This window comes from Xenopus tropicalis, chromosome 8 (genome assembly GCF_000004195.4).
Source record: "Xenopus tropicalis strain Nigerian chromosome 8, UCB_Xtro_10.0, whole genome shotgun sequence".
Classification (NCBI taxonomy): domain Eukaryota; kingdom Metazoa; phylum Chordata; class Amphibia; order Anura; family Pipidae; genus Xenopus; species Xenopus tropicalis.
Window position 1 is genome coordinate 73715706 of NC_030684.2, and position 53191 is coordinate 73768896.

General features: G+C 38.7%; 1 protein-coding gene across 2 annotated transcripts; it reads right to left on the reverse strand.

Moving 5' to 3' along the window:
* Positions 1–3681: 3681 nt before the first annotated feature.
* tnxb (tenascin XB) lies at positions 3682–45572 on the reverse strand. Of its 2 annotated transcripts, XM_031891359.1 has the most exons (25): positions 45282–45572; positions 43222–43439; positions 37472–39754; positions 36981–37105; positions 36596–36746; positions 35791–36054; positions 30937–33153; positions 28415–28504; positions 27762–28049; positions 17768–18052; positions 16725–16997; positions 15203–15475; positions 13649–13957; positions 13039–13341; positions 12785–12907; positions 11854–11991; positions 11205–11324; positions 10013–10156; positions 9320–9450; positions 8259–8391; positions 6577–6728; positions 5351–5447; positions 4884–5045; positions 4577–4740; positions 3682–4492 (listed from the first exon to the last, which is right to left on the reverse strand). In XM_031891359.1, the coding sequence occupies exons 2-25, from the start codon at positions 43418–43420 to the stop codon at positions 4394–4396; spliced, it is 8523 nt and encodes a 2840-aa protein (XP_031747219.1). In that variant the 5' UTR covers positions 43421–43439; positions 45282–45572; the 3' UTR covers positions 3682–4393. The 2 variants fall into 2 exon arrangements, with proteins under 2 accessions (XP_031747219.1, XP_031747220.1); XM_031891360.1 differs by lacking the exon at positions 30937–33153.
* Positions 45573–53191: the final 7619 nt, after the last annotated feature.

A 53191-nucleotide genomic window follows, 5' to 3' on the forward strand; every position in this document is an offset into this window, starting at 1 on the left:
AAAAGTTCCGACTTGAAAACGAACATTTTGCGACTTTTTCGTATGTTTTGCGATTTTTTCGGATTCTGTACGAATTTTTCGTTACCAATACGATTTTTGCGTAAAAACGCGAGTTTTTCGTATCCATTACGAAAGTTGCGTAAAAAGTTGCGCATTTTGCGTAGCGTTAAAACTTACGCGAAAAGTTGCGCAATTTTCGTAGCGTTAAAACTTAACGCTACGAAAAATGCGCAACTTTTCGCGTAAGTTTTAACGCTACGCAAAATGCGCAACTTTTTACGCAACTTTCGTAATGGATAGGAAAACTCGCGTTTTTACGCAAAAATCGTATTGGATCCGAAAAATTTGTAAAGAATCCGAAAAAATCGCAAAGTACCGATCATTACGAAAAAAACGCAATCGGACTCCATTCGACCCGTTCGTGGGTAAGTAAATCAGCCCCTAAGACTGAACTGGTTCTCTTTCCCCCATCCAACGCCCACATTGTTCCCGAGGTATCTATAACGGTTAACAATTCTACCATCACCCCATCTTCCCAGGCCCGGTGCCTTGGGGTTATCCTTGATTCTGCCCTGTCCTTCACTCCTCATATCCAATCACTTATCAAATCATGTCACTTTCACCTAAGAAATATCTCCAAAATACAATCATTTATCACCCAAGATGCTGCCAAAATTCTTATTCACTCTCTTATAATCTCTCACCTGGACTACTGTAACTCCCTATTACTTGGCCTTCCCCTCCAAAGACTGTCCCCTCTCCAGTCCATAATGAATACTGCTGCCAGGCTCATACACCTCTCCAACCGCTACTCCTCTGCCATGCCACTCTGCCAATCCCTGCCCTGGCTTCCCCTACCATCCAGGATAAAATTCAAGCTATTGACCCTCACATTCAAAGCAGTTCATAAGTCTGCCCCACCCTACATCTCTGAACTTATCTCTAGATACCAACCAACCCACTTGTTATGCTCCTCTACTGACCTGCTCCTCAACTCCTCTCTCATTCCCTCCTCACACGCTCGCATTCAAGACTTTGCAAGGGCTGCCCCCCTTCTCTGGAATTCACTCCCACAAACTGTCAGACTTTCTCCCAATCTCTCTGCCTTCAAGAGATCTCTAAAAACACATTTATTTTAGAGAAGCTTACCCTAATCTAGTTTAGCAACACCCTGTGCCACACCTCTCACAACTCTGGTCATGCCCATTCCCACACCTTGTGTCTCAACCCTTTCTTCTTGTAGATTGTAAGCACTTTTGGGCAGGGCTCTCTTCACCTCTTGTATCGGTTATTGATTGCTTTATATGTTACTCTGTATGTCCAATGTATGAAACTCACTTATTGTACAGCGCTGCGGAATATGTTGGCGCTTTATAAATAAATGTTAATAATAATAATAATAATAATAAATAATAAAGTAGTTATCCCAGTGTATCTAAGGTGTGCTAGTGGGGTCCCTATCCTGGTGGGCCCTGAGAAAATGCCCCTTTTACCTGTTTATTAAAACGGCCCTGAGGGGGTGCAGTGCAAAGCAGCCCTGTACGTACTGTCTGCCATTGTAAGGTGCAGGGCACACATGTGCAAAATACATGATGGTTTGCTCCCCTTTGCACTTTCCACCCTGTCCTGCACTTGGTAAATGACCCCTAAGGTATGGCCAAAATTTGCATTAAATTATGTAAGTATTGGAGCTGTATATGTGAGATTCCAGGACTATTTGTGACCCAATGGCGATGAGCCTAAATTCTGTTTGTAATATTTGTTAATGGAACAGTCTACATACATTATACATTTCTTGATATAATGTGCTGCTTATAACTTTATATCTACATATAATCTACACTAAGGTCATTATTCTAGTGCAGTTCTAGTGCTTATTTGAAAAGGTTTATTCTCCTCTGAAGAGCCTTATCCACACAAGAGACTTAATATTTAATATTAAAATTAGTTGTTGTGTGATTATCAATAACCAGGGTAAGGGAATTTGTTTTATTGCAAACAAATTGCAAACCGTTCGTCAAACGATCGTGTACCGATTAGATTGTTCATCGCAGAACGAGTGAAATTGACTCATGTGTGGCCACCTTTAGTTGCAAAACAGACAAAAGGTAAACCATCTGACAGACGTGTCTCCTGTTTGATCTCATTTGTAAATAGATTAGTAGTAGTAAAGCCTGAATCAAAGTGTTTGATGCTTTACTCATTATTTATAAAAGTTTCAATTGACACATGTAACCTCAGGAAGCTGAGCAACTGAATACTGATGCAGTAGTAAACTGAATTCTGGTAGTAGCTTAGGCTCCAGGAAGTGAAATGCATAAAAGTTACAGGAATTTCTACCTTTGGGCTTGTTCAGAAATTACTGTGCATCAGAAATGTATTAACCATTAAAAGTGTAACGTCAGATCAAAATAAGCTTATAGATACCTTAAAGGAGAAGAAAAGTCATTTTGGCATTTTACTGCCAATAGATTTGCAACATTATGCCACCTAGAACAATATATTTATTCTGCAGAAAGCATTACCATACCCGAATAAACAGCTTTAGAAGCTTTCTCTGTTTGCTTAAAGTGGACCCGTCACCCAGACATAAAAAGCTGTATAATAAAAGCCCATTTCAAATTAAACATGAAACCCAAAATCATTTTTTTATTACCACATCCATACCCATTATATAGGCATTTAAAAATCCCAGCTGTCAGTCATATATTGCCTGCCCTGCCTCTATGCCTTAGGTGGGGCAGACAGTTACTTTCACTTTCAATTCAGAACTTTTTAGATGCACTCCTCACATTCCTCCGCACCATGTAATTGTGTAACCAGTGCATGGACATGGGCATTAGGTCCCCCCATACTGGCACAGAAACAAGATATTGGCAGGATGCAATGCCTGCTTTGATAACAGTGCCCACAAAATGGTGCCGGCCATTAAAATAATTAATATAGTGTAAGTAAAGTTTATTTTGCTTGACAAACACAATAGAAAACAATTTGGAATTATTTCTTAGCGTGACAGGTCCCCTTTAAGACAGCAGCTGCCATTTTAAGTAGCTTCCTTCCTGCAGGCTCTAGCTATTATAGCCAAGATCACACATTCCTAAGGGGGGGGAGGGAGTCCTTAGCATTCTCGTGGGAGGGGGAGCAGGAGAGAGGAGAGAACTGTGCAGACTCTGGCCCTGGGAATTAAGGCTGTTTCTGAGAGAGGAAGTCAGACACTGGAACATCTTGAGATGAGAGACAAGAAATCCTGTGTTTCTTTTACAGAATTACTGTAAGTGCTTATGGTTGAATTTTCATAGACCTTTCTGATGAAGCTTACTTAGTTTATACCTTTTCTTTCTCCTTTAACAAAAGTTTACTGAGTACCATGTGGTATTGTTATATGTTAGTGTGAAGAAAAACATTCATTGCCAGGAAGATTCTATGTGAAATTTCCAGTTTGTTTTACTAAGAAGGCACTGTACAGCAGTAAGCACACCTGAAACATGGCATATAGTATGTACTTCGAAACAGTATGAGGCTTAATTCTTTCTATCCAGACCACTGGTCCTATGAGTCCTGGTATCTTACTTATGTGGTTCTATATTTTAAAGGTTTCCTGTTGTTTTGTCCAGAAGGAAAAGTATGTAAATTTTTAGGCAGTAAAATCTTTAACACATTTATACCCATATAACACACAGATTGCAAGGTGATATCCCATCGGTTTATTAGAAGCAGTTTACAGAACACAAATCCTCCATCTTTTCCCCCTCCCATCCATTCCCTCTTCATACTGTACTTTTATAAAAAATAGACTGTGTATCCGTTTGCTATATATATATATTTATATTTATATAGTGGGTGGAGGGAATGGGGCTCTGCCACATCCTCCCATCTCCCCCTCCCCATTTTGTGGCTGTGACACATCTTTTACTCCGCCCCTTCCCCCTGAGGGTGCACTCCTCCCCGGTAGACTCTTTGAGGATTGTTTTTGTATTTTCCAGAATTCTTTCTAGATTTACACTATATTATATTAATACTTATAGCTTATGGTTTTAGAGTTCTAAAACCTGGAACTGCTAGATTTCAGCTGCATTGCATTTTTGTATATATATATAGACCATATATATTGCCTGCACATAGCTGTTTTTTCTGCTTTCCATTTCTAGGTAATTTCTGTTTCCATCACTTGGGTTCTAGACTCCAGTTCTAGAGGCCAGTGTTTTTAGATTTTTCACTTTTGAAATATTTTCCCCATCTGTAGTTCTGGAGTTAAAACACATTACAATTAGATACAGTTTTGTAGACTTATGTTCCATCTTATGGGCCTAGCAGAAAGGACATAGGGGTAAGGTTTCCAAAGGTGCCACATTGCTTCCAGTTTTAAGTTTAGTGGTTTAAGACTGTCAGCGCTCTAAAGACGGCGCCAGTTGCCTGTTCTCTGTGGCCGCATCTTCATCTCAGTGAATGGAATCGAAAATTCGAAGCCTTTCCATGTGTGCCAGTTCACACCCTGCCAGGACACACAGGATGGAATTAAATGAGGAATTGTAATAAAGAGGAGTTTGTATAATGAATATATATGAGAAATTCTTACTTGATGGTCTTTGTTGTTGCCATACATCCCATTAAGATTGGCATAGTGGCAGTTCTTATACCACCAAGCTCCACGATAAGAAATGGAACAAGGTAATATTCTTTTCTCTGCATCACGGTCCCGTGTTGAAAAAATCATATTGTTGTGATAGCTCAGAGAGTCCCCTGGGATAGAAAAAAATTTCAGCAAATACAAAGAAAGCCAATACAAAAAAGAAATAGTGGGTTGTCCTGCAGTTTAACCCTAAACCCATTTTTTGTTTTACACCTTCAGTTCCTTATCCTAATAAACATTTAGCATCACTCACCTGCATTTCCTCTGTATGCTCCTATCCGCAGCCTAAAGTGTTTGTCTTCACCCTCAACACGAAAATCTTCATACACAGCATAGGCAGCCTCAGCTCCTGCCCGGAGGTCTACACGTAACTCATATGGTGCCAAAGATGATAGACGATGCAGAGCAATGTTTCCTACAAAAAAATTTGAGCTGAAGGGGCTTTGAAAGTGACCCAAACACAGTAAAATAGATGCATACGATTTGCACAGATACAGTATCTTTTAAAATGTACCCAAATCTTCACTCAAACTAGTTTTTCATGGCATTGTTTGTAGTGAGGGGGAAATATTTATTTCAATAAATATATTTAGATGTATAAATATATTCAGAAGGTTTGAAGAGATAACATGACCAGATGTTGGTCCTGGGTACCCAGCAATGCCCCTTCCATATATGAGGTTATGTAGGCAAACCACAATATGCAAAAGAATAACTTACCCAGCCAGAACTCTGAAGTAAGGTTACCAAACCCCTCCTTATATTGCCTCCAGTTTCTCCAAAAATCAGTTCTCCCATCTATCCTCCTCTGAAAAACCTAGTGAAACATGCCAAGGTCACAAGCTGATGTTGTCACTAGCAAATATTGTAATTCCATTCTGGTTTTAAGTCCATGGGGATAAATGTCATCCAATACCAATAAGTTAGTTAGTGCTAATATTCTTATTAAAAACCTAGATGCATCTAGCCTCCTGCTTGCATAGTTAACATATCACCCAAAATGTCAGTAAGCTTCCAATTAAAATATGTTACCCTAATAGCTCTAATTGAAAAAAAAGACTTCAAATAAAGTGTCAAGCAACAAAAGCAACAAACCAAAGAATAGCATTTCTAAACATTTTTTAAAACAAATTTAGGGATATGAATAATAGCATCTCTCTGTGCAACTAGATTAGTTCTTTATCTGTCAGCATCATGGTTTCCCCAAAGCAAAATAGTATTCTGTTCAGAAGTATCTATGTATGCCATGCACATTTGCAATTTACATATTTTTTATTGTTTTCAGTTTCAGAGCTATACATATTCATGCCAATATCATAAATATAATGAGATATACTGTCAGAAGGAAGGCTCGGAAAGAGATGGGAAAGGGCATCTGTATCTTCTGAACAACATCAGAACACTTCTCTGTTCTGAACATATATCTGAACATATATCTTTGACTAAACAGTCATTTACAGAAACTGACAAAAATATTGGCAGTTAATAAGAACTTAAATAGCAATGAAACAAAAAAAAACAATTAATTAATTTAAATTGCAAAAGTGCCTAAAAAGCAAAGCACCCTGAGCAATTGTAAATTGTGTATTTTTTAAACTTCACTTATCCTTTAATAATTCATTACAATGTGTTTACAAGCCACAGACACCCAATATATATAAAGTAAAGCACCACAAGTTGTTCTATTGGCAACATTCTCCTGCGGAGCTCATTCTTAGTATACAGTATGGGATCTGTAGATAATAAAATATCTATTACAGACTTTAGAAAGTACTAATTAAAGGACAATAACACCAAAAAATGGAAATGGTATACCAAATTGTTTTCTATTTACCATTTATTTCTGTCTTGCACATGTTAAAATATTATCTTTGAACATAGATTCCTAAGATAAAGGGAGATTCAGGGAGGGCAGTTTGTGTTTCCAAGTACATAAATACACTTACTATCCAGCCACCTCCATCAGTCTCCATGTCACAGTACACCAGCAATGGATCATCTTTTGATCCTCCCAGATATATTGTGAACACACCACTCTGCAAGTCTCCATTCATATGCTTTTCCCAGCAATCTCGGGGAAATGGATATCTTATTCGACCTTAGGGGTTGTAGTGAAATGTAAAATAAAACTGGAAATTAGAAACCTTCATGAGAAATATTGCTTGTTACATTCCCACAAATACTGCCTGGAGGCACCTAGGATGTTTAGCTGACTGTTCAAATCTATGAATTAAGCACTGACATTAAAAGAGATAAGCTTTTTGCATTCCAGAATCCAAGATTGTTTGATTGTACAGGAAGGTGTTATTTCTGCGGCCTTCGTCGGGCCTGCCTTTTTTTGCATGTGCCCCTGTTGAAGACCTCAGAAATAGTGGATGTTGATATAACATTTCTTTTCATAAACCATTTTGGAGTGCATGTAATCACCTACCAACTAGGCTGCATCGAAATGGCCACTTATTCATAAACGTGTGTTTCCCCGGCAAGGACTGTATAGTGTGGTCTTGTTGAGGTGGCAATAGTCTGTGAATTCTTGGCATGCTGAGCCCCAAAGCATCAGTTATGGAGATTATAGATTCCCTCACATCACTAAAGGTCTTATGGGAAACTATGATAGAATTTGCATTGTGACCTATAGCAACCACTCAGCAGGCAGTATTTACTGGTCACCTGTTTTAAAACATGTTTAAAACATATTTTGGGTTGCTCTTGGTTACTAGACCAGGTGCAAACTTGCTGTGTGAGCCATCCACCATGTTTCCCTAACATGATTCGCTAGAAACACTATAAGCTGGTGTTATATGTCATGGAGCAAGTTACTTGCTATACCATCGAAGGTAAAACTAAAGGATAAATAAACAGAAATATAATACTATCCATATAAACTTTAGTGCTGTGAATTTTGAAGGATGTATTACATATTATACATTTTTTTGAGGTTACATTTTTCTTTAAATAAAGCTTGTTATTTACAGTCCACACAGAACACCAGTCCCTCCAGATGTGATGGCATCTGTATTTATTAGTCAATAAACTATTAAGTTCTGTTTCAGTTCAGTTTAGTTTTCATGTGATTTTCGCCCAAATCTACTTTAGGGCTCCATTCTATTAGGTGTGATAATTTATTCAATGTGTCACCTTAACTTATTTTGCTTCAAATATGCAGTTTCCATAAAAATTCATGTTGGTATCTGTGTTGAACATTGCCAGTAATGGATGTTCTTTTTCCATTTTGAGATTTTTTTCCTTAAAAAGGGATAAAAGGTTTCTTTATTATGCTTTTTAGCCAAGGGTAGCATGAAATGTTTAGCCTTCTGCAAATTGACATACACAAGCTGCCTTCCAGGTTCAGCACTTCTGTGTGTGCCATATTTATGTATGCCAAACTCTGTATGGGTTTTCAAGCCAAAGAAGGCACAAACAGAAGTTGCCTGTTCTTTGCACTTTAAAACAAAGAATGCAAGGCTACAGCTATAGACGGAAGGGAACCCAAGCAATGCGGGAGACATGGGAGCATAGCTTTAGAAAATAAAAGATGTTAAATCAAGTGCCACCTCCCCAACAACAGCTAGGAATATTAGAGAAATGACTTAGTAAGTTTCTTATTTATCACAATTGTCTTTCTCACCTGTAGTGAAGGAGGTGGAAATGGGTGCCGAGCTGGAAGCACCACGCAAGGCATGAAGCTGAACTTTGTATGGGGTGGAAGGTGTGAGATGACTTAGGGTAAAGGAGGACAAGTTGGCTAGTAAAATTAACTCCTGAAAAAAAAAGAATATTAAAATGAATGCAGAAATAAAAAAGTTGAATACAGTTATGGAAGAAGGCAAAAGAGACATGAACTGGAGAAATTGTTAATTACAGTATATTATCTATCTATCTATATATCTATCTATCTATCTATCATCTATCATCTATCTATCTATCTATCTATCTATCTATCTATCTATCTATCTATCTATCGATCAACATATTATATTAAAAGATACAATAGGGGTCATTTACTTAACACATTGCAGTTTTCAGCGCAATCGCCTTGGTTTTGTCCCACAACGCAGTGTCTTTTTTCATTAAAGCAGAATAATTTTGGTTGCCAGGGGAGGTGTATTAAAATTGGCACAATTGCGCTTGTACTTTGACATGAATCTGATGCAATTGCGCCAAATATTTTCTATGTCTGGTTGGCATGATTTCTAACACATGTACACAATTGTTTTGGCACAATCTGGGCTGTACTGATTGGGGGCACTACCACCTGAGGAGAGTTCCTGGTCTGTGTCAAAGTTACCAGGGGCAGCAAAAAGCTGCTCCTGGTAACTTTAAGAGACAAATTTAAAGTTTTTAAAATGGAAATTCGGCTCTGGTAGTGCATAGAGCTCAATGGTGCTCTCTACACTAGTGATGCAGCCCCACCTGGACCCCCTCTGGTGCTATAAATGCAAGCGTGGGGGGCCGAGGTCAGCCTAACTGGTTCCTATCCTACAGTGCAATGTGCTAAGTGCCCCCTGCTCCCCTGCATAGCCTGGGAAAGGAGGCATCAAAAAGTGGAACAGATAGGTGGGGCTAGTAAGATTTTGGAGAAATTTTCAATAAATAAGCCCAAAACACATCCTTTTTAGCACATTACTTCTATATTTAAAAGGGTATAATAAACTGGCACATGCTTGTTTTTTACACAATATGTCCTACCTTAATTTCACCATCATGTGTTTGATACACAAGTCGATACCCATCAGGAACAACCTGAGGTGGTTTCCAGGTCAACAGAGCACTCTGAGCAGTGATCTGACTGGCAAGGAGTTCCCGTGGAGTATCAGCACCTGCAAATGATAGCACAGAGATATTCTGCATTCTAAATTACAGGTGAGGAGAATCTCTACCAGTAAAATGCTGCCTGCAGCAACAATAGTTAAACAAGGCAACTATATACCATGTCAGCTATAGTTATTTAGTTGGTGCATTTGATCTGTGCTTGTCATTCCTTACCTTTTCTGTTAGTGTCGACTTACCTTGCTATAGTTACTACTAGAAAATTTTAGTTAAGGGTAATACAGCAAAATCTTGTACCTTGTATGAAGAGAATTTTAGTAGCTGAGATGTTTAACTTGTACATTTTCCTCCTATTATACAGTATAATATAGTAATTGCCACAGTTATGCTACACACAATTATATTGCAGTTGTAGTATTTGAGACTTATTGTTGTACAAAGGTTTTGTAAAGAGGTAGACATTTATCACTCCTTCTACATGCTTTATATACAGGACAGCACTTACAAAAATAGTGTATCATGTAAGCCATGGATAGATAATCTATCTCTATATATCTGTTATATATAAAAGACATATGATAACCATTAGAGCAGTTGTTGAATGTGACATACTAGTAATGAAAGAGGTAGATGTTGGTGAGCTCAGCTTGGATCCATGGAGGCTTTGCACACTTGCATAGTATTCAGTGTGAGGATTCAGACCAGAGATAGGAAGCTCAGTCTGATCACCTGGAACTTCATGCGTAACTGAAAGCACTAAATCATATGAGATGTAGGAGAAACAAAACAACAAGTAGTCAGAAAATGCAACAGACAAAATAATTCCCTTAAATCTTCTTAAATATTTGCTTTAAAGGAGAAGGAAAGGCAAAGTCACTTGGGGGTGACCTTTTTCCCCGGGCTGGTGCCCCTGTTCGGAGAGAACAGCACCAGCCCGGGGTAGCTGCAGCGCTTCCTCCTTCCGTCTTCGCTCGCGCGCGCATGCGTGAAAAGCAGCACTTTAATAGAGAAGTCGGCTTTTCACTCTACTGCGCATGCGCCTGTCGCGTAGTCCTTTCAAAACGAAGCAGGAAGGAGGAAGCGCTTCCTACAGGTACCCCGGGCTGGTGCTGTTTTCTCCTAACAGGGGCACCAGCCCGGGGTACAAGGTAAGCGATTAAAGTCATCTGGGGGTGCCTAACATTTTGGCACCCCCAAGTGACTTAGCCTTTCCTTGTCCTTTAAAAGTTATTCTTATGAGTTTTTTGTATCTGTATTTTTCTAATATTAGTTTTTTTTTCATAAATTAATACAAATTCCATCATCATAAATTCCTGTATCTAAAACACCTTTACAGTTTGTATGATGTCTATTCTCCAACTCCCAACTCTCCTATTTTACTCCTTTATTAATAGCTTCTACTTATTCTAGTCATTCATTGTTCTTGTTCCTCCTGTTGCACCACAGGCTGGCTACCTTTCTTTTTCTGAAAGATTTTTAATAATACATTCTCCAAATTGCCCTTTTATTCCTATGTGGAATTAAGATGGAGATTTGCAGCAGAAAGACACCCTTGGCATGAATGCAACTAAAGTACATGCATTTTGTGGATCATCCCTAGTTTCTTATTAGATATTTTGGTAAAACCAAAGAGATACAATATCTCAACCAACAAAAACGGTGATTTTTATATATATATAGTTTCACATGTACAACATAACCTAGTTGTATCTTGAAATGAGGCCCTAACAAATTACTTGATTTTGTGCTGCCAGTTCTGACTATTTTTAATACTTTTTGAAGTGGTTAATTTTATTGCTCTTACCATTCTCTGCCCTGTATGTCACTACATATCTGTCCACAAATCCCGGTTCTGGTTCCCAGCGTAAAAGTGCTGATTCTTCAGTCACATCATGGGCATGCAGAGAATGTGGCCCACCTCCACCTGCAAGAAAACAAACAATGTTGCCATATAGGAAACCTGAAAAATGCAGCATGGGCTGTTTATGAATTATATTCTGGGTTCTTTCTGTGAACTGGTATTTAAATTAGAGAAAGTGTCCATTCTAAGACAATGCCTGTAGATACATTCTGTTTTGTATATATATATATATATATATATATATATATATAAAGCAAGAAAATGAGCTGCACTCACCAGGACTTGGCAAAAATATAATAAGTTTATTTAAGAAAAGAGATCCAACGTTTCGAGCACTAACTGTGCTCTTCCTCAGGGAGAAAAACCCTGAGGAAGAGCACAGTTAGTGCTCGAAACGTTGGATCTCTTTTCTTAAATAAACTTATTATATTTTTGCCAAGTCCTGGTGAGTGCAGCTCATTTTCTTGCTTTATATTTTTTAGCTAGCACCCTGGGCATTTGAATTTCAATAGGGTGTGCTCCGTTTGTTCTTGTTATATATATATATATATATACATACAGTATATTCTAAATATGTAAATCAAATCCGCACCTGTAGTGATGTAGCCTGTCAGAGGCTGACTTTCCTCAAACCCTCGTACAGATACCACAGTAACTTCATAACGAGTTCCAACATTAAGTCTCTGAAGAGATTTGCTGTCTCCAACTACATTTACACTTTCAGGTTCTCCTGTAATGGGAAATTAATAGAAGACTATAGGGAAGTATAGTGAGGTAGAGAAGGTAGTGAGAGGTAGCAAGATAGAGAAAGCAAAGGATGGAAGAGGAGGTAAGCGAAAGGCTTTTAAAGATACTAAAACAGAAATCAATTGTGCTAGAAGAGAGTTGGAAAGCCCTGGAGCTATAAATGACCAGCAGCCATTATGCTGCCTTATGTTTAGACATTGGGAGAATCAGGTGCAACCATGATTAGAAGGAAAGAGGTAAGGATGTGGATGTTTTTCTGAATGCACTGTTATATTGTGGTTTCTTTATCTTTACACACTATAAACTTGAGAGTTAGCATGTTAACTATAATTGCTTGATCCAGGAATTGTTTCCGATCGCTGTTGGGGTCAGGATTTAATTTTTTCCCTCTTAAGGCATAATTGGCACTGGATTCAGGTTGGCAGAGCATAGTAGCAATCTCTTATGGCATTGTGGCTTTAGAATATTGCCTTGGGTGAGGCTGGCATGGTCCTAATTATTTGATAAAATGTAAATAAATGCTGTGGACAATTTACTCCATCTCTGTCTCCTAGTGTTTTATTAAGGTATGTAACAAGGGGCTTTAGTGGGTTGACTCAAGGCGAATGGTCAATTAAGGAGTTCCCTTGTCATGTAAGGTGAGCAAATCAGAAAGGAGGGGTACGAAGAAAAGGGACTAAACAAAGAAGAAAAGGGACTAAACACTGAAAGAATAGCATAAAATAACATTAAGCAAATTAAACAGAAGAATGTGAAGGAATGGTTAAGTAACTCACCCCCCTTTGCAAGCTGATATGATACTTTGAATGTGGTAGTTTCAGGATTGGGGGGATCCCAGCTGACAGTTAATGATGTTTCTTCTACATCATTAAATCTTAAGTTTTGAGGAGGTTCCAGGTCTAAATGGGGATTGAAAGGGAATTTTAGAAAGGTTTGTCTGGCACATTCTTTAACATTCTTGTTGAGATAAAGGTTTAATAACCACTTGATATTTTTTTGACAGTCATTGGCTATAGAATAGTGTAATTACCTAAAGATCCTGTACGCCCAGTGGTTTCTAAACTGCCCTGCTCTTTCCCTCTTCTAACACCATGTAGTTTTACTTTATAAGGGGTGTCAGGCTGGAGGTTAGCAAGTAAAAGAGTACGTGCAGTTCCATTTACAGATGCCTCTTTCTGAGGTTTCTCATGACCCTCAATGCCATAACGAATGACAAATGAGTCAAATGATCCTTCTGGAGCTTGCCAAGAAACTAAGATGGAATGAGGCCCATGTGGAGAAACAAAAAGATCATTCAGGAAAGAGGAAGGTTGACCAACGGCCTCCAGGAAGCCTAAAAGAAGAAATGGTAAGAAAGAATGTAACAGAATGACAGATTTACCATTGTTGGTGAGGTTAGAAAATGCTAAGGGTGTCATTTGGGGAATTATTTGAGTCAAAAACAGACATAAAGGAAAAGTGGCAGAACACATTTTATATTAAATTTTAGAAAAAAAAATGGTAGCAGGTTTAATAAGTAAGAAAATGAAATCTACAAAAAATGGGAAAATGCACATTTATTATATTTACTTATGTTTAAGTTACACATTAAGTTACAACTAAAAGTCATTTGTTTTATGTTGTTTGAATCATTACTTTACCTGTTTCAATTTCAGTGGATAAAGGTTTGCTGTGTTTCTGCCCTTTAATGCCATACAGACTGAATTTGTATCGCCTGGATGGCAGCAGGCCTGTGACTAAGGTGCTTGTGTCTCCTCCTGGAACCTGCTGCTCTCTAACTACACCATCAGGCCCTCCATACTGTACCACAATCCAGTCAAATGAAGATTCACCCTCCACTCTCCATGACAAATTTACTGAATCTTTCCCTATTTCATTGGCTTGCAGGTCAACCAGACGAGGAATAGTGGGTGTTGCAGGCGAAGATGGTACTACTTTTTCACGTGGTTCTGCAAAACAACCAGAAATCAAACAGTGTTAAAATTGCAAACAAATAAGAGCACCCTGGGAAATGAAGAACATCGCTAACCCCATGTGAAATGTCAAAATTAAATGTAAAAAAATAATTTTGAAAAATAGATTTCAATGCAGTCTGCATGAGAAACTCTATTAACTGATGCATTTTGAAAAAACCCATTACAGTACTACTTTAAAGGAACAGTAACACTAAACAATGGAAGCGTTTTTAGGTAAATGAAATACAGTATAATCTACTGTTGCCCTGCATTGGTAAAAGTTGTATGTTTGCTACAGTAACACTACTATAGTTTATATAAATAAGCTGCTGTGTAGCCACGGGGGCAGCCATTCAAGCTGGAAAAAAGAGAAAAGACACAGGTTACATAGCAGCTAACAGATAACCTCTGTAGAATACAAAAGTGTATTATCTGTTATCTACTATGTTTCTGTACCTTTTCTCCTTCGAATGTCTGCCCCAGTGGCCACACAGCAGCTTTGTTTATATAAACTATAATAGTGATTGTGAGGCAAACACACCAGTTGTACCACTGCAGATCAGTAGTACATTATATTGGAATTACTTTTAAACAAAAATAATAATGCCATGGTGGCAATATGTATAACGTAGTCAAATGACCAAGTTCTTTATTATGTCCCTCTTGGTAATGGTGCCTGATGTGCCTTATACAAAGGTACTCATATCCTAGGCCTTTGCTACAAAACAGTAACTAGACCTTGAGAAAATGTTTGCATCTGCAGTTACTTTACTCACAAAGAGTTACAAATATTAAGCAGAGTTAAGCAAGCAATGAGATACAAGAGTTCTGATCTGGCCATGTTTAATTTTTTCAGTTTTCCAAGTGAATTTCTTTTTATTTGTAATACTAAAACAGTACTTTGTACTTGATCCCAATTAAGCTGCAAAACAATCCTAATGGGTTTATTTAATGTTTAAATGATTTTTAGCAGACAGAGATCCAACTTACAGAAAGATTCCTTATCTGGAAAAAGCACCTATCTCCCAAGCATTTCAGATAATAGATCCCAAACCTTTATAATTATAAAGCACAACTAGTGGATTTAAACTGTCCATATATATATATATATATATATTATGTTGTACAGTGTGATAATTATTCAGTTAGACTATTATTGTACTCCCTTTACAGAAAAGTTCATATGAAATCCAGATAATTCCAAAATGTTGTATAGTTACTGTGACCTCTGGTTCTTACTTGTGGTGGTCTCTGCTATCGCTGCTTTGCTTTTCTTTCCTCCTGAAATCCCATACAGGACAAATTTATATTTCTTTCCAGGCTTCAGATCCCCAACTGGGACACTGCGCTGTTCCCCTTCCAAAGAAGCTTCCTTGGGTTTGCCCTCAGCGTCTCGATAATTTAGAAGGAATGAGTCAAATTTACCACCCTGAACCACCCAAGAAAGTAGCACAGAGTCACTGTGGACATCAGACACAGAGAGAGACTCTAGTTGTGGTTGTTGTAGTTTGTCTGTGGAAACAAAAACACAGTTCCCAATAACAGTTCCCAGCATAAAAAGTTTTATTGTAAATTATTTTAAGTTGCAAAGGTTTAATGGTGCTCATGAAGTTCTTTTTGGGGGGTGGGGGGGATATTTAAAATTTAGTGTGTATGTGATATTATACAGAAATACACATGACAAAAATGACCATAAATGAGTTCATGTATTGAGCACCTATTTTCCTGATATAACTTAAAATCATTTTGCTACACAGTTATAATATATACCAGATTGCTTTGTATAGGATCACATTTGAAATCAGTTTGAACTGTATTTAACATTAGTGCATGTTAGAGAGCTGAGTTCCAGCAATGCTGAGTCTACTTCCAAGCTCTGAGGCCCATAAATATAATTGCAGTGGTCTGGTTAACTACAGTAAACTAAAACTGTGTGTTGTACTTTTGTAATGACTTGACAAGGGTAAAATATAAAGTGAGTAAGTTAATATAGTTAATTCTATACTTGATTGGGAAAATGAATTACCTATTTTGAGATTCAGACAAAGAGCAAACTTTATCTTTACATTAGTGTACTCCCCTGTCTCACTGTCTACTCCACCTCAAATCTACTGTAATCTAGAATCAATCACATTTTTTTCAATTGGGGTGGGGTTGAACCCTACATATAGAATATGACACTGTGTGCTGAAAGACACAGAAAATATAATCACCCTCCTCTAATGTGCCAAACCTTTGTTATTAGTAAAATGGTGCCATAATGTACACAATACTAACCTGATTTCACTAAAAAGTAAATAATAGGATCCCAAAACTTTCTTATGTGCTGAGCCTTCGCTCTCAAGAAAGCCCCAAGAGTCTAAAGGTGGCCACACACGTGGTGATCTGATAATGACCATCGGTCGCACGAAAGATCATCAGATCCGCCACTAACCTTCATGGCTGAAACAGGCAGATAAGGAGGTAGAAACAATAGGATTTCTACCTCCTTCTGCCAATTCAGCCCTGACGGCAGATTTTGCTCAGACGCCTTCTATGGCGCCTGATCAAAATCTTTTGCCCTGGCCGATTGGCGAGTCGACAGATATCAGCAGCTTCCTGCGATACCGGTCGACTCACCGACTTGCCATACACGCTCCGAATATCGTACGAAGAGGTTTTGTATGATATTATCGGTGCGTGTATGGCCAGCTTAACATTTAGATCACATGATTGTGATTATCTTCAGGGATAAAACCTGACTCTCATTCTCTGCTTTTACCTGTGCTCCCCTCTGCTGTCACTGGTTTGCTCCTCTTTTCCCCTGATATGCCATACAAGACAAATTTATACTTTTTCCCAGGCTTCAAGTCTCTGACAGTGGAAGAGCGCAAATCTTTATCAAGAGCTATTTCCTGTGGCTTTCCCTCCCCATCACGGTACCAAAGGAGAAAAGAATCAAAATCTCCACCCTGGACATCCCAAGAGAGATTTAGGGATTCACTGCGCACGTCAAACAGAGTGAGGGACTCCAAGCGGGGAGGCTGTGGTTTTTCTAAATGAAAGAAGAAAAATCAGAAACATTGCAGTTGGTGGAAATGTATTATTTATTTTAAAATTTATCTAAAAAAAAAACTATGACACATTGCAATAATGACATAAGTAATTAACATATAATGTACTGCTGTCCTGAGCTGGTAAAAGTTCCGCAAAGCGGTCAGGTTTTGGAAACAAAGTCCCAATTTTTCTGACAGTGTAGGCTGTGGGAAACCAGCCTGGGTACCTGGCTATGGTGCGGGAGTTCTCCCTCCAACCCGGGGGCATTTTTGGCTCCTCCAATGCCGCCCCCCGGCCTTACCTTTGCAGCGCTGGCGGGGTCCGGGGGGGGTGCAACGCTAGTGTAGAGAGTGCAAATTTCTGTTTTAAAAACCAAAAATTCGGCTCTTAAAGTTACCTGCAGTGGCTTTTTGCCGCCCCTGGTAACTTTGGGGGCACTGCCACCTGAGGTGAATCTCTCAACCCTCCCCCTGCTCCCACCCTCCACTGGGGATACGGCAAGTTTTTTTCCCTTATGCTTCTGATCTGGTTCCCAATTGAGATCACTTCTAAAGTTCTGATTTAAAAATCTGAATTTCGGCTGATTACCAGGAGCAGCTTTTTGCCTCCCCTGTAAACATTAGGGGCATTGCCTAAGGTAAATTTCTCAACTCCATGGCAGCAGGGGCCCTGCTTGTGTATTATATCTATGTAAGGTATATATAAGGCAAAGTAAAGTAGGTGGTAATGTGGTCACATTTGTAAGAACCCCAGCTCATTCTCCATTACCTGTCAGCACATATGTAGCCTGAGGCTCAGTGTAGCTCTCTCCCCAAATGCCACGCAGCTCAACCGAGTAATTAACTGCTGCAACCAGTCCAGAGATAAGGAAAGATGTCTGGTCTCCTCTCAAGGTTTCCTCTTGCATGGGGCCCTCAGGGGATCCATATCGCAATATGTAAGCATCAAAATCACCATCTAGAGGTTCCCATGATAGAAGCGCAGAGTTTCTATGGACTTCAGATACCAAGAGGGGAGAAAGGCGAGGGGGCGTGCCTCTCTTAGGGTGAGGTTCTGTTGGAAAGAAAGGGAATATTATTTGAATGACATTAATAACTCTCTGGGAACATAATTACAGGTATGGGATCTGTTATCTGGAAACTGTTATCCAGAAAGTTCCTAATTACTGGAAGACCCTCTCTCATAAACTGCATTTTAATAAAATAGTTCTAATTTTTTTAAAATGATTGTTTGTTATCATTATCATCATGTTATTACTGTATATTGTGCCACAGCTTTATTTTTTTTTCCAAAAATTAAGCTTGAAATTAATAAAATAGAAAACTCCCAGAATGCAACTGGAGGACCTGAGAGCTTTGCATGTAAGTTCTGACAATATATAATCATTTTTATAGTTCCCCGTGGAGGAAATCACAAAATTCTGAACAAAAACTAAACCATCCAAAATACAGGTAATACAACAGATATATTTGGATAGATCAATTTCTATATTACCCTTTTATACTCTTTTACCTTGAGCCCCAATTTAGTGATGGGCTGTGTGCATCCTTAGAGATCACCATGAAATAATGCAGCTCTAAATGTAACAGGAAAAAGTGTGGGAGTATAAGACACATTTCTGTCCATTCATTGGCTGATGTAACCTAACATGTGTTCCCTTGGTTTGTGTGTGAGCACAGGGCGCCCTTGCTGTTTTCTATTGAGGATTATCCAGCACATATTACTACAACGTAGAAAAGTATATTTGTATAAAAAATGGTTTATTTAGATGAAGCAGGGTTTTACAAATGGGCTATTTTATGTGATATGTTTAGGGTAGCGTTGCCTCCTCAGCCGACTTTAGTCTCTGGGCAGGGGGTGGGCAGTGATGATGAGCAGTGACTTCACTGGGTAGGGAAGAAGCAAGGCAGTGACGTTATGTGGACTGGCTATGACGCTTCAACCTGTGATTGGCCAATTGACGTGTCAATCTCAGTGAGTCCTGCCCGGTTTTCCTAATTTGAAAACCCATGCAGGAGGTTTTGACCCAGCCTGTCCGAAAACCGGACTGTCTGGGTCAAAACTGGATAGGTGGCAACCCTAGTTAAGGGGTATACTTAGCCTTTAATGCATCACCCTGATATGCCCAAAACCTCTGTCTACTTTCAAACCTCTTTTCAAATCCACAACTTGGCACTATCTAGCCTCTGAAAGGCCAGTTGGGAAATACAGGCTTAGAGACTTTGCTTTTTAATACTGTTACTGTTTAAGATATTAAAAGAAAGATGCTATGGGGAGCAAAGAAAATGTTCTGTCCATTGCCATTCTCACAGGTATTCTATTTTGTTTTAGGAAGATAAACCTAAAACCCTAACTCACACCATGTGATTTATGGGCCTGTAAGGTGGGTAATCACCCAAGCCTCTCAGACCCGTTGGTCATGATCATAACAGTAAACTTCACTAAGCCTTCTTGGAATTTAAATTTTATCTGAGACCTGGGCAATACTCACATCACTAAATATATCCTTTATAACACACAAGAAGATATATGTCTAAAGTAATCTCTTTCTACCCATTTCTATAAATCCTAGAAGAAGAGAATCTGTTTAATTGATCAACATGAATCAATTACTAATCCCTGTAATGTTATACTCCTTACTGTTACTTCAATGGCAAATAAATGTTCGGCTGTAAACACAACTTGTCTTTAAATCATTTCTCAAACACAACTGTACAGTAGTCATTAAGAAGAGTAATTTATTAGCACAATAATAATGATACTACTATAATCATTATTTGATCTCATCACCCATGGCTGTTAGAAAGATTATTTACTGTATCTTATCTTATATTTTGTTATAAGATATTATTATTATTTTCACCTTATATTTATTATTAATGATAAAATAAATGCTTATTAATATGCTACTAATATACTAAGTGGTTCCCTTGGATAACAGGTTGGCAAAACAGGGGAAAAACAAATACAGTTCAGAATTTAAAACAACTGCAGTAGCTAGATAATGAAGGAGGAGGCCTCTAAAAAGCTTTCAGTCTAATTAGGTTTATAGGACAATAAACAGAACAGCTGCTATCAATTTAAATGCATGCTTGTTATACAGCCAAATCAGCCCAATCCCAGTGCTATTTCCAGGCACTCTGTGCTGTTTAAGAAGTGTTTTGATGGTGTTGAGACAGGGTGGTTGGAGTCCACTGATAACACTTTCCTGGGAACACAGTATATAGTTATGGCAGAGCATTTTAATCATTAAGGACAAAGAAATTACTGAATTTATATTCAGCATTACATTTCAATAAACTGCAATCTTCAAACTATCGAGACAACTAACATTAATACTTTATAAAAGTGTTTGGCATGCTTTGCGGCAGCCTCCTTTGTCTATTTAAAGGTCCTTAAAAAAAGCAAACAAATAAAAAGCAAACCCAGAGTCCGCTGTAAATGAAATTTGAATTTTATACAATTTCAATAAATTTTTAGGTTGTAATCATCTACTAGAATTTGCAACTTAATTTTGGGTAGGGATCAATTTAACAATTTGACTGGTACATTTAGCATCACTAAGCTTTGAGTTATGGTGAATGACTTAAATAAATTTGCTCATCTCCAGTCCATGGTATTAAAGGGCACAACTGCTTTTCCCATACTACAACTGATTTTTTTTTTACATCCCTAAACCTTCAGCCTAGCATAGACTACCTTTAATACCAAACCCAACAAGGCCTCCAGAGAGCTGTGACCAGCACCTCTTTAGCAATGCATGGATATTATTGTATAGTAACTATACAAAAAAAATACATTAAAATGGCAGCAGACAAACCAAAAACACATTCATGTTTTTGATTAAAGTCTCATTAGTAGAAAGACATTAACTGTTACTTGATGTAACCTTGACTGTTTGTAAATAAAGAAAAGATTATACAAACAAATGAAATAGCTCAGACATGTTGCATTGCTCTATGCTTTAAGTATTAATGTCGTACACATAAACAGTATTTAAAGAAGCACATGAAGACTCACAAGAAATGTTCTACTGCTACACCCGGGCACCAAAGAATTCTAAATAAAGCACTGCTCCTGCACATATTTTATGAAGCAATTCACACACTTATTGTGGGTATATTCTACAATGTTTTACCATCCTGAGGACTGCTCACTATCTGGCCAGAAGCCTTTATAATTGGAATAGAACAGAAATGGTTAACTGTTTGGGGGCACATGTTTTTCACTAACTGATGCAAACTGTGGACACACAACTGTCTGATTTGGATTGGAAACTCTGTTTTGAATAACCGCACTATGCAACCTGCACAAATATGCGGTTGTATAATAAAAAGTCTAAAATCTGCCCAATCAGATTTATGTTTTTGAACAACTGGGAGTCTATGATTAAGTGCTGGGTAAGCATGGACAACCGGGAGTGTCCGGGCACGCGCAATCTGAAGTGACGCGCATGTGCAAAAGCCCAGCTGAAACCTAAAATCTTTTCCCACGTGCCCAGCTGAAACCTAAAATCTTTTCCCACGTGCCCACCAGGGATTCACTGCGGGACTTTGAGGGATTTCCTAAAATTGGGAGAATGCTATTGGGGGAGGGGATGTAAGGGGGTGCACAGTGAGGGGTGCCTGAAGTTATGTTAAGCCCAAGTCTAGGTTTTAGAAAAAGTTGATGATAGATTGTGCTCTGTTAAGTTTGTCTGGTCTGTAATTATGGGTTAATGCGTTCAGTATTGTTTCCACCCATTATACCCAACAGGTATAAAAGGGGGAACCCCGCCCAGGGTTCAGCAAGAACATCGAGCTGGAGTGGGACCTGGTTCAGGAGTTCACTGTAGAGGTAGGGTCAGATAAAAAGGATAGTTGAAGTGAAGCTTGCACTAGGTGTACAAGTCAGGTAGGCCAGTGAGTACGGGTAGCCCAAACCCCATGAAAGAGTTAGCTTGACTTAGAGCCACGGATGTGGTGCCGCAAGAAAAGTCTTGTCTAGAGGAAGAGTAGATAGGTGTCTGGGGAAGATGGTTTCCATTGGGTGTCATGCTGCAGGAGAAGACTAGCCTAAGGAAGAGACCATGACAACTATATTGGTGGGGAAGCCTGGATATCTGTACGTATGCATAACTATGATTTCTGCCTGAATATGAATAAACCTGTTGTTGTATATAAGTTTCAATGGAATGTTGGTGTTGCCTGTCAAATCTTGCTACAGGGAGAGCCACCAAAACTGGATAACTCTGGGTGTATCAGTCATTCACCTTTCAGCCATGGTTCCCAAAATAGCTAGGACAGCAAATAAATGTTCATCACAATATCACTCCTTGTCACTGTCACTGACCTTCAAGTTGGGCTTTTAGGTGCATCTAGCAGAGCAAATAGGCTTTTCCCTTAAATCTCCCTCAAATAGCCTTCAGACTGAGCCCCTCCTGCCAATACATGTTAAGGTAGGGCCTGCTTTTCTTTCTCTCACTGAAAGTGTTTATGTCTCTGCTTGTGCTTTTGCAGTAAAGTGTGCAGTATTTCAGCTATCTACAGTCTTTCACAAATGCCTGAAAACCTTTGAAAAATGCATGGGACTGCCAAAATAATTTCAAGATTATACCCATAGCAGTGAAAGATGGCTACCCTCGGGTCTAGGGGATGAGTGGTCTTGAGTGATACTTTTTATATATGAGTTGATTTATTATTAGGAATTAATCACAAAAATAGCAACACAGTGCCTTCTGCCTTATAGCATGAACAGACTGAGGAACTCATTCCAACTGTTTATTGAAATTTCTACCACTTATACACCTTACATTACACCATGGTGCTACAGCCCTTGCATAGCCCTGGCCTCCTCCACTATGCCAATAGCAGTTATGTATCCTCATAGTTCTCAAATCATCTTCCACATTGTTCAGCCATGGGCATCCTGTGAGGTGTCGCCCCTCGGACATTTGGCGACAGACCTTTCTCGCTGCTTGCTCTTCTCCTATACGTTCTTGATAATGGAGATTATACAGGAGTCCCCATAGAGCTCATATAACTCAGTGTTGGTGTGGATTTGCCATTCTCCCTGAACCTGGATCGGGCCATATATGCTCCTCAACACCCTTCACTCCTAGGTGTTTATCAGGTGCTGATCAGTCAGGTCTGATAATGGTCTTGTAGAACATCCTCTTCGTGTTCCAGGTCAGGAGCCGTGATTTCAACAGGTGCTGAAGGCTGAAGTAGCATCTGTTGCCCACTTTAATTCTGGCCTTAATTTCTAAGTGGGTTTCGTTCCTCCCTATAATCTGGGATCCCAGATACTTGAACATAGGTACCTTCTCAAAGCTGTATTCCCCTAACTAAATCAAGCCCAGCCGTACTTGTTCTTCCCTCTTTGTCATGAGCACGCAACAGAAACCAGACTAATAATCTCCAATTACCTCCCCTGCAAATAGCTCCTTGTTGGCCAGGATCTTAGCAAGCACCCTGTATCCCACATTTAGTGATATACCCTTGTAGTTATTGGATCCTTGTGTATGGGGCACACAAGTGCCACTTCCCATTCTTTAGGCATCACCTTGTCTCTACAGCTCTGGTACTTTGACCTCTGGGCCCCCATCGGGGTATTCACCTGCATCCAGGACTGACCAACGGTCCTCCCCATTCAGCAATTCTTGGAAGTGTTCTACCCACCTCTCGAGGACTTTGGTGCTTTCCACAATTAGCTTGTTATTTTTTCCTCTACCATGGAGTTTTTAGGCTGAAATCCATTCTTGGAGCCCAAACTCTCATGTACAGTGCTCTAGTTTCTTTTGCAGTCTTCCACCTTCCTCTTTTCCCACTCTCTATTCTTTCTTCTGCAGACTTGCTTCACATTGGTTCTGGCTCTGATGAACTTTCTGAAGTTCAGGACTTATATACAGTATTTATAAAACACTGACTACAACTGTGGTGCTATATAAACAAATACTGTACATTTTCTATCATTAGCAGATGTTTCCTAAATCCCAATTTCACAGTCATGTAATAATTTGTTAAAACACAAGCACCATCACTCAAACAATATACACTCATACACTCAACAATAGTGCAGCCAATTTAGTAGTATTTTGGTGAGCTGTTTGCTCTATAACCTCTGCTGTCTGGTCTGTTAGTCACTCAGCATTGAGTTTGGCCATAGCCGTAGCGTGTAATGGTGTCCCTGACTGAAAGGTATTAGCAGACATACACACATATTATTTATGCAGGCAGTTCTCAAATTGCCTTTTTTCGGTATAAAGCCATAGGGTCAGTGCTCAAGATGAAAAAGGCTTACATGTCACACAATAGCTGAAAACAAGAAGCATCACAAAAACAAGCATAACCCTTAACCTAGGTGTAAGCCAAATCAAACCTTAGGAAAATATCCTAATGATGAGCACATCTGTTCCACCAACTGTGCTCCCTCAAAGACATTAGGGAATTGTTTAATCAATAACTTTGTTACTGCTCCTCCCAAAGCTTAACCACATGTTTCCATCCAAATCTGTCAAATTAATTACATCACTGAAATAACAGTTATTCTAATAACTTCTCCTACTGCTCTAGCAGAATCCCTCTGCACTGCAGATCTGGAACATAAGGACATTGACATACAGCAGAAATAAACTAGATTATACAGGGGGTGCTTCGGTAATGTCTATTGGGTTGTTGCAATTGCTGAAGACAATTAATGCATATATACTGTATCTCTAGTACATGAGATGTAGCCTAGAGCTAGACCATGGTGCAGCTCTTTCCTTTGATCCCTAGTATTCTAAATGTTGGACCCCAGTTATAAAGTAACTCTGATGTTTCAAAGTAGAGGAAAACCCTGCCTCTACAGTCCTTTAATAATCATTATATTAGACCAGGGAGAGGAAACACTCCATTAACTGTTCCGGTGCAGGACAACAAGGTTTTTAATCCCAAATAGTGAATAATGAATATGTATCCCCTATCCTAAGTGATGTAAGGCACCCCTAATCCCTAGTCCCTATCTTGTAACATTTACCAGCGCAACTATTATGTTCTTATAACACTGCCAAAAAGGGGAAACCCTTATTGACAGTGCTGTAAAATCCAGTTTAAGCAGAATAAAATTTTTACTCTATAGTGGTCACTTCCAACTATCTCTGCCATAGGTGCAGTTGCACTATAGGGGCACAAATGCTTGCCCCTTGGTACTCATTCAGGTTGGTTGGATGGAGCAGGTTCCACCTTGCACCTTGTATCCCACCCTTTGTATGCAAACAAACATGTGTGTATACATATACTCATTCAACCCCATCCTGTTGTGTTACTGTGTGAATTTCAACAAACAATAATTTGATGTTTTTGACCCGAAGAGATCGCAGATCATCATACTAAATAATTCTGACAGAGCAGTCACTGGTGTCTTTAGCAATTAGCTGATTGGTCGTCTGGCTATATTAGAGTGGTGAAGATTAAATAAGAGCCGTCACCAAGTTACTGATTGAATGGATAATTAAATTATTGAATTAAATGAATACATCTGGTGAAACAGATGTGTTTTGAATAATATAAATCTCACTTCAATAAAAGCCATTAGATTTTTTTGCTTATTGAATTGCGGTGTGAGTGCCATTTAGAATACTTTATCTATTCATGATTTTAGACTCCTTAAAGGGGACATAAACCCCAAAAATATTAATCAGTGCAAACCTATTCAGAGTGGTCCTCTGAGCACTTTTTCTAATTTACATTCATAGTATCAGACAATTTATTAATACTAGGCAGTCTTTAACTCAACAGCCTTTTAAAGGCCCAGAGTTTCAGGGACCCTAACTGTCTACTCATTTACTCTGCACTTCTTGGATTCAGTTAACCCTTGAATTGCTGCCTTTCAGTTAAGGGAATACTGTCATGGGAAAACAAGATTTTTTAAAATGCATCAGTTTACAGAGCTTCTCCAGCAGAATCCTGCACATTTTTTTGCTATATTTAATTTTGAAATTTCACATGGGGCTAGCCATATTCTTCATTTCAGAGCGTTCCACAGCCATGTGACCTGTGCTCTGATAAACTTCAGTCACACTTTACTGCTGAGCATGCAAGTTGGAGTGATATCACCCCACCCCCTCCCAGCAGCCAATCAGTAGAACAAAGGTAGCAAGACAGCAGCTCCCAGTAGATATCAGAATAGCACTCAATAGTAAGAAATCCAAGTCCGGCTTGGGACTCCTCCAGTTACATGGGAGTAGGAGAAACAACAGGTTATCTGAAAGCAGTTCTTCTGAAAGCTGAGACTCAGGCACAATGCCTAAGATGGCTGCCTACACACCTATATTACAACTAAAAAATACATTTGTTGGTTCAAGAATAACATTTTAAATGGTAGAGTGAATTATTTGCTATGTAAACAGTAAAACGTAAAAAATACACCATGAAAATCATGACAGTATCCCTTTAAGCCAAAAACCTGCTGTTAGATGTCTAAAAATGCAAATATCTCAGAAACCACTAAAAATAAAAGGAATATGTAAATTGAAAAAGTGCTCAAGGAAGCACCCTGAGCACACATACTTTAATTCATTCTTTGTGTTTAGATCCCCTTTAAGTTTGTACTCTCTGCAGAGTTTTGGGCTTCTCTGTGTTCTGAAAAAAAAAAATCAGGTTTCTGCCATCTTAGTAGCCCAAACACCAAAGTCCAAAAACTATCCTCCATTGGCCCTATGAGAATTGCCTGTTTTGGGCTTTTGGTCTCACATATTTGTGTTACTAAATACATGGTTTGCAAAATGATCAACATTTCCCTGTGAACATTTCGCTAATACCTACCAACCATCTCCAGTGCAGTTTATCTTACTATCTGTAGACTTTATCAACCTAAGACCATACTCATACCTATACATCCAGCTACATACCAGAGCTGAAAACTTTAAATTCTCCCATTTAAATCTCTTATACCCCATTCCCCTATTCTATCATCTCTCAACATTTAAAGCAACAATTCAGTGTAAAAATGAAACTGGGTAAAATAGACAGACTGAGCAAAATAAAAAATGTTTTCAATATAGTTAGTTAGGCAAAAATGTGATCTGTAAAGGCTGGAGTGGGCAGACATCTAACATAATAGCCAGAACTCTACTTCCTGCTTTACAGGTCTCTAAGCCATCAGTACCCAATCAGTGACTAGAGGGGGAACATAGGACATAACTGTTCAGTTAGTTTGCATTTGAATCAGATCTGCGTGCTCACAAACTAACTGAACAGTTATGTCCCATATGGCCCCCCCTAAAGTCACTGGCTAACTAAGAGGTTAGAGAGCTGAAAGCAGGAAGTAGTATTTTGACTATTATGTTAGACATCTGCTCACTCAAGCCTTTATAGATTACATTTTTGACTAACTAACTATATTACAAATATGTTTTATTTTGCACAGTCTATCCATTTTACCCAGTTTCATTTTTACACTGCACTGTTCCTTTAGTAGTACCCTTCATGACATATGAGCATCTAGCATGATCCGCTGCCTCTTAATGTCCACAGTCTTCACATGTTTGTTTATGTCACTTATCCTTTGGAAAATTCCTTCCTCTGCTTCCTAATTGCTTAATTTCTTTCAATAGGTACATGTTTTCACTCATATTTCTTGTTTATCGTCTCATGTCTCTTGTATTAAATTTTTTCTTCTTTAGTTATATTTTCCTTCTCAGTTTGACCCTTTTTGTATATATATCAGGAACCTTTGCATAAAACATGTTGGAAATGACCTCTGTCTCTAAATGTAAGTTTCATTTGTGTATGTTAAATACCTGTTGTTACTTCTTCTTTAAAAGGCCGTGTCAGCTTTCCTTCCCTTATACCATAGAGCAATACTTCATATCTGGTATCTTGAGTCAGCCCTCTTAAAGTCACCTCTCGTTGGTCTCCTGGAACAGATAGTTCTTGTGGACTAACACCATCAGTTACCTCATCGTAGCGCACCAAGAATGAATCATAAGCCCCAATCTTGGCCTTCCAGACTAATGTGATACTTTCACTTGTTACATTTCTCACTTGCAGCGCCCCCATTTGAACTGGTATGCGGGGCCGTGTAGTAGCTAGAGACAAAGACAAGAGAAGCAGGTTGATTAAGCACATAGAGAACTATATTTTATTCCTAACAAAATCAAACCCAATTACACATAGTTACATAGGGCTGAAAAAGACCAGAGTCCATCAAGTTCAACCCTTCCAATTAAACCCAGCACATACAACCTATACTTACCAATCTATACTTTACACAAATGTTAATAGATGAACTAGATGTTTTGCAATCAAGCCAGATTTTCTCCTGTGAAGTCTCCCTTCAATGATACTATTTTAAAATGAATGAATGACTCTCTTGCAGCTAGTCTTCTTGCATTGACTTTGCCTGCCTTACAGTTAAAGATGAGTTTTAGGAGAATAATGTTATTATTGTTACCTGAAGAAGCCGTGGTAGTTAAAATGTCCTCTATTGGGGATATTGTTGGCTTTGTGGTCACCTCAGTGGGCAAAATTGTGGGACTCTGAGCTGTTAGTAAGAGCAAAATGAGTGTTACACAATAAATTTAGAACTGCCCCAGCATATATTTTTCTATGCTAAATCCCGTATTCTTCTTAATTTTTAACCAGTCTGTGCTATGTTTCATCCCAACGTCATTCGCATACTTGCCTTCAACTATATCACTTATTTTTTTGCATTACCCATCTTTACAACCCATTGTTTTCATACCCTATCCCCTCATTCTTTTCCCACCTCCATATACCCTTCTACACCCCCACAGGATGCATTACATGCATTTTTGTGCACAATTACATGCATTAAAGCAGTGAACAAATATAGGGTTTAAGCACGTAAGTCTTTATGCACACACATATCAATATTTGATATATGTACTGTGTATATATATTTTGGTCATATATGCAAACCACACTTGCACAAAAATCTATTTCAAGTTCTCATTTATATGCATATGTATTTTCCTATTCTAGATTTATACATTTATTTATTTAACTGAGTATGGCGTGTGTGTATGCATATATATACACATATATATAGATATATAGGCACACATATTTATATATACAGTTTATGTTTTAATTTTGAATACACACAGAGATAAATGTATCATTGCAAGAAAGCAAAGTTGTTTCATTGATATATATATCATACAAACCTATGCATTTTTTACAGCTTTGACATAGATCACACACACAACAATAATGTATCAACACATTTACATACTTTCCTGATTACCAGGCAAATATATAAATCAAGCAAAAATATTTTGTATACTGTTTACACAGATGCACTCATACACTGAATGTTTGCATCATTTTTATTTTAACTAAAGTGGAGAAATATAAATATAAATGGGGGCATATATATTTATACAATTAATTATGTATGGAATACTGGTAGAAAGCTTACGGACTTGTTTGGCTTTGCCACAGCACGCACAAACAAATGTATAAAAAAAAAAATAGTTAATGAGAACACTGGCTCACACACACACTTCCCATATACACAAATATGCCATACTTGTACAATATGATATATATATTTGTGCGTTCACATTGCCTGAAGAGTAAAGGTGTGATCAGCAGGTCAGATGCGGTGTCTTATTGCCAAACGATCAGAAGACAACGAGCAGCAAAGGAAGAGAGAAGGCCTGTGAGGTAAAACTGTGAGGTTATTCATTTGCGAGGCTTGTACGGAGGAAAATAAGCCAATAAAGAGAACGGAAGAACCATTTTTTAAAAGTGGCAGATAGGGAATACGTACAAAAGAAAAGAGTGATTGAATGATAAAACTAGGTATAACTTTTAAGATTGGAGAGAGATTACAAAATTAAAGCCTTTAGTGGTGAATGTGGTTTCAAACAACAAACAAAGGAAGAGATAAGGTAGAGAGAAAGTGGCCTAAAAGAATGAAAACAAAATAGAAGGGATGGCAATTCGGGGAGACTAATCTCCCCGAATTGCCATCCCACCGGCGAAAATGTAAATCATTGGTGGGATGGCATACATGGTGGCGCGATTTCAGTGAAATCGCGCCGCCGCGTATGCCATCCCACCGGCGATTTACATTTTCGCCAGTGGGATGGCAATTCGGGGAGATTAGTCGCCCGCGAACAGGGAGATTTGTCACGGGCGACTGATCTCCCCGTGTGCCACAGCCCTTACTATAATGGTTGTCAGACTTTTCAATGTAAGTCCCCCTTTGAGGACAAACCTTTGATCAGGGCTCCCCTTAACTCATAACAAGAGCCTTGGTACCAAGAATATCATAAGTTCACTTCAATTCTTTCCTAACTGATTTTTAAGCTGTGCATTTTGGTGTATCTAAGAGAAAACATGGGCATTCTCCCCAGATCTCACCCTAACAGTCCTTCAGCCTAACCCACCCCTTACACTGCTCCCACCCCACCCAGGTGGTCCAGCTATAAAGTATTGTCAGTACTGTCTTAATGCAATCTTGATCCAGGAACTGGTCAGATTGCCTTTAGGATTCAGAAACATTTTTCATGACCTGAGGCAAATTAGAGATGATTTTAAATACCCCTCAATTAACTATAAGTTAATAAGATTTCAAATAAAGAAAAGTTTGAACTTGATGAAAGAATATACACAGTAAAATAGGGAAGAGGAATGATGACTGAATAAACAGATGAGATATCTAAAATATATGAATTTCACTGAAATGGAAAGACAGGAAAAAGGTGCCAATTTTACAGAATCTACCAAAAATAAAGAAGAGACAGTGAGTTCATCAATCAATCCTCCCATAATATTCCCTGTGTAATGTCAATGAAGGATTTGGGTGATCTTAGCAGGAAGCAGATTTGGGCATAGAGGGTAGTGATAAGCAAAAAAGCTAGTGAACAAGCAATAATACATTTTATATAGCCTCTCAACAGGACCCCATTTCTAAACAACTATAGTTGGTGATGTAGTTGATACCTGTGTCAGCTACCAAAATGTAGGACTTGGAGGACTGCCCCCTCAATAGCCCATGAATTTCAAGGCGGTAGGTGGTCCCTGGTTCTAGATCCCTGATCACAACTTTTCCAACTCCTTTTCCAACCTCTAGTTGTTGTGGCATATCAGTCATGATGGCTTGAAATGGACGATAATGAATCATCACCTTGTCCAATAGAACCCCAAGACCATCTAGGGATACAACAAGATTTGTAGGAGTACTCTTTACAACAGTTGGTCTGCCAAAAATGCCTGGACCAGAAATTTTTACTGATGTAGGATGCGTTGAGGGACCAGCAGACCCAAGTGCTTGGATAGTCTTCTCTTCATTTTCTTTCTCCTCACCCTCTCTCGCTTGCAGTAAAGATGCCTTGTCATCAAGTATCTTACTTCTTGAATCTTTATCTATGAGACGTTCATTTTTTATCTCCCCCTCCTTTATTTTAGATCCTACTTTCTCTGGTCTTGGTGGAACTTTTTTACCATAATAAGGTTGCTTTTTCGGGGTAATTCCTTTGTCATTAGTCAACAAAATTACACCAGGTGCTGTTTTGTCTTCTGAGCTTTGAGTGGGTCTGTTCAATGTATCTACACTAGGAGTGTAGATCAAATATTCCATAGTTGTTGGGGACACTGTAGTCTTTTTCAAGCTTTCATTCTTATTTTTGCCAGTGAATGTCTTATCCTTTTCACCTGCTTGCCACACCCTTTGATTATCAGGTACTATAGTTCTTTTTGTAGAATCAGAAATCTTTTCCGAGTATGTTTTATTTAACTGAGTTTTTAGAGGAAGGCGTTGTAAGGTGCTCTTCTCACTTATTAACTTTTCCTCTTCTCTTGAGGTTGGAGTCTCCTTCAGGACTTTCATGTTAACTTCATAAAGTTCAGATGAAGAAGTGTACCTACTTATAGCTGGAGTGTCTACTTTTCTCTGTGATCCTTCCATTGTTGCATGCCTATCCTTTGGTCTGAGAACTACTACTTCTTTTGCTTGATCTGGCTTATTATCCACCATAACACTCCCCATATTACCCTGAATTTTACTTGCTCCAAAAGGTTCCTCATTTTCAGGTGAATCTGGAGTTTTTTGTGGAAGACGATCATATACCATTCCTGTAAAACTATTGGGTTTGTACTTTACTAAGTAAAGGAAAATTGCTCTGGCCACAGATTCCACTGTTTGATTAGCTCTTAGTGGGTAAGAAGTTGAACGCAGGTAACTTTCAAGACGTTGTATAAAGGTCCCATTGTAAACTGATAGTTTTGTTGGTAAGTTCTCAATAACAGCTTTTATGTGTAAACCTCCAGGATATAACTTTTCCATTTTATTTTGTTTCTGAACTCTTACACCTGCATCTAGCCTTTTTTTCTCCAACCCTGTATTATTTTTTCTAGAGTTTCTGCCTTCTGTATGCACTTTTGTTGATACATCATCAAGTATACTGCCTGGATCTCTTTCATCCTTTAAATTCTCCAACTGTTTCTCATTTATGGTCAAAGGTAATTTTTCATCGGAAAATGTTTTTGACTCTGTACTCCCTAGATTAACTTGGATCCCAGTCACCACCTCCACAGATTTATCACTTGGTTTTTTCCTCTGTTGTCCAGCTGCCTGTGTATCACCTAACTGAACTGATGTTTTATTAGTTTTCTGTGTAAGATGGTTTGGAGGTTTCTCCACAGAAGATGCATCTATAATTTTTCCTCTGGCAATCCAACTTTGCACTTTCTTCTCAGGTGTGTGCTTTCTGATAATAGTCCCTGTTATATCAGTCTGTCCTGTAGTCTCTCCCACATCACTTCCCTCTACATCACTGCTTATTTTTTTTCTATCTGGTAGATGCTTTGTCTGTGAATATTCACTACTCTTAGTATCCTCAAACATATCCACAACATCTCCTTCCTTATGATTCTGAATGTGGTATGTAGTAATAATAGTGGTCTGGATAGTCTTCCTAGTAGTGTTCACCACACCCTTTTGTGTTTGGTCTTCAACAATATACTCTGTAATCTCCCTTGTCTTTGAACTGCCTTCTCCACCTCCAGAATGAATTAAAACTTGCCCCGTTGTTGCAGGACGGTAATGATCTTCTGAAAATCGTGGCTTTTCAAGTTGACCTCCCTGTTGAGGGGTCACTACCTTTCCTTTCTTCTTGCGGGCATCTTCATCATCTATATTTTTTCTCTCCCTGTCAAGAGCTAATAAAGCACCAAATGAAGAAAATGAGAATTAACCCCTTACAGTCAACAGATAGGAAGACTCTAAAAGGATAGCATACTGCAAAAAATATGAAATACATACTGAAAACAGGTTAGTCTTCCCTCGGATATTAAAAATCATGGATTTTTGTATGTCATTTTCTAATGGCTTAGGGCCCGATTACTAACATTCATATTTTTTTGTTTTCAGGAATTGGATTATAATAGTTACACAAAACTCGAAAAACCTGTGATTTCTTAAGTGAAAAAAAACCACAAGAAAGACAAAACAACCACATTTGAAAAACTGTCGAGGACATGTATAAGTCAATGGGAGCTGTCCTGGGCAAACTGTAACAATCTTTATTTTATATGAGGTTTTCGGGCGGTTTATTTGTTTGTAAACGCACAAAAATTCTTACGAAAATAAAAAAACAAGGTTTTCATTTTCCTTCTGAATTTTAATTTGATTTGGGTCTTTTAATAAATGACTAGACATACAAAGTAGTTTTTTGTGGTTTTAAAAAACTCTAAAACAACTAAAATAAGAATGTTGATAAATGGGACCCAGTGTAGCAGACGCAGTATGGCTTGTACTGGCTGTTTTGGAATAATTAAAAGATAGAAGATCAAATTTAACTTTAAAGATTAATACTGAAATTATTTCGCATATCCCACAATTAATTTTATTTGCCTCATTTATATTTACTTTTAAGTTATCATAAATTAAAAATGACTTCTCTTATATTCTAGACCAGTGATCCCCAACCAGTGGTTTGTGAGCAACATGTTACTCACCAACCCCTTGGATGTTGCTCTCAGTGCCCCCAAACCAGGTAGTTATTTTTAAATTCTTGACTTGGGGGCAAGTTTGGTTGAATAAAAACAAGATTTACTACTAAATAAAGCCCCCTGTAAGCTGATAGGGTGCATAGAGGTTCCCTAATAGCCAATCTTAGCCCTTATTTGGCACCTCCATGAACTTTTATGATGCTTGTGTTGTCTTTTTACATTTGACTGTGGCTCACAAATTTAAAAGATTGGGGACCCCTGTTCTAGAGTGACCAGAAGTAGACTTAAATGTTGAATCCAATGATGAAAATATCTGAAAAGCAAAGTCGTTTGTGTTAAAGGAAGTTAAATAACCGGCTTGTCCAAAGGTACTACTGGGTCGACATTCTCCCTCCTGTAACTAAAAACAGAAAGAGCCAATCTATTATAACATTTTAATTCACGCATTCTCCACTTTTTTATCTCATCATCCTTGTTTTCTGTTCCTTTCCTGTCCTTCGGGGTGATATATGAGAACACCAACTATCAGATCCAGTGGTTGAACGGTATGATGTTCTATTTCAAAGGAAGCCCTATTATTATCTGCTGCTTTTAGTGTTAATACATCATTATTAACTTTAATAGTATAAGGGTTACTATAAAACATATTGCTTATTTATAATCTGTTCAGATACTGAATCAAAGCCAAAAAGGAATTGCAGCATAAGGGTTTTATATGTGGGTTTTTTTTAACACAGATGACTGTTGTGGCTTTGGGCTAGTACAATTAGCAACAAGAATCAAGTAATATTTTCTACTATGGTATGATTTAGTGGTACAGTGTGGTTAAATTAAAATGATAGATAAAGTACCCTTGGGGCTCACAACTATGGTGCCAGATTTAGGGGCAATAACATTTCATGATATAGCCACCACAAGCTGGGCATACCACTGGGTTAGAACAGGCACTCTTAATTAATCAAGGAAAAGGAAATAGTGTGACCACAAGGGATTTATGATCTGTTCTTTTGCATTAGAAACAAACCTTTACTCCCTGGCCAGAGCCCCCTCCCCAAATAAACAAAACAATCAGAAAGAAGCAGGTCACTGATTATCCCTCACTGCACCCCACCCTTCAAGCAATATGTTTCTAAGAACCAATACGAATTAAAGGATAAGTAAACCCTAAAAAAACAATATAGCTAGAAATGCCATATTTTATCTACTGAATTTACTGCATCAGCCTACAGATTCAGTATCTCTATAGCAATAATGATCCACAACTTCAAAGTTGTACACAAGAGCTCACCATTTCAGATTTTGTTAGAAGTGTCAGTGCACTATGAGCTGCTGGTGAGAAGCTAAGCTTGGGGTCATCGCAAATTATCAAGCAGAAAATTAGGTTCACCTGTTACAGAAGCTGATGCTGCAGGGCTGACACGAGTTTCACTGGTTGCATTGGATAAAACTCAATTAATTGCTAATCAGCCTTGTAATGTAATGTTTATATTTTATACAGTATATTTTAAGTTGGTCCCTGAGCTTAGGTAACGACCATCCAAAGCCCAGAAGGTGTGTTTCTGGTAGGAGATTACCAAGTTAGAAAGGGCATTACATCTGCAAGCTTAGGGCAAATGTTTGTATATGGCACTGCAGCAGATAATGATAGAATTTCCCCTGCAAACACTGCACAGTTTATGCAAGAATATAGCTAATCATTCTAGCAACAACACCAAATATGGCATTGTCCAGAGCACATACATGAACCCAAATAGTCACACTACTTTTTTCCCCACACAATCCATTCCCTCACTCATTTCATACCACTTTCTTCTTTCACTCCCCTTTCTCTCCTCCTCATGTTACCTGTTTTAGCAGTCGTCTCCATCCCTTTGCTTTGCTCCTGTCCCCTTTCTGCTCTCAATATCACTTTGTAAATTGTTCCCTCTTCAAGTGCTGTAACCCTCACCCTATCACCCTTTCCAGGGACTTTCAGCTTTCTCTCCTTCCCAGTTGGGGACACTAGTGTCACTATGTACCGATCAGGGAAAGACTGGGGACGTTCCCATCTTAAAAGGAAAGAAGTGGTGGTGATTTCTGTTACTCTGAGTCCCAGTGGAGCCTCAATGCCTAAAGAATAAAGAATGCATACCGGGTTAATATATAAATTGCCAGCAGAAATTCTAACAAGCCTAATTCTCAGCAAACAAACCTGACACTACTTTTTTCACAGTGATGTAAAATAGGGAAAGTAGCTATTAAAAATGCAGAAGAGGGTAAGGTGCTGATGAAAAGAAACAAAAGAAAATAAATGTGAAACATCGCATTTTCACCTCAACAACAGTATACTGTGTTATTGATAAAAGAAATGCATATTTTAAAGATGACAGAGTTACATTTACAGATGGAGAAAATTTTATCTAGACATTTGGTGCAGATGTTGTGTTATGTCCCATCACATCTTTTTTTAATGAAATTAATGCAGTGTTGTGTCCTAGTGTGTTGTAGTATGCTGCGTGAGCCAAGTGAAGTCAGAAAAAAAGTTTGCTCTATCAGTTTATGAAGGAACAAAATTCAGACTGAAGAGTAGTGGAAGATAATAGTCAATTGGAAATCTAGGATTTGCCACATGTGATATCATTTAGAACTCTACATAGGCCTACATACTCACTTGTAGTAGCAGTTACAGTGGTTTCAGGCCCAACAGTTAGTCCCTTCTGGGGTTGTATAGACACAAGATACTCCTCTCCTGAGGCCAGACCAGTCTGAACAAATGAAGTGAGAGTGCCATCCACTGTATTGTTTAATAAGCCATTTTCCTTCTATTGGGGAATAAGAGTACACCATTAGCAAAGAAAGGTAATGGGAATTTTACAAGAACAATTCAAATGAACTCTAGGCTGTACATTCTTCAAACAGTATTACTCTGGTAATACTTGGAAATATTCTTTTTTAGTTTTTAAACACTACAAACCAAATTTTAGGCATCCCACCATAATCCGTTTTGCTGTAACAGATTACACTACTGAAACAGATATATGCTTGTAGTTACATACCTTTGCTTTGAATGAAATGGCATATACATCTGGGGGAGTCTGTTGAAGGTCCCACTCAATAGTTACTGAAGATTCTTCCACAGACGTCACACGTAACCCAGTAACTGCTACAAGTTCTGTGACAACTACAAGGGAGAATCATTGGCTCAAAAACCCAAGAAATTGCATAAAAATGGAACATTTAGATTTTTGAGTGGCACATTATGGATGGGATCAATGACTGGAAAAGAAGCATGGCCATAAATAATAATAATGCAGATCTTGAAAGATGTTAGGGTAAAATAAATGCTACCAATGTATAATTAATAGAGATTTACTGTGTGCAATAGAGGTAGCCTATAAACCTTAGACTTGGTCTTGGCACCCCACTTAGCAATATTCTGCTGTGTCACCTGTGTTCTGCACTAGCCCCCAGGGGTTCACACCCTACAGTTTCAGAATTTCTGCTCTATGGGAAGAATTATTTAAGTTCAGTAGAGCTTGCTACTTACCCACGCTACAGTCCGCTCCTTCATATCCCTTTTTGCACACACAGACCCCATTTATGCATTTTCCTCGTCCACCACAGTTCCCAGGGCAAGCTCTGCTTCCACAAACGGGTCCAGTATAACCAAAGTCACAGATACATTTTCCATTTATACACTGCCCATTGCCGCTACAATTCTTTGGACAGGATTTAGAACTACAATCCAAGCCTGTATATCCAGGCTGGCAGATACAGACCCCTTGCTCACATCGGCCATGTATGTGACAGTTTTCTGGACAGGCTTCGGTCCCACATTCAACCCCAGTATATCCAAAATCACAAACACACTCTCCATTGTGACATTTTCCACGATTTTGACAATTATTTGGGCATGAAGCAGAGCCGCAATCTAGCCCACTATATCCAGAATCACATATACATATACCATTTACACACTGACCTCTGTTATGACATTCAAATGGACAGGTTCTAAATCCACAGTCTAGATCAGTGTATCCAGAGTTACAAATGCAAACTCCATCTATACACTGTCCCCTGTTGTTGCAGTCATTTGGACAGGTTCGCAATCCACAGTCTACACCAGCATATCCAGAATCGCAGATGCATTTCCCATTATCACAAATACCATGGTTTTGACAGTTATTAGAACACATTTTTGAACCACAGTCATGATCAGTATATCCAGAATCACAAATACACTCTCCATCTTCACATCGACCATGGTAATTACAATTATTAGGACAACTCCTTGAACCACAATCTAGGCCAGTAAAGCCAGGATCACAGACACAGACTCCATTTTCACACTTACCCCTGTTGTGGCAGTCTTTAGGACAGCTTAGAGTTCCACAATCTAGGCCTGTATATCCAACATCACAAATACACACACCATCTTCACAACGCCCCCTATGGTGGCAGTCATTGAAGCAGGATTTAGTTGCACAATCCAAGCCAGTATATCCCAAGTCACAAATACACACACCATCATCACATTGCCCCTTACCGTGGCAGTTTTTGGGGCAAGTCCTAGATCCACAATCAAGGCCTGTATATTCAGGATTACATATACAGACTCCCTGTTCACACCTGCCTCGGTTATGGCAGTTTTTGGGGCATAGCCTAGATGCACAATCTACCCCAGTGTACCCTGGAGAGCAGACACAGGTCCCTCTCAAACAGCGTCCATGATTGCCACACCCAGCTGGACAAGCTCTGGTCCCACAAACTGGGCCAATAAATCCAGAATCACATACACACTTGCCCTTCACACATTGGCCATTCCCACTGCAGTTCTTTGGACAAGATTTTGACCCACAATCTGACCCAGAATATCCAGAATTACAAATGCAGATTCCATCTTCACACCTACCCCGGTTGTGACATTTGTTTGGGCAAGTTTTAACTTGGCAGTCTACTCCTGTATATCCAGAATCACAAACACATTTTCCATCCACACACATTCCTTGTTTGTGACAATCATTAGGGCAAGTTTTTATCTCACAGTCTGGGCCAGTAAATCCAGGGTTACAGATACACTCACCATCCTCACAACGACCACGTCTCTCACATTCGGGAGAACAGACCCTAGTTCCACAATCTGGCCCAATAAAACCACTATCACATACACAGACTCCAGACACACAGCGGCCCTGCTCATTGCAATCTTCTGGGCAGCTCATAATTCCACAATCTGGTCCAGAATACCCAGAATCACAAACACAAAGTCCATTTTCACATCTGCCATGATTCTGACAGTCATTGTGGCAAGTTCTGGAACTACAATCTATTCCAGTGAATCCAGGATCACACACACACATTCCATCTTCACAACGCCCATGGTCTTGACAGTCGTTAAGGCAAGTTTTAATGCTGCAATCAGGACCGGTATAATCAGGGTAACATATACATACTCCATCTTCACATCGACCTCTATTGAAACAGTTTTTGGGGCAGGTTCTGGAACTACAGTCAACTCCAGTAAAACCAGGGTCACAAATACAAACTCCTTTATCACAGCGTCCATGATTTTGACAATTATTAGGACAGGACTTTGAGCTACAATCAACTCCAAAGTATCCAGAAAAGCAGAAGCATTGGCCATCTTTGCATCGACCTTGGTCATTACAATCTTCAGGACAAGTTTTCAGCTGGCAGTTTTCTCCCATGTATCCATCTTTGCACTGACACTGTCCATCAATGCAGATTCCATGTTCTTCCCCTCCACAACCCCCAGGGCATGATTCGGCTGGCTGTGGACATGAAGGAGATTTGTGACTTGCAGGGTCATCTAAATTGAATAAAAAGGAATGAAAAAAATGTGAGTATAAGTGTTTGCAGTTTGAAAGCTTTAAGATATACTTATCGAAAGTATACTTGACTTCAAAGACAGTAGTAGTAAAGAGCTTATAACTACAAGGAAAGTTGGTGCAAAAACAGAAATTACAAATATCTATATTTGCCTTCAAAGTTGGCCAGTCAGTGAGCTTCTTCTAGTTTAGAGAAGCTGATAAAATTGTAAACTACAGCACCATAGAGCAGGTTCATTCTACTGAAACCCAATGCACACATATTAAGTCAAAGTAATAATATCCATGTAGGGTTTATACTGTACATATCAACGCAATTACTAAGAATACCACAATACAAAATGCCCTCATGGCTACGCACAAGTTTTTTTATATAAACTATAGTAGTGTTTCTGAAGTAAACAAGCACTTTTAACCAGTACATGGCAATGGTACATTACACACTATGTTAAGCAGCGGCGGGGGTGGGGGGGCTGGCAGCACAGAGGAGGGGATAGGCAGAAGAGGTACCTTTACATTTCAAGCACTTTTCCAATATACATTAATAACGTATTTTCAATAATTTGAAAATTATTTGTGAATGCAACTACAATTGAAAGCAATATCTGTCTAACTAGCTGTTCTCTACACTGCTGATTTTGACCATGTAGTACATGTAGTAGCCTGTTCCTCTCCAGCCAAGTCTCCCATTTCCACACTGTGAGGAAATCACAGAAGTGTGCAAGGCACTGTGGGAAATAGAGTTTAGCTCAAGGACATCTGACCCTTGCTACATTGTTCCAATGGTAAATGCATTGCAAAGAATATAAAGCCAGACAGGGGCTGACAGCTTTCAGCACAAGTATATTTTCAAATAATAATAATAAATTATATTAGTGATCATTTGTAAATATTATATACTGGAAAATTTGTAGAAATTATATTTTCTATTCTAATGCAAAGTTTTATCAGAGTTAAAACCCCTTGAAGTATAATTTTTGTAACAAAAATGCAGAGTGATAAAATTTAAACAACAGTGGATCTGACAAACATAAGTCCAGCAATTAAAGAAAATTAAAAATGGGGGAAGTTGGAATTGGCAGGCTTTTAAATATTAGTTTATCTTCTCCTCCTACAGAAAAAATCTATGAAATTAGTCCAGAAACAAGAATATTTCTTCAGTCTGTCCATTTGGATAAACAGAGTTTTACGACTCTACTGGGAGCACAACGATTGTAAGTGATATGAGCCAGAAAGTGACTGAAGCCAGCCTTCTCATACTAAGAACTGCAGAGCACCAAGCATTCTTTTAGTATAAATGAAACAAATAGCTTGTGCCCCTCCAGCTTTCCCTTAGTTACCACTCCCAGTATCCTTCAAAAGACTGATGGTAGGGGGCTAAGGGCTATAGTTCAGAAACAGCTGGAAATCCTCTCCCTTATTAAGTTTAACAGCACTGTAGTATTGGGTGCTGAATTTATGTTGATAAGAAACATGTTGCTGTTAAACGTTAGTTAGCTGCATTCTGATATAAGAAGAATAAGAAGAGCCATGAATAGTAATCTTCTTGGTGCAAACCCCCCTAAAAGGTCTTCCACCTGTAAATGTTTAGCTGTTGGTGATCTACAACTCCCAAAGCCCAACAGCAGCTATAGTTCAGGAAACGTTAAGAAGCCAAAAGAGAAGTTTTTCTGTCTTACAGCTGTGGTTGTTAGCCTACGGCAGATTCGGCGGTTCTTAGTGGGGCCCTAGAATATCCATTGATATGTCAATGCTGGTGTGCAGCTCCAATGCATTTAAAAGAAACAGATCATAATTGCCAAGGTTTGTGGGGCCCTAAAAAGTTTTGCTGTGCAGCAGTTTTATCTATGCCCCTAAGCCAAGCAGGAGCCATTACATCTGAATTGCTCTGTAACAGCCACATATACAAAATACAGGAGCTTGTCACCGCCCTTTCACAAGTCATACTTAGCCAGTTTATATTAGGAGTTGAAGCCCAGGCTGGAAAGCAGGAAGGAAACAATGAATAATTGCTAGTGCTTAGAAACTTTGCTAATTCAAAATAATCAACAAAAACTAATGTTAGGACTCAGATAATAGTATGTGTGATACTGATCTATCGCATCAAATAGAAAAGGTCCCACTTCAAAAATCATGGCAAATAGGTGAAACCTATAGGTTCAAGGTCAACTTTCTCCTCCTTGTGCATGTGAGAGCATAACTTTGCTAAGCTGACACTGACAAGTTTGAAGAAAGAAAGGCATTTGGGGACCCAGGATTCTGAGACCTTTCTGCTTATAAAAATCCATGAAAAGAGCAGTATAGCAATATGCAATGCAGCAAACATGCCACCAGTGTGAGGCATGTGGCAGCCAGAGTGCACTGGTCTTGCTCAGACTCAGCAGTGTTAGTTTAAACTGACACTATGATTAAAATACATTGTTTTTGCACCTGGAAATGTGTGCAGTTTCGTGAATGAAATCAGTGTTGGAAAAAAAATTATTATTTTATTTTCTGCTTTTCATAAAACTTGATTGAAATTGCTCACTTAATGTTCCCTATAAATAGTTTGCTCATCACATAGATTTCAACTCTTCACCAAGTTATTTGTTCTGTAATGATGAAGACTTTCTATTCCCTAAATACAAACAGGCTGTCCTCTATAATAATAATGGCCAGTCAAATACCAGTAAAATTTACTCTGTCCTATATTATTAGAGTGTCATTATGTAATGATAGGAATAGTCAGCTATTTTTTCATAGTAGCACCATAGCCACTGTGATGCCTATAACTTGGCTACGATCCTCTCACTTTGAAACCCTACTTGAGACATTGTATTAACTATTGTGTATAATTGCTCTCCTCTCCTAACTATATATCCACCTATTAATAGGCGATGCAGCCCAAAGGAGAAAATGCAAGTGTTACCAAAACAGAAATGATGTACTTGCAGTTATGGAATGATTGGTACTGTACCACAATCATAAATGCCTCCAATGTCATCCATGTAATGACCAGCAGTCAAGGCCAATCCCAGAACATTGCTGTTACAGTAACCCACTTACAATTAGCATATATTTTCTGCCAATAAGAGCCACTAATACTAAAAGTAAGTAGGTGTTCCAAGCCAACCAATATTCAACTGTATCTAAGTGTTATCTTTTCCCTATACACTTTGTATATGAGCGCATGCACTCTAAATGCATCGTGGTTACGATATTGCTGTATACAGATTGCTTTCCTTAGAACAATAACAAAATAATAATTACTCATTAAGTAAAACCTGCTCCATATAATGATTTTGCTAAAAGTTAGTGGCCATATGGTAAAAGTAACATTTGTATATAGTAGTTGATCATATAATATTCAGCAGATATAACTAACTTTTCCCACTGTTTGGGAACCTACGGGTTAGAGAGGGGGATCTGCATTACCTCAGGTACAGATGTACCACCCCTGTACACTTACCAGCTCCACTCTGCACATTTCCACAACATGGAGGTGAACACTGTCCTTTTATGTCCCGAACCAACTTTTCCAAAATTTCAAGTCGCTTGAGGAGAGCTCGCACCCCTCCTGCATCTGGACATTGAGTTGATGTGGATGGAGGGGCCAGACAACCCTTGAAAAACAAAATGAAGAAGAGCAGAGGCAGGAAAGAGGGCATGATAAAGGCAGAGGAATCCCTAAGAAGTGAGAATGGAAGAACCAAAAAAAAAGGATAAGGATGCAAAGGGAGATAAACAAGTGAATACATGCAGGAAAAGCAAAATCAAGAAAAGTCAAGTTGAGGAAGTTGGAAAAGAAGAAGGTAAGAAAGGTGAGAGTGAAGAAAGGAGGGTGTGAGAAAGTGAGTTGAAGTAGAGACCATGTTGCCAAAAAGCAAAGACAGATGTGAGAAAACACAAGCAAAAGTGTGTTAAATATGAACAATTTGAGGATTTGTCAACATATATATTTTTCATTATACCGGAGCTATATGGATATGTTATCCTGTACAATATCAGTGAAGTCTCTGGAAAATATCATTCTTCTAAAATCAGTGATTTGCATTCTAACAGTCCCATGTTACCATGAAATTGCTATTCCAATAACCCTCTGCAGAACCTGACCATAAATGTATGTATTAACCCTTCCAAAGCCAGGTACACCCTGTTTCTTAAAAATGTTCAAATTCCGTACAAACCAGAACCCGTGAAATGTAAAGTGGATGTTTTTTTTCATTTATTTGCAATTCTTCTTCTAGTTTGACAGTTCCTTTGTTTAAATTAAATTATTGCCTCTATTTCACACATGTACAATAACTGAAATTACCCAGAAGCTTAACAACAAGAACAAAAAAACAAACACCTTTTTCAACCATTGGACTACAGGCAACAAAGCCTGTGTGTGTGTTTATCATATACACACTTTCACCAAAATGATCCTGAAGAAGACAAGACTATACATTTGAAAAACATTCTCAGTTTAATAGTTTAATATGTTTGTAAAGATATAATTACTCCAAAGTCTTTGGGTCAAAACAAATGGAAACAGCTGCCAATATTCCTAGTTTTAATTTTTGGTGTACAGACCTGTATTACATTATCCATGAGACAAATGTAATCTGACAAACAATATGCACTCCACCAGTGTAGTTCCAAACCAGGACATGTGCCCATCAAGTTTCATTCAAATAAAATTGACTTTACAGTAACAAATCTAATTAACCATAGAGTTTTTTTTATAGTAACATGCAACACCCGGAATTTATAATAGTCAAAAAAGTGTATACTTGTTTACTGTGCACCTGGGTGAAATTTTAAAGCAGTGATATTTATATATATATATATATAAAACTATATTTTTGTATTTGCACAAATCCTGTGAGTGCTATACTCCATGTGATGGCTGTGATGAACTATAACATGGCACCAAGGTCACTGCAATTGTTGGTGTGTGACCTCTTTAATATGTTATATATACATATAAGGGATAAGCCAAATTCTTTCTTTTTGGATCAAATCCTAATTTTTATACTAAAATTTGAAAAACCTCAAAAAATTGCTGTGAGCTTGTCATGATCACTTGTCCACAGTTTTAAAGTCACATAGGTTTCAACAAAATCCATATCTGGCAAAAACTGCTGGGATATTGCCAAATGCCTAATTATGTTTATATATATATCATGAGAGTTACGGTGCACTACCTGCCAGTAAAACATGATGGCTTCAGTTCAACCATGAAAAGCTAAATTAAATGACCAAAAATAAAAAGAGCTCTCATAAATAGTGAAAAAGGTAATTATGAAATATAAACTGTCAGTATGGGCTTCCTACAATAGACCCATTACAGTAAACTCACTGTTACATTTTATTATAAAGCACCAACATAAAATACTGTACAACAATGAAACAGCATATAAGGCACTGGACCAAATGTATTCTGCTCACAGGAACTTGTTCTTCCTCAAAATGACATTTACCTAAAGCTCAGAGAAAACCCACCCCCTTGCAGACATGGTGGGCTGAGAAAGGTTCAGCTCTTACCTTTTCAGTGAAGTATCAGGGATTGCTGCTTGCAGCCAGCTCCAGTGTGGTCTTCCCTTTTTTGCTCCTTGCTGTATTTCTTGCTTGTTCCTACAGGATGAGCCCGCCTCACTTTCAAGCAGTTTGTACTTTATTCCTTGACTCAGTCTTTCCTTGCCCTTTAACTCTCTCTGTCATTCTTAGCCATCAACCCAATTCACAAGACTTCAGGCACTTTGCTCTTCCTCCTTTCTCTGTAAGATTCTGCCCAGTTTCAGCCCGTCTTCTCTCCCTCAGAGCTGCTCTGGGGTAACTGGCAGAGAGAGAGAGTGAAACAGAGAGAAGGGAGGGAGAGATATGTCCAAATGATGATGTCATGGTAAAATGCAGATATACATCTGTAATGACATGAATTCATCTTTTCTTCCACTCAAATTTTTTCTCACCCTTTCCCTTCACCCCCCTCTGTCTCTTTTAGGTTTTCTCTGTTCATCTAATTTAGTTTTTATTACATTTTCATTCTCAGCTTCTTCTTTCAGGCTTTCATCTTCTGTTTACTGCCCACAACAATCCTTATTTTGTTCTGTTTTCTTTCATTGACATTTACAGTATTTTTTCAAATAACTTTCCTTCTGTCCCTCTGATGAGTTCTTTCCTCTCACTGTCATTTTCTTCTTTCTCATCTATACTTTTTCTATCTGTTCTTCTTACTCTTTTACACTATATATTTTAAATTGTCTCATTATCATTCTTACAGTCATTATCACCCGTCCTATTATGTCTACAATTCTCATCTATAGTATACTGTCTCTGTCATCCTTACCTATTACCCTTACTGATTCTCTCTCTTTCATCCTTGTTGGCTTTCTTACCCATTATGTATAACATGTTTTATACTTGCTCTGTCATTATTTCTCTCAGTCTCGCTTATTCTATACTTTGTCATTCTTAAACGTGTTTACTCTTTTTCTTTTAAAATGGTGTATCTTCTCTTTTATTCTCACCTATTGTATTATTTTTTTTTATATCATTCTCACTGTTATTCTCACCTATTCACTAATCTATACATTATTTTCATAGTTATTATTTACTGCTCAGGTGGGTATTTTTCATTTTCTTTTCGTTTTTCTAAATTCTCTGTCTGCTACCCCCACATTTGTCCATTAAAAATGTTCACTCATGATGACTGATAAATATTTTTTTCACCTTCCTTCTTTTGTTTTAAGGTCCCCATACACCATACGATCCGCTCGTTTGGCGATGTCGCCAAGTGAGCGGATCTTCTCCCGATATCCCCCACCTACGGGTGGGGGATATCGGGAGAATCCAGGGTAATTCGATCGTTTGGACCTGGGGCCAAACGATCTAATTATAACGGCGGGTATAGGAAAAGTCGGTCCGGGGGCCGCATCAACGAGCCGATGCGGTCCTTGATCCGTCTAGATTTTCTAACCTGCCCGATCGAGATCTGCCCGATTTCAGGCCAGATATCGGTCGGGCAGGCTCGTCGGGAGTGCCCATACACAGGCTGATTAGCTGCCAAATTGGTCCAAGGGACCAATATCGGCAGCTACTATCGGCCTGTGTATGGGGACCTTTAGCTGCCTTTTCTTTTCTTAAAATATCTATTATTTTCCACACTTGCCTACTTGGATGCGTTACTGTTATTATGCTCTCAATCTTGATGCTCTTAAGTACCATTTTTAATCTTTTATTCTCTAATGTTTTCACTCCTATCCTTTATGATTATCCTCACTTTGCAGTGTCATTCCTGCCACCACCTCTAATATCCTTTGTGTCATCAGACTTACTCTTATATAGCCTTTGTTCTTAATTATCCTTTTCTCAGAAAGAATTTTCTCTGTTTTCCAAACATTGAGGTTCTCCCCTTCTCTATTTATAACTTTTTACTGTTTATTTACATAGGGCATTTGCACTAGCAAAGAGATGCTAAGATGCTATATGTATAAGAACCAAATTCTTTCAAGTTAGATGGCAGCTTGCTCAGGTAAAGGTGCTGTGTATAACATTTATATAATTGCTCTGCCTATGACCTAAATCTTACAAATGTAGGATTTAGTTTTTTTGCTTTCTGAAAAACTACTGACAAAACACATTATATACACTCTAATTCCAGAAAACTTAAATCTGTTGCTTTCCAGATGTCTTTGAACTACAGTTCCCAGTATGCTGTCCTCCAACCGCAACCATGTAAAGAGTTGCCTCAGGATTAGAACCACATGCAGATTCCTTCTGATTTTCCTGTTAGCACTGTCTTTGTCATATAACCAAACTTCGACACTTAAACAGCAATAACAAGCATTGCTTTAATTCATAAAACAAAAACTTCTTATAATAGTGCTATTCTATGCTAAACTTACTTTGACAATAATGCACCCTTTAATAAGAATAGCTAATATGTTCTCCCTTTTCTTATCTGTTTCATTCTTGCTTTTATCTACATGTCTATTTTGCTGTTTATTCCTTTTTTCCACTTAATTTTCCACCACTGTCTCTCTTCGTGGTTAATTTAGTATTTCATTGCATCCATCACTGCACTGTGGGTCATGTTTAATAAAAAAGGAAAAAAAACAGCTGGGAGATGAATAGCGGGTTAAGATACATGTTGCATGAGCAAAATTGCTGCACGTTGATTTGGTCTTAAGGGAAACTGTTAAAAACCCACCCCCTTTCCCTGGAGGGTCAGCAGGAAGGAGGGTGTATTGGAAAAATGGGGTTTACACAAAAGAGAAGATGATTGTTGTTTGACATTTAAATTACCATAATTGGAAGGAAACTAGAGGAGGTGGAAAGGAGATTGTGGGGCCTTGAGTTAAAAAAGGGAGGAGAAAGGTAAAGAAAGTGGTGACATGGGAAGAGAACGAGCCTTCTAAGCAGAGAAAAGTATAATACAAATTAAATGAATTATAGCAAACAAGGGAAAGTTGTGCTTGCCACTAAATATTAAACCATTAGGGAAGTGCACTGAGACTGTGACCACAAAATTCATAGACACAGCAACAAGAGATCCTCTGCACTCACCCATTAGCAATATATATAGGACATTAAGACATTCTGTGCATTAAGCTGCCAAGAATTGCCCTCCCCTTTAAGCAAAACAGGGATTGTTTGTCTATATATAATGTGCTGCAACTATGGCCAACTATGTCAAAGCCATCGCCATAGATAAACATGAGTTCAGGACTGGCCAGACCGGAGATGACCTTGGCAGCTAGGCCAAGGAATTTAATTGGTTGCCTAAATGTTTTCTCCTAAATGCATATATAAATGCCAGTTTCTTGGGAGCAAATCCAAGTGCGAGTATATGTCAGGATTTCAGAGTTTTTGTTTTTCCATATGCACATAGATGTGCAATCTCTGTACAGGTATGAATCTTACAGTGGGGCTACCATTTAAAGATTCATGTCTATACAAAACATTAAAATGGCCATACATGGTCACTAGACTTCCAAACCAATTCGACAACTTATTAGTCATGTATGAAACCCACAGATGGACCTCAAAATCATCCAGATATCTATTGAGCAGGTTTGATTTTCCTGTTCAACAAGGACTACATCAGCATATTGATGTTGTCCTCATCCAAGCCAGCAAATGGATCTGGTTTGGCCCAGCAATAGGCTTGCCACCTCTCCTGCTCAGGAACTCCGGGGAGACAGTACATGACGTCACTGGGTGGGTTCAGGTATGCTTGTTTGATGACCTTGCCAAACAAGCCTTGACCTGTACCACAGGTTTGCTTTTTAAATGCCAGGCCTGACCTTTGTTTTCAATTGCACTAATTTCACCAGTCCAAATTATGACTTGATTCTGAGTTTGAGTCTCTATCAGGTCTTTCTTTGTCTGTTCATCACATGGGGTCCTGTTCTGGTAGTTAAACTATTTCTAGGTGAGGTGTCCTAGACCTTGAATAAGCCCTGGTAGCAAATAAAGTACTGTCTTGCATAAAGAAAGCATTAACTCAAGGGATAAAAACATAATTTTGCCTCTTTATAGGTCCCTGGTAAGGCCTCACCTTGAGAATGCAGTGCAGTTTTGGGCTCCGGTCCTTAAGAAGGATTTTAATGAGCTGGAGAGAGTGCAGCGACGTGCAACTAAACTGGTTAAGGGGATGGAAGATTTAAACTATGAGGTTAGACTGTAGAGGTTGGCATAGGCGGTGCCTCTCAAGGCAACTTCTGCAAATCGCTGTGGCACATATGCCATCCCACTGGGGATTTACATTATAGCCGGTGGGATGGCATTGCGGGGAGATTAGTTGCCCCCGACAAGGGAGATTTGTGCGGCGCGACTAATTTCCCCGTGTGTCACAGCCCTAATGCTTTATTTACCAGTAGGTCCTTCCAGCTGACATGACAGCACCCATTCCAATTAGAAGAAAGGAGATTCCATCTAAATATTCGGGAAGGGCTTTTTACAGTGAGAGCTGTGAAGTTGTGGAATTCCCTCCCTGAATCAGTTGTGCTGGCTGATACATTATATAGCTTCAAGAAGGGGTTTGATGGCTTTTTAAGCAAGTGAGGGAATACAGGGTTATGGAAAACGGCTCTTAGTACTAGTTGATCCAAGGACTGGTCCGATTGCCATTTTGGAGTCAGGATGGAATCCTCTGGATCAACTAGCAGTTAGGCAGGTTTAATATAGACATAAAAGGTTGAACTTGATGGGCATGTCTCTTTTCAACCTAACTTTCTATGTTACTATGTAAATCTTGCAATAGCTTTTAATGCCATACAGGTATGGGGTCCCTTTTTTACGGGTTACTCCCAACTGATTACAGTAAGATGACCGTGGACTCAATTTATCAGGTTACAAAAGCTATTTATATACTTATACTATTTATATACTTATAATATACAGTTTGGTCTTTTCCCTATGGGACCAAACCGTAAATTATATCCTTATAAATGGTGAGTAGTGATGTCATCAGTTATAATCGGAGCTTAGTGATGCCATTTCTGTCACATGACTCACTAAAACTTAGATGAGGATATTAGAAGTCATCTCGGCCTCGTGCTGTGGTATGCAGCAGAGCTCTGTATTGGTTCCACTTTTATTTAACCTGTTTATTAATGATTTAGAAGAGGACATTGTCATATGTCATATGTCATCCTTGTAGATGGATCTTGATAACCTGGTAACCTGGGTGGATAAGCAGCAGATTCAATCAATCAAATTCTAGACAGCTTAAGATAGGGTTTCATATTTCTCTGGATAAGATAGCTCTAAGACAGGATTTACTTGGACAAAAGGTTTACCTTGATGAATGTGTTCCTTTTTAAAACCTCACCTACTATGTAACTGTGTAATCTAGTGTGCCGTTCCAAAAGGTCATGCATTATGGAATGGCACACTGGGTGGACATTAGGGAAGAGCACTTATTTACTGCAGTCAAATATGTATTGGCAAATATAATGTTGTATTAATATTAGAACAGAAAGAGCAGACTGGGTGGGCCAGTCGACATGTATCTGCTATAAAATGGTCTATTTGTTTATATATAACCAGATTTTTTTTTGCAGCAACAGGGAAGGGATGGAAAACTTGTCCAAGTAACAGATAAATCAGCAGCAGCCCACTGGAAATAAGGGTAGCTCATTGTACAACTTCAGGGATTAATACAGAAGGGTGTCCATAGTAAAGTGATTGCACTGTTACATTATTATTTAATTATGGTATCAGTACATCCAAAAAGCTGAGCAGCAGATTGGGACAAGAGGGGGGGGGGGGGGTGGCACAGATGATGGTTCTCAATAAGATGATGGCTATTTTATTGCCCCCAGATAGAGCCAGTGGCTGATGACAGGTCAGGCATAAATCCCTGTTTATGCTCATACTCCAGAGGATCAATAAACATTTAGCATAGCAGCAGAGTGACATCATTCCCAAGAACAACTAACCCCAACATCCCCATGAAAAGGAGGAAAGTGGGAAGGAAGTGGGAATAACTTCTAGGAAAGAGTGCACCTGTGTGTATGGGACAGCCATAAGGATTTTCACAGGGGAGAAATCAGGAATTTGAAGTTAGAGGATGGGGGAGAAAGAATAGAAAAAGAGATTAAAAACTGAAATGGAATGCATTATTCCCTGTTCACTGTTTTTCTTTGTTTCCTTCTTCTCTCCATCCCTCTTTCTACTTTGCCTTCTTTAATATCCTACTCTCACCCCCCCCCCCCCCCCCCAACACATTCTAAATTGTTCTCTCTTCTGCCTGCCAGCTCTCCTGATGGAAGAAGTGAATGGAGAAGAGGAGAGGTGTAAGGAAGAGATGACTGAGGAGTGAGGGAATCATCAAGACAGAGGGAGGGAGCTGAGAGGAGTTGGACAGAGGAACAGAGGATGTGTCATTAGCAGATGTGCATGTGAAAACATTACAGCATTACAAAGGGAACAGTACTGATGTAAAAAAGGGGGTGGCAGTTGCAAAATAAAGAATGGAGAAATAAGCCATATAACAAACCATGTCTGATACTGTCTCTATGTAGCCCTAAAGCCTGAACCCAGACACAGCTATGTCACTGTCTCTACCCTGCTCTTAACCTACACAGCACTCTAATGAGGTTAGGTGCAATAATTCATAGCAATCAGCCAGCAGGAAGCATTCCCTTGTTTAAAAGGAAACATTTAATTGTTGCAACTGGGCAAACTGAGTTGCTATTATAACACATTGGCGGTAGGCTTATGCCTCACTGTGTGTTTTCTACACCATCCGTATAATTATGTAAAAAACACGTAACCGTTGCATCAGTGTTTTTTTCTTTGCAGTTCTCTTTATTACAGAAAACTTAATAACAGCAATGTATAAAAGTAAAGAAACCTAGTCCAGAACCCACACATAGCTGTCACTAGGGATTATTTACCATTGTTTTGGGGACTATCAGGCAGCCCCTTTACACCTTGCTTCATAAGGACTACTGTTTTTATTTATATCTGTGCACAACTTTGTGACACTTGCTCTCTCCTGCCCTGAACCCACAAACAGTACCAGGACTCTCTTTATTATGTCCTGAATACAGAAACAGCTATATGACTAATATATATGTCTGTATATATATATACAGATATATATATATATATATATATATATATATATATACACATATGAATTAACCAGCCTTCTATAAACCCACACAGATGAATATGTATGTATGTATGTATGTATATCTTTATTTATAAAGCGCTAATTATGTACGCAGCGCTGTACAGTAGAATATATTAATACAAACAGGGTGTTAATAAGATAATAATAGATAAATACAAAGTAAAACAATAAATACAGATAAATACAGCTGCAATAAATTAAGAGTCGAGGACACAAGAGGAAGGAGGTCCCTGCCCCGTAGAGCTTACAATCTATATGGGAGGGTAACTAACAGACACAAATAGGCAAATATAAGTGCTGTAGGTCACAGTGGGTGACACTACAATATAAGTGCCAGTTCCCAGATCAGGTGCTGGGTGAGTGCTCCAAAAGGTAGTCTTTAACTTTCGTTTATTAATAGCAGCAGGTTCAGCAACTACAAGTGGGCACTAACTTCTAGTTATGGCACTGTGTCCTTTTCCTTTGCTTCTAATGTGCTAGTCCCAAAGCCCAGAGACCTCTGCCACTAAGTAACTTTCATTAAATCCTTCCCTGTATATTTTCGTAATAAACAGTGTGTCAGAGCTGTTTTAACTGCCTTTGCATCTATATTATTTAACCTCAATTCTCCATGTAAATTTGTCCACCAAATCTTCATTCTCTGTGCTTAAACCTTCTTTCCCTCTGATAACAACTAAAGGATGTGACCTATACTCCTCCATTTCCCTTTACTTAAGTTTTTTTCTATTCTATTTAAACTCTGGGTTGGAAAAGGGTAGCAGACAGCAGGGAACTTGCATTAAGAAAATAAAAAAGCAGAATAGGGTGG

Excerpts from the sequence above, each read along its gene's own strand:
- tnxb (XM_031891359.1), bottom strand. The coding sequence starts at position 43,420 with ATGCCCTCTTTCCTGCCTCTGCTCTTCTTCATTTTGTTTTTCAAGGGT. Across the intron at positions 9,451-10,012 it reads ATCTACCTCTTTCATTACTA|GTGCTGATACTCCACGGGAA; the intron begins GTATGTCACATT and ends TATCATTTGCAG. Across the intron at positions 8,392-9,319 it reads CACATGATGGTGAAATTAAG|GAGTTAATTTTACTAGCCAA; the intron begins GTAGGACATATT and ends TTTTTTTTTCAG.